Raw genomic sequence first — 71215 nt, 5'->3', positions numbered from 1 at the left:
AGAAATAGAAACAAACAGTAGAAACAAACAGTAGAACCAGTAGAAACAAACAGTAGAAACAGTAGAGACAAACAGTAGAGACAGTAGAAACAGTAGAAATAGAAACAGTAGAAACAAACAGTAGAAACAACCAGTAGAGACAAACAGTAGAAACAGTAGAAACAAACAGTAGAAATAGTAGAGACAAACAGTAGAAACAAACAGTAGAAACAAACAGTAGAAACAGTAGAAACAAACAGTAGAGACAGCAGAAACAGTAGAAATAGAAACAAACAGTAGAAACAAACAGTAGAACCAGTAGAGACAAACAGTAGAAACAGTAGAACCAGTAGAAACAAACAGTAGAAATAGTAGAGACAAACAGTAGAAACAAACAGTAGAAACAGTAGAAATAGAAACAGTAGAAATAGAAACAGTAGAAACAGTAGAGACAAACAGTAGAAACAGTAGAAACAAACAGTAGAAACAGTAGAGACAGTAGAAACAGTAGAAACAAACAGTAGAAACAGTAGAAACAAACAGTAGAAACAGTAGAGACAGTAGAGACAGTAGAAACAAACAGTAGAAACAGAAATAGAAACAGTAGAAACAGTAGAGACAAACAGTAGAAACAGTAGACACAAACAGTAGAGACAGTAGAAATAGAAACAGTAGAAACAGTAGAGACAGTAGAAACAAACAGTAGAAACAGTAGAGACAGTAGAAACAGTAGAAATAGAAGAGACAGTAGAAACAGTAGAGACAGTAGAAATAGAAACAGTAGAAACAGTAGAGACAGTAGAGACAAACAATAGAAACAGTAGAAATAGAAACAGTAGAGACAGTAGAAACAACCAGTAGAAATAGAGACAGTAGAAACAGTAGAAATAGAAACAGTAGAGACAGTAGAAACAACCAGTAGAAATAGAGACAGTAGAAACAGTAGAAATAGAAACAGTAGAGACAGTAGAAACAATAGAGACAAACAATAGAAACAGTAGAAATAGAAACAGTAGAAATAGAGACAGTAGAAATAGAGACAGTAGAAACAAACAGTAGAAACAGTAGAAACAAACAGTAGAAATAGAAACAGTAGAAATAGAGACAGTCTGTACCTCAGCTGCTGCTGAACCAGTAGAGACAAACAGTAGAAACAGTAGAAATAGAAACAGTAGAAACAGTAGAAACAGTAGAGACAAACAGTAGAAACAGTAGAAACAAACAATAGAAACAGTAGAGACAGTAGAAACAGTAGAAACAAACAGTAGAAACAGTAGAGACAGTAGAGACAGTAGAAACAGTAGAAACAAACAGTAGAAACAGAAATAGAAACAGTAGAAACAAACAGTAGAAACAGAAATAGAAACAGTAGAAACAGTAGAGACAAACAGTAGAAACAGTAGAAACAAACAGTAGAGACAGTAGAAATAGAAACAGTAGAAATAGTAGAGACAAACAGTAGAAACAAACAGTAGAAACAGTAGAACCAGTAGAAACAAACAGTAGAAATAGTAGAGACAAACAGTAGAAACAAACAGTAGAAACAGTATAAACAAACAGTAGAAACAGTAGAAGCAAACAGCAGAAACAATAGAAACAAACAGTAGAAACAGTAGAAACAATAGAAACAAACAGTAGAAACAGTAGAACCAGTAGAAACAACCAGTAGAAACAGTAGAAACAACCAGTAGAGACAGTATAAACAAACAGTAGAAACAAACAGTAGAAACAGTATAAACAAACAGTAGAAACATACAGTAGAAACAGTAGAAACAAACAGTAGAGACAGCAGAAACAGTAGAAATAGAAACAAACAGTAGAAACAAACAGTAGAACCAGTAGAAACAAACAGTAGAAACAGTAGAGACAAACAGTAGAGACAGTAGAAACAGTAGAAATAGAAACAGTAGAAACAAACAGTAGAAACAACCAGTAGAGACAAACAGAAGAAACAGTAGAAACAAACAGTAGAAACAGAAATAGAAACAGTAGAAACAGTAGAGACAAACAGTAGAAACAGTAGAAACAAACAGTAGAGACAGTAGAAATAGAAACAGTAGAAACAGTAGAGACAGTAGAAACAAACAGTAGAAACAGTAGAGACAGTAGAAACAGTAGAAATAGAAGAGACAGTAGAAACAGTAGAGACAGTAGAAATAGAAACAGTAGAAACAGTAGAGACAGTAGAGACAAACAATAGAAACAGTAGAAATAGAAACAGTAGAGACAGTAGAAACAACCAGTAGAAATAGAGACAGTAGAAACAGTAGAAATAGAAACAGTAGAGACAGTAGAAACAACCAGTAGAAATAGAAATAGTAGAAATAGAGACAGTAGAAATAGAGACAGTAGAAACAAACAGTAGAAACAGTAGAAACAAACAGTAGAAATAGAAACAGTAGAAACAGTAGAGACAAACAGTAGAAACAGTAGAAACAAACAGTAGAGACAGTAGAAATAGAAACAGTAGAAATAGTAGAGACAAACAGTAGAAACAAACAGTAGAAACAGTAGAACCAGTAGAAACAAACAGTAGAAATAGTAGAGACAAACAGTAGAAACAAACAGTAGAAACAGTATAAACAAACAGTAGAAACAGTAGAAGCAAACAGCAGAAACAATAGAAACAAACAGTAGAAACAGTAGAAACAATAGAAACAAACAGTAGAAACAGTAGAAACAGTAGAAACAACCAGTAGAGACAGTATAAACAAACAGTAGAAACAAACAGTAGAAACAGTATAAACAAACAGTAGAAACATACAGTAGAAACAGTAGAAACAAACAGTAGAGACAGCAGAAACAGTAGAAATAGAAACAAACAGTAGAAACAAACAGTAGAACCAGTAGAAACAAACAGTAGAAACAGTAGAGACAAACAGTAGAGACAGTAGAAACAGTAGAAATAGAAACAGTAGAAACAAACAGTAGAAACAACCAGTAGAGACAAACAGAAGAAACAGTAGAAACAAACAGTAGAAATAGTAGAGACAAACAGTAGAAACAAACAGTAGAAACAAACAGTAGAAACAGTAGAAACAAACAGTAGAGACAGCAGAAACAGTAGAAATAGAAACAAACAGTAGAAACAAACAGTAGAACCAGTAGAGACAAACAGTAGAAACAAACAGTAGAAACAGTAGAAACAAACAGTAGAGACAGCAGAAACAGTAGAAATAGAAACAAACAGTAGAAACAAACAGTAGAACCAGTAGAGACAAACAGTAGAAACAGTAGAACCAGTAGAAACAAACAGTAGAAATAGTAGAGACAAACAGTAGAAACAAACAGTAGAAACAGTAGAAATAGAAACAGTAGAAATAGAAACAGTAGAAACAGTAGAGACAAACAGTAGAAACAGTAGAAACAAACAGTAGAAACAGTAGAGACAGTAGAAACAGTAGAAACAAACAGTAGAAACAGTAGAAACAAACAGTAGAAACAGTAGAGACAGTAGAGACAGTAGAAACAAACAGTAGAAACAGAAATAGAAACAGTAGAAACAGTAGAGACAAACAGTAGAAACAGTAGAAACAAACAGTAGAGACAGTAGAAATAGAAACAGTAGAAACAGTAGAAATAGAAACAGTAGAGACAGTAGAAACAACCAGTAGAAATAGAAACAGTAGAGACAGTAGAAACAACCAGTAGAAATAGAGACAGTAGAAACAGTAGAAATAGAAACAGTAGAGACAGTAGAAACAACCAGTAGAAATAGAGACAGTAGAAACAGTAGAAATAGAAACAGTAGAGACAGTAGAAACAATAGAGACAAACAATAGAAACAGTAGAAATAGAAACAGTAGAAATAGAGACAGTAGAAATAGAGACAGTAGAAACAAACAGTAGAAACAGTAGAAACAAACAGTAGAAATAGAAACAGTAGAAATAGAGACAGTCTGTACCTCAGCTGCTGCTGAACCAGTAGAGACAAACAGTAGAAACAGTAGAAATAGAAACAGTAGAAACAGTAGAAACAGTAGAGACAAACAGTAGAAACAGTAGAAACAAACAATAGAAACAGTAGAGACAGTAGAAACAGTAGAAACAAACAGTAGAAACAGTAGAGACAGTAGAGACAGTAGAAACAGTAGAAACAAACAGTAGAAACAGAAATAGAAACAGTAGAAACAAACAGTAGAAACAGAAATAGAAACAGTAGAAACAGTAGAGACAAACAGTAGAAACAGTAGAAACAAACAGTAGAGACAGTAGAAATAGAAACAGTAGAAATAGTAGAGACAAACAGTAGAAACAAACAGTAGAAACAGTAGAACCAGTAGAAACAAACAGTAGAAATAGTAGAGACAAACAGTAGAAACAAACAGTAGAAACAGTATAAACAAACAGTAGAAACAGTAGAAGCAAACAGCAGAAACAATAGAAACAAACAGTAGAAACAGTAGAAACAATAGAAACAAACAGTAGAAACAGTAGAACCAGTAGAAACAACCAGTAGAAACAGTAGAAACAACCAGTAGAGACAGTATAAACAAACAGTAGAAACAAACAGTAGAAACAGTATAAACAAACAGTAGAAACATACAGTAGAAACAGTAGAAACAAACAGTAGAGACAGCAGAAACAGTAGAAATAGAAACAAACAGTAGAAACAAACAGTAGAACCAGTAGAAACAAACAGTAGAAACAGTAGAGACAAACAGTAGAGACAGTAGAAACAGTAGAAATAGAAACAGTAGAAACAAACAGTAGAAACAACCAGTAGAGACAAACAGAAGAAACAGTAGAAACAAACAGTAGAAACAGAAATAGAAACAGTAGAAACAGTAGAGACAAACAGTAGAAACAGTAGAAACAAACAGTAGAGACAGTAGAAATAGAAACAGTAGAAACAGTAGAGACAGTAGAAACAAACAGTAGAAACAGTAGAGACAGTAGAAACAGTAGAAATAGAAGAGACAGTAGAAACAGTAGAGACAGTAGAAATAGAAACAGTAGAAACAGTAGAGACAGTAGAGACAAACAATAGAAACAGTAGAAATAGAAACAGTAGAGACAGTAGAAACAACCAGTAGAAATAGAGACAGTAGAAACAGTAGAAATAGAAACAGTAGAGACAGTAGTAGTTTCAGTCTGTACCTCAGCTGCTGCTGAACCAGTAGAGACAAACAGTAGAAACAGTAGAAATAGAAACAGTAGAAACAGTAGAAACAGTAGAGACAAACAGTAGAAACAGTAGAAACAAACAGTAGAAACAGTAGAGACAAACAGTAGAAACAAACAGTAGAAACAGTAGAGACAAACAGTAGAAACAGTAGAAACAAACAGTAGAAACAGTAGAGACAAACAGTAGAAACAGTAGAAACAAACAGTAGAAACAGAAATAGAAACAGTAGAAACAAACAGTAGAAACAGAAATAGAAACAGTAGAAACAGTAGAGACAAACAGTAGAAACAGTAGAAACAAACAGTAGAGACAGTAGAAATAGAAACAGTAGAAATAGTAGAGACAAACAGTAGAAACAAACAGTAGAAACAGTAGAACCAGTAGAAACAAACAGTAGAAATAGTAGAGACAAACAGTAGAAACAAACAGTAGAAACAGTATAAACAAACAGTAGAAACAGTAGAAGCAAACAGCAGAAACAATAGAAACAAACAGTAGAAACAGTAGAAACAATAGAAACAAACAGTAGAAACAGTAGAACCAGTAGAAACAACCAGTAGAAACAGTAGAAACAACCAGTAGAGACAGTATAAACAAACAGTAGAAACAAACAGTAGAAACAGTATAAACAAACAGTAGAAACATACAGTAGAAACAGTAGAAACAAACAGTAGAGACAGCAGAAACAGTAGAAATAGAAACAAACAGTAGAAACAAACAGTAGAACCAGTAGAAACAAACAGTAGAAACAGTAGAGACAAACAGTAGAGACAGTAGAAACAGTAGAAATAGAAACAGTAGAAACAAACAGTAGAAACAACCAGTAGAGACAAACAGAAGAAACAGTAGAAACAAACAGTAGAAATAGTAGAGACAAACAGTAGAAACAAACAGTAGAAACAAACAGTAGAAACAGTAGAAACAAACAGTAGAGACAGCAGAAACAGTAGAAATAGAAACAAACAGTAGAAACAAACAGTAGAACCAGTAGAGACAAACAGTAGAAACAAACAGTAGAAACAGTAGAAACAAACAGTAGAGACAGCAGAAACAGTAGAAATAGAAACAAACAGTAGAAACAAACAGTAGAACCAGTAGAGACAAACAGTAGAAACAGTAGAACCAGTAGAAACAAACAGTAGAAATAGTAGAGACAAACAGTAGAAACAAACAGTAGAAACAGTAGAAATAGAAACAGTAGAAATAGAAACAGTAGAAACAGTAGAGACAAACAGTAGAAACAGTAGAAACAAACAGTAGAAACAGTAGAGACAGTAGAAACAGTAGAAACAAACAGTAGAAACAGTAGAAACAAACAGTAGAAACAGTAGAGACAGTAGAGACAGTAGAAACAAACAGTAGAAACAGAAATAGAAACAGTAGAAACAGTAGAGACAAACAGTAGAAACAGTAGAAACAAACAGTAGAGACAGTAGAAATAGAAACAGTAGAAACAGTAGAGACAGTAGAAACAAACAGTAGAAACAGTAGAGACAGTAGAAACAGTAGAAATAGAAGAGACAGTAGAAACAGTAGAGACAGTAGAAATAGAAACAGTAGAAACAGTAGAGACAGTAGAGACAAACAATAGAAACAGTAGAACTAGAAACAGTAGAGACAGTAGAAACAACCAGTAGAAATAGAGACAGTAGAAACAGTAGAAATAGAAACAGTAGAGACAGTAGAAACAACCAGTAGAAATAGAGACAGTAGAAACAGTAGAAATAGAAACAGTAGAGACAGTAGAAACAATAGAGACAAACAATAGAAACAGTAGAAATAGAAACAGTAGAAATAGAGACAGTAGAAATAGAGACAAACAGTAGAAACAAACAGTAGAAACAAACAGTAGAAACAGTAGAAACAAACAGTAGAGACAGCAGAAACAGTAGAAATAGAAACAAACAGTAGAAACAAACAGTAGAACCAGTAGAGACAAACAGTAGAAACAGTAGAACCAGTAGAAACAAACAGTAGAAATAGTAGAGACAAACAGTAGAAACAAACAGTAGAAACAGTAGAAATAGAAACAGTAGAAATAGAAACAGTAGAAACAGTAGAGACAAACAGTAGAAACAGTAGAAACAAACAGTAGAAACAGTAGAGACAGTAGAAACAGTAGAAACAAACAGTAGAAACAGTAGAAACAAACAGTAGAAACAGTAGAGACAGTAGAGACAGTAGAAACAGTAGAAACAAACAGTAGAAACAGAAATAGAAACAGTAGAAACAGTAGAGACAAACAGTAGAAACAGTAGAAACAAACAGTAGAGACAGTAGAAATAGAAACAGTAGAAACAGTAGAGACAGTAGAAACAAACAGTAGAAACAGTAGAGACAGTAGAAACAGTAGAAATAGAAGAGACAGTAGAAACAGTAGAGACAGTAGAAATAGAAACAGTAGAAACAGTAGAGACAGTAGAGACAAACAATAGAAACAGTAGAAATAGAAACAGTAGAGACAGTAGAAACAACCAGTAGAAATAGAGACAGTAGAAACAGTAGAAATAGAAACAGTAGAGACAGTAGAAACAATAGAGACAAACAATAGAAACAGTAGAAATAGAAACAGTAGAAATAGAAACAGTAGAGACAGTAGAAACAATAGAGACAAACAATAGAAACAGTAGAAATAGAAACAGTAGAAATAGAGACAGTAGAAACAAACAGTAGAAACAGTAGAAACAGTAGAAACAGTAGAAACAAACAGTAGAAATAGAAACAGTAGAAATAGAGACAGTCTGTACCTCAGCTGCTGCTGAACCAGTAGAGACAAACAGTAGAAACAGTAGAAATAGAAACAGTAGAAACAGTAGAAACAGTAGAGACAAACAGTAGAAACAGTAGAAACAAACAATAGAAACAGTAGAGACAGTAGAAACAGTAGAAACAAACAGTAGAAACAGTAGAAACAAACAGTAGAAACAGTAGAGACAGTAGAGACAGTAGAAACAGTAGAAACAAACAGTAGAAACAGAAATAGAAACAGTAGAAACAGTAGAGACAAACAGTAGAAACAGTAGAAACAAACAGTAGAGACAGTAGAAATAGAAACAGTAGAAACAGTAGAGACAGTAGAGACAGTAGAAACAAACAGTAGAAACAGTAGAAACAGTAGAAATAGAAGAGACAGTAGAAACAGTAGAGACAGTAGAAATAGAGACAGTAGAAATAGAAACAGTAGAAACAGTAGAGACAGTAGAGACAAACAATAGAAACAGTAGAAATAGAAACAGTAGAGACAGTAGAAACAACCAGTAGAAATAGAGACAGTAGAAACAGTAGAAATAGAAACAGTAGAGACAGTAGAAACAATAGAGACAAACAATAGAAACAGTAGAAATAGAAACAGTAGAAATAGAGACAGTAGAAACAAACAGTAGAAACAGTAGAAACAGTAGAAACAGTAGAAACAAACAGTAGAAATAGAAACAGTAGAAATAGAGACAGTCTGTACCTCAGCTGCTGCTGAACCAGTAGAGACAAACAGTAGAAACAGTAGAAATAGAAACAGTAGAGACAGTAGAAACAATAGAGACAAACAATAGAAACAGTAGAAATAGAAACAGTAGAAATAGAGACAGTAGAAACAAACAGTAGAAACAGTAGAAACAAACAGTAGAAACAGTAGAAACAGTAGAAACAAACAGTAGAAATAGAAACAGTAGAAATAGAGACAGTCTGTACCTTAGAACCAGTCTGTACCTCAGCTGCTGCTGAACCAGTAGAAACAGTAGAAACAGTAGAAACAGAACCAGTCTGTACCTCAGCTGCTGCCAGTTCCTGCAAATGAAAAAGTTTCAGTTCTTCTGAAGTTTTTCTGTTTTTATGCAGCAGCCAGCCAATCAGAGAGCAGCTCCCGCCTCCTGCTGCACAGCCAGCCAATCAGAGAGCAGCTCCCGCCTCCTGCTGCACAGCCAGCCAATGGCAGCGCAGCACCGGTCTCTAGGCCCCGCCCCCTGTGTCAGGCACAGACATCTTCATCCTCCTCATCCTCATCCTGCTGCTTCTCCATTCACTCCTCTGTGTGTGTGTGTGTGTGTTACTGTGTTAGTGTGTGTGTGTGTGTGTGTGTGTGTGTGTGTGTGTGTGTGTGTGTGTGTGTGTGTGTGCATCCTCATCCTCCTGCTTCTTCCATTCACTCCTCTGTTCAAACAGCAGCTGTACGCTGCCCTACAACACAAGAAGGGGGAAACTCATTTTTTGTCAAAAATGAGATTTAGTCATTTTTGGGACAGTAAAGGTTCTGCTGCTACATCATGTGGATAAATATCTTGACTCAACGTGATCTTATTTGGGATATATTTATATCTGTGGGTGGTTTTCACAGTAACTCCCCAAAACTGCGGTGAAGCAACAAGAGAACAGAGAACTTTTCTGTCCGTGTATAGATGCACAACAGGCCCGACTGTACAACAGGCTGCTGCCATTATGAACCAATAGGAGTTAGTTTCCCCTTTCTTGTGTTGTATGGCCAGCTTAGATTTTGCCTCAATGCACAGACAGACAGAGGTAACTCTGAAATAAGGGTCAAATGTTAAGTTTGAGTTAAATATTTTTACACAGCTAGACTAATAACTTGCAAAAACAAAAACAAGGATTTGACCAAGTTTCAGAATCCTAAGTTCAATACAGTCGACTGGACAACAACAATACTTTAAACTCATTTTTCTCAGAAGTTACCCTTTTCTTCTGTTGTAGGGCAGAGTGTGTGTGTGTGTTAGTGTGTTAGTAGTGTGTGTGTGTGTGTGTCGGGGTCACAGGTCTCCAGGACAACAGGAAGTGGCAGCACGTGTGGGTCAGCTGACGGAGAACAGACGTCCTGTTCTCAAACTGCTTAATGCGGTTGGAGACGGGTAATTGTGTGTGTGTGAGTCTACATTAGTGTGTGTATGTTAGTGTATGTTAGTGTGTGTGTGTGTGTGTGTGTGTGTAATGTTAGTGTGTGTGTGTGTGTGTGTGTGTTAGTGTGTTAGTGTCTGTGTGTGTGTGTGTGTGTGTGTGTGTGTGTGTGTGTGTGTGTGTGTGTGTGTGTGAGTGTGTGTGTGTCTGTGTGTGTGTGTGTGTGTTAGTGTGTTAGTGTGTGTGTGTGTGTGTGTGTGTGTGTCTGTGTGTGTGTGTTAGTGTGTTAGTGTGTTAGTGTGTGTTGTCTGTCCTTGAGGAACAGAACATCAGTGTGTCAAACATCTGGAGATAAGACAGAACTACCAGCTAACAGGTCGTCCAGCTCTTCTGCGTCCTGATTGGCCGATCAGAGAGAGGGTCAGAGTGACACCATAACTATCGGTGGTGATGACACGTACAGTGACATCATCGTCATCATCACCACCATCACAGCTCCTTTATCACACACACACATACAGCCTGTCATCGTCATGGTGACCCGGGTTAACCCCCCCTGCTGTCCTCCTGGGTCAAAGGAGGAAGGAAGGAAGGAAGGAGAGAGGGAAAGATGGGAGGAAAGAAGGAAGGAAGGAGAGAGGGAAAGGTGGGAGGAAAGAAAGATGGAGGGAGGAAAAGATGGGAGGAAAGAAGGAAGGAAGGAGAGAGGGAAAGGTGGGAGGAAAGAAGGAAGGAAAGAAAGATGGAGGGAGGAAAAGATGGGAGGAAAGAAGGAAGGAAGGAGAGAGGGAAAGATGGGAGGAAAGAAGGAAGGAAGGAGAGAGGGAAAGGTGGGAGGAAAGAAAGATGGAGGGAGGAAAAGATGGGAGGAAAGAAGGAAGGAAGGAGAGAGGGAAAGGTGGGAGGAAAGAAGGAAGGAAAGAAAGATGGAGGGAGGAAAAGATGGGAGGAAAGAAGGAAGGAAGGAGAGAGGGAAAGATGGGAGGAAAGAAGGAAGGAAAGAAAGATGGAGGGAGGAAAAGATGGGAGGAAGGAAGGAGAGAGGGAAAGGTGGGAGGAAAGAAGGAAGGAAAGAAAGATGGAGGGAGGAAAAGATGGGAGGAAAGAAGGAAGGAAGGAGAGAGGGAAAGATGGGAGGAAAGAAGGAAGGAAAGAGGGAAAGAAGGAAGGAAAGATAGATGGATGGAGGGAATCGATTCATTCAAGGAAGGAAGAAGAAGGGAGGAAAGAAGGAAGGGAAAAGGAAGGAAAGAAAGATGGAGGGAGGGAATGGATCAGGTCAACTGGATGAAAAGAGGAAGGAAGAAGAAGGAAGGACGACGGGAAGGAAAGAAGGAAGGACAGAGGGAAAGGTGGGAGGAAAGATGGGAGGAAAGAAAGATGGAGGGAGGGAACAGATTGGGTCAAAAAGGAAGGAAGAAGAAGTAAGGATGAAGGCAAGGAAGGAGGGGAGGGAGGGAAAAAGGAAGGAAAGAAAGATGGAGGGAGGGAATGGATCAGGTCAATTGGATGAAAAAAAAGAAGAAGGAAGGAGGGAAAAAGGATTGTGGAAAGAAGGAAGGATGGAGGAAGGGAACAGATTGGGTCAGTTTGACCCAGAACGACATCATTCAGATGATTAGCTACTCTACACTCTATCAGTCACACACACACTGCGCTGTGATTGGCCGATGTGGTTACAGTAAAAACTGAACCAGATAGCAGAGATATCAGACCGCCACCGGGTCTAGACTAGACGCTCTGTTCTGTTCAGCTACTGTACTGAAACATGATGAAATAAAACGCCTGCAAATCATTTACACATTCACTTTTCATTTGACAAAAAAGAGCCCTAAGGATAATTAGCAGGAAGCATTATAGAGAACACATTTACATTTGGTGAAATTCCAGGATCAGTATATTCCAAATAATGTTTAAAGCTCACAAAAAATATTAACAACTAAAGAAAAAATCCAGAAAAAATTTGAAAAAAGAGAAAGTCATTATAATTTAAAGGGAACAGAGATATTTAACAAAGCAACAAGAGATTCAGAACTAAAGTGAAGGAACTATTGCATCTCTGTGAGAGGAGTCACAGTCTGAACAAGGAAACCAAAGAAGCAAGATCAAACCGTATATTTTAAAAAAACTGTTCAAAATAACATGATTCAGAAATATGACCTGGTGTAAATGTAATAAAACCACATGTAAAGGTGTCTTACACATACATGTGCATAAGTGTCTTTGCTTGGATGTAGGTATTGACTAATTTGTGAATGAATTCTTTGTAACAAGGGGTAGACAATATAAGTTGGCTTCTTTCTGCCCCCTTTCATTCAAGAGTTACAGTATTGTCATTGTTTTATGCTCGATAAATGAATGAAATGAATAAATAAACTAAACTAAAACTAAACTACAGAGCTCAAACCTGGTCTGAAACTTTCTTGGGGGGGTCCAATATCACAGACATATGCAACAGCCGGTGTCGCATGTCAGCAACAAACATGACCCGCATGTTTTGGTCTTCGTCTGTCCATCTGTTTTTAAACATCTTGCAGAAGCACTAAATATGAAATTGATGCCTTGTCCACAATTGGCTATTTTGGGAGTGTTACAGTGGGAGCCACATAGAAATTCCCCTGCCATGCTGCTGCCATGCTGTTCCCATGCTGTTCCCATGCTGCTGCCATGAGAGCTGCATGAGAGCTGCAGCAAAGTCCCAGCAGCTGGAGTGACCCCCTCCTTTTCCTGGGCGTGACTCGTTTTTACTGGACCAGGAGATGGCGCTTCTCTCACAAAATACAGTACAGTACGGTGAGTGGAAAGTCACATAATTCATAGAACCACGAGTATGTTTGATTTAAGAAGTGAAATTATAACAGACCTAGCTACTGGAGATGCGCTGGCCTATGCGCTAATTGTTGTAGCTAATAATACCCACTGTCAATTGTTTTTTTTAATCACAATTTATTTACTGTGAATTAGGGGTGGGAGAAAAAATCGATTCACAAATATATCGCGATATCTTTTCTGACGATTTTTAAATCGATTTTTTAATTTTTTTATTTTTTTTAATATTGTGAAATGTGCATTTGTTCGCCTTTTTCACATACAGAGAGTCCAGGTTTTGAAAAGGGTTTAAGTTCACTTTCTAATGGAGTATGTTCATTTATAGGCTCCTACAGTATTTGTGTGCAGATAAATGTTAAAAATGCTAAAGACTAAAAATCATAGAGAGAATCGGCAATATCGTAGAATTGCAATTTAAATCGAATCGCCATCCAAAAAATCCTAGAAGAATCGAATCGGGAGAAAAGCATATCGTCCCAGCCCTACTGTGAATCTACATTTAAAGAGGAAAACTAAGGGAGTGATGAAAGCCTTTTTAAGATGTTTGCAGTTGCAGGTATTCAGTGCATGCCTTCAACCAGGGAATTAGCATCATCATTGCTCAATCTTTTGTTTGCCCTAATGGGCCACCTATTGGTCACCCATTGTCACACAAATCGCACAGAGCCTGCAAGGGAGCTGGCTGTTCAACTTTGAAGGAGGACCGGGGGAGGGGGGGGGTTATGTTGGAAGGCTAGCTGGACCAGACTCTCTCCTGAGCAACAACACACTCCAAACCCCTGAACATTCACACCTGCTCCTGAGCATTACCATCTCCAAGCATCCCCCACTGCTTACAGTGGGAGCCACATAGAAATTCCCCTGCCATGCTGATGCCATGCTGCTGCCATGCTGTTCCCAGGAGAGCTGCAGCAAAGTCCCAGCAGCTGGAGTGACCCCCTCCTTTTCCTGGGCGTGACTAGTTTTTACTGGAACTCCACCCATTCAAGGAAATACAGGACATGACCAGGAGATGGCGCTTCTCTCACAAAATACAGTACATATTGGTGAGTGGAAAGTCACATAAGTCATAGAACCACAAGTACATGTTTGATTTAAGAAGTGAAATTATAACAGACCTAGCTACTGGAGAAGCGCTGGCCACTGTTTTATCTGGAAATAAATTGTTGTAGCTAATAATACCTACTGTCAGTTTTTTTTTTTTAATCACAATTTATTTACTGTGAATCTACATTTAAAGAGGAAAAAACTAATGGAGTGATGAAAGCCTTTTGGAAGATGTTTGCAGTTGCAGGTATTCAGTGCATGCATTCGATCCAGGGAATTAGCTAGCCTGGCTCTCGCCAGACCCTTGTAGTTCCGCAAAGCTACGCCAGAGGCGCTACGCTCAGCTTCACACAAGGGTCTGGACTCGAGGCCAATGCAAACTTCTTCCCCGGAGCAAAAAATAATGAACCAATCAGGATCGCCGGGCGGGACTTTCTGAGGTGTGACGTAGCGCTGAAGCGACTGTTTGAGTCAAACAACAATGGCGGCTCGCAGTGAGTGGCTGAAGTAGCACGTCAACAAGATAACGGACAAGTGGTTTATCCAATCACACACAAGATTTTTTTACAAGGCCCCGCCTTCTGAAATGAATCGCCTATGGAGCAGTCCCAGACCCTTGTGCGGAGCTCAGCGTAGCTTTGCGGAACTACAAGGGTCTGGCGAGAGCCATTCTAGGAATTAGCATCATCATTGCTCAATCTTTTGTTTGCACTAATGGGCCACCTATTGGTCACCCATTGTCACACAAATCGATGCCTTGTCCAGAATTGGCTATTTTGGGAGTGTTACAGTGGGAGCCACATAGAAATTCCCCTGCCATGCTGCTGCCATGCTGTTCCCATGCTGCTGCCATGAGAGCTGCAGGAGAGCTGCAGCAAAGTCCCAGCAGCTGGAGTGACCCCCTCCTTTTCCTGGGTGTGACTAGTTTTTACTGGAACTCCACCCATTCAATGAAATACATGACATGACCAGGAGATGGCGCTTCTCTCACAAAATACAGTACAGTGAGTGGAAAGTCACATAATTCATAGAACCACGAGTACATGTTTGATTTAAGAAGTGAAATTATAACAGACCTAGCTACTGGAGAAGCGCTGGCCACTGTTTTATCTGGAAATAAATTGTTGTAGCTAATAATACCTACTGTCAATTTTTATTTATTTATCACAATTTATTTACTGTGAATCTACATTTAAAGAGGAAAACTAAGGGAGTGATGAAAGCCTTTTGGAAGATGTTTGCAGTTGCAGGTATTCAGTGCATGCCTTCAACCAGGGAATTAGCATCATCATTGCTCAATCTTTTGTTTGCACTAATGGGCCACCTATAGACCGAATCGCCTTGTTGTTTACATTCTACTTCTGGGTAGAAAACCAGCACGTAATTTGAATGAGATCAATAGTAACGAACGAGAGTTTAGCTATATTTCATATTTTTCACGCCCTATCACCGTTTAGACAAATCTGAAATGATTGAAGAAACATTACTATTTCTGTGTGTGTGTTTTGTGTTGCTACAGTGGGAGCCATGAAATTCCCCTGTCATGCTGCTGCCATGCTGTTCCCATGAGAGCTCCAGGAGAGCTGCAGCAAAGTCCCAGCAGCTGGAGTGACCCCCTCCTTTTCCTGGGTGTGACTAGTTTTTACTGGAACTCCACCCATTCAATGAAATACAGGACATGACCAGGAGATGGCGCTTCTCTCACAGAATACAGTACATTACAGTGAGTGGAAAGTCACATAAGTCATAGAACCACAAGTACATGTTTGATTTAAGAAGTGAAATTATAACAGACTTAGCTACTGGAGATGCGCTGGCCACTGTTTTGTTTAAGCAATATATCACGACAGGCCGTGGTCTATGCTCATTATACCACTCTAAGGGGCGTTGTTCCCCCTTAGAGTGGTATAATGAGCATAGACCACGGACTCGAGTGATATATTGCTTTTATAAAACGGTTACCAATAAAGGCAATATGAAAGAGGGATACTCAATCAATTTCATGTAGTTTTATTCAACCAGAAATACATATTATCCAATAAAATAGCCTCACTGTGAAAAAATAGTCCCACCTCTCCAGGCGTTAGCTCCAAAGTAGCTCTGCATCTCGTCTTTTCCTCCGCTTTTTTTCAGGTGAAAGTTCACCTTAAACATGTGAATTCAACTACTTTACTACATTTTTTAACATCGTAAAAACATCAATGGATGCATGGATACATGACAACTTCCATTCATACCAGTCATACGTGCCTGACGTGGAGTGATAGCCTACGCTGTGATAAGGCTTTAGAATAGTAGCCATGGTATGCTCAATATACCACGATTAACAGCCAATCAGATTGCCGGATTTCACCTTTCCGTTTTATAACTGGAAATAAATTGTTGTAGCTAATAATAGCCTACCTACTGGTGTTTTTTTTTTTTTTAATCACAATTTATTTACTGTGAATCTACATTTAAAGAGGAAAACTAAGCGAGTGATGAAAGCCTTTTGGAAGATTAGCATTATCATTGCTCAATCTTTTGTTTGCACTAATGGGCCACCTATTGGTCACCCATTGTCACACAAATCGCACAGAGCCTGCAATGGAGCTGGCTGTTCAACTTTGAAGGAGGACCGGGGGAGGGGAGGTTATGTTGGAAGGCTAGCTGGACCAGACTCTCTCCTGAGCAACAACACACTCCAAACCCCTGAACATTCACACCTGCTCCTGAGCATTACCATCTCCAACAGTACTGCATTGACTATTAGAAAATGAGCAGGTATTTCCTTAGAAGGTCCTGCTTTAAACATTTTTATTTTCATGATTATCTTACATTATTATCGATCTTACAAAACATGTTGTAATTTTGCAACATTGCGTCCTGGCAGAGGTTAGGAAAGGCACATGTGGCAAGGTGAAGAGGGTCCCGGGCGGGATTCGAACCCCAGACTCTTGGGTAACAGTCATGTGCGCTAACCATTCGGCCAAAGGGACATCCCCTTGGCCAGGTAGCCAGGGCGCATGATCAATAGGAGGCATAGTGACAGGACCCTCAACTGCCATACACACACACACACACACACACACAAGTCAAACAGGATTGCAGATGGTCTGAATATGGAGTCAGGGCTGGAATTTCATTTAACTCTGTACTTCCTCTGGATTCAATTCATTTTTTAATTGCAGCACTAGCCTATACTGTCAATCTATTCCGATTTGATATCACAACTTCACAAAGTTGAAGACACCTGCTGCACCTAGTCTAATCTTTGTATGACTGAATTATTCTGCATAAGACCCTGACTAATACTCACAGTAATGCTGCATTAGCATCAAAACAAAGTAGGCAAAACTAATAAAGTTGAAGTTGAAGCGCTGATGTCAGTATAAAACCTTTATTGATCACTGATCAGTTTCTGTCTGATATCGATCAGCTGAAGCTCAGTCCGGTGGTGTGTTGTGTTGTGTGGAGCCAATCAGAGCAGCCGCTGGTCACAGAGCTGAGCTGTGATTGGCTGCTGCTGTTCAGTCTGGTGTCATTTCATTTGCCCTTCTTCATCTTGGACACTTTCTCCTTCCTCTTCTTGACGTGTTTGGGGACTTTGTCCTTCCTCTTCTCTCTCTGAGCTTCTTTCACCAGCTTCTTCTTCTCCTGCAAACAAACCCACTGTGACATCATCACTCAGAGACAAGACTCACTGTGACATCATCACTCAGAGACAAACTCGCTGTTACATCATCACTCAGAGACAAGACTCGCTGTGACATCATCACTCAGAGACAAGACTCGCTGTGACATCATCACTCGGAGACAAACTCACTGTTACATCATCACTCGGAGACAAACTCACTGTGACATCATCACTCGGAGACAAACTCACTGTGACATCATCACTCGGAGACAAACTCACTGTGACATCATCACTCGGAGACAAACTCACTGTGACATCATCACTCAGACAAAACAAACGCTCAGAGACCCCACTGTCACTACCCGATTTGCATCGCTACCCAATTTGTGACAGCTACGTACGGCAACTCCACTTGGACAAACTTAGTTGAATTGACTTAGGATCACTGCCCTGTGTGCGTCGCCAGAGACGCTTTATCTTTTTATTAAAAAAAACAAAAAACTTTATTAGTAATGTAAACCAGGGTTTCCGCTACATGTAATTGATCGTGGCGCACTGCCACGGCAAAATAAAAGCCGCCACACCTTCAGAATGATGATTTTTTTTTTTTTTTTAATGTTAAAACAATGTAAAGCAGGGTTTCCACTAGGGGTTGCACAGACTAGTCCCCTGCTCCACAATGACGTTTTGAGCTTGACGTCGACTAGTCGCTGATCATGTGACATAGGCTACAAGAGTAGCGGCTTGAAACAACAGCTGAGTGGCTGAATGAAAAAAATACGAGCGCCGTCAAGCTGGATAGAACGAGATCGTACCAGACAGGAAGTCGGGCACAGAAAAGGCGAGAGAATCCGGTCAATTTTCAAAATAAAATAAATGATGATGAAGTTTGCTTGTCCGTCTATAAATATTTGTCAGTTGCGTCTGCACACAAGACACATCCATAGGCTACATACAGCGCTAGAGACAGACCTGTGTGTGTGGAAAACCGAGTAGCTACAGACGGGTCGATGTTTGACCGGCGTGGAGAGAGAGAGCAGGAGAAACTGCCGCTTCCGCGGGCAGTGTGTCGGGCTGCCGGCAATTAAAAAAAAAAACTCCGCTCATATCGACAGCTTTACGTCGCGCACAACAACAACAACAGCAGCAACCAACCAGGAAAAACTAAAACTGTGAGTAAAACTGTGACTGACAGGACTGTGATGGTGACGAGGCCTGTGTGTCGTTTTCCTCCCTAATTGTTTAATGAACAGTAGCTACAGTATTTTCTTTTGCACCTGTAGCCTGTATGTTACAAAACAAACTGATTTACAGTTTGTTGTTTATAAAGCTGCTGTTCTGTGGACTAATTTCTGTGCGTGAGCGTCTGTCAGTGAATACAGATTGTTGCAGAGCATTTCCCTCCTCCTGGGATTTTAGTTATGATGGGAAAAATATGAATGATGTCATCAGCGACTAGTCGACGATCCGGTCCCCCCCCCCATCGATCAGACCACCCTCGCCGCCACTCTTTAAAAAAATCCTGGAGGAAACACTGATAAACTGAAGGTTGGTTGTGGTGGTTTGGATCTTGATGCTCAGAAAACAGGAACAGAGGTAGAGACTTTTAGTGTTTACTCTCGTCTTTTCTCGCCGGCCTCATCACCATGACAACCACAAACAATCACAACTACCACAACACACTCACTGAATAAACCAGTCTGCTGCGGCTGTCTTAGGACGGACGTCCACGGTTTTTTGTTTTTTAAATCATTTTCACAGTACCGTATTTTAAATTTACAGAACTTTAAGCAGACTTGTGATTGTACACAAATCGTGCAGCGCCCTGATGAAGTTTGTCCAAGTGGAGTTGCCGTAGACAGCGGTCAAAGATGACGGCCAGTCTGCGCATGCGCAGACCAGTATTGTCACAAATCGGGTAGCGATGCAAATCGGGTAGTATAGGCTACGACAGTCCAACACCTTTCTGTCCATCGGCGTCTCCTCGCTCTGCTGCTGCTTATCTTCATCACCTTCCTCTTCATCCTCTTCATCCTCCTCCTCCTCCTCCTCCCCTGAGGAGGCGTGCTCGTCCTCCAGCAGAGCAGGAACCTGGACAAACACAGTCAGTCAGGCTAACCCATGCTAAGCTAAGCTAAGCTAAGCTAAGCTAAGCAAAGCTGTGCTAACAGGGGCCTCATTTATCAAACAGGGTGTAGAAGTGCTACTAAACTTTCACGTCTGGCAAAAAGCCAAAAATGGCGGACAACCAAAATATTTACACCCTCTTCAGATCTATCAAACGCCTCCAGGTGTGTATGACAAGCCATTTTAACATCTAAAAGCCAGACTGGATATGTGTTGTAGATCTCTGTAATTCAGTTTTGCCTCTTGTCAAAAAGAACATTTCAGATACACTACCTATACACTTCCAGTGTTTGAGCTAAGCTAATTAGCGACTTTAGGTAGGAAGCAAGCTAACACTACCTATACACTTCCAGTGTTTGAGCTAAGCTAATTAGCGACTTTAGGTAGGAAGCAAGCTAACACTACCTATACACTTCCAGCGTTTGAGTTAAGCTAATTAGCGACTTTAGGTAGGAGGCAGGCTAACACTACCCATACACTTCCAGTGTTTGAGCTAAGCTAATTAGTGACTTTAGGTAGGAAGCAAGCTAACACTACCTATACACTTCCAGTGTTTGAGCTAAGCTAATTAGCGACTTTAGGTAGGAAGCAAGCTAACACTACCTATACACTTCCAGCGTTTGAGCTAAGCTAATTAGCGACTTTAGGTAGGAGGCAGGCTAACACTACCCATACACTTCCAGCGTTTGAGCTAAGCTAATTAGCGACTTTAGGTAGGAGGCAGGCTAACACTACCCATACACTTCCAGCGTTTGAGCTAAGCTAATTAGCGACTTTAGGTAGGAGGCAGGCTAACACTACCCATACACTTCCAGTGTTTGAGCTAAGCTAATTAGCGACTTTAGGTGGAAGCAGGCTAACACTACCCATACACTTCCAGTATTTGAGCTAAGCTAATTACGGCGATACGGCTCTATCTCCCTTGTTACTGCACGCACAGTAGAAAGGATGGTGTCTATCTGCTGGTCATGGACTCGGGAGTGAGGCAAGACACGAAAAAAAAATGTTAACGTATCCCTTTAACAACGAGCCCGTCTGTCACTCTGCACCGCGGCCACATTGCGTTACAGGGCTGATTAAAACCACTACACATTATTTTCAATAAAAAAAAACATTAGCATAAAGCAAGCCGCTCCACTTCTCCATGTGGATTAGAGTGTTAACATGATCATTAAAGGGACATTTAGAACAAATGAAAACGTGTGCATCAACAGGGTTAGTGTTAGTGAGACTCACTGTCTGAACTCCAGAGAGATCCTTCTTCAGACCCGTCAGAGTCTGGTACAGCACCTGAGAGACAGAGGCCTTCATCACCACCACCATCATCATCATCATCATCACCATCATCACCATCATCATCATAACAAGAACAATCAATAAACAGGTCACACCGGCTGTTTTAGAAACCGCATACTACAGTGCTGCCTACTACATACTGCGTTAGTAAGTACTGTATACTGCATACTGAATGTGGGATTCAGTCTGCTACTTCAGCAGACCAACACCGTTCACACCGCAGTATGCAGTATACGAGTTTCCCAGAATGCATTTCGTGCTATTTCCCGCTCTAGCGCTGTTATTATGTCACTTTATTAAGTTTTAATATGTTTTCATGTGAGAAAGTAACTGTTGAGATCCCAAATATACGGCTAGTTTATCCAAACGACGGCTGTTTAGAAGTTTGCTCTGCAGAGCTGCTCGGCTGGCCAACCTCCGTCGTCATCCCGGGGGAGAAAACCATCGCTAATTAACTTACCCGCAGGTTTTTAGAGGTTTACCACCGTCTGGTTGAATTATTTCTAGGAGATAAATGTTGGTCTCAGTGATGAAATCTAACAGCTGTATCAGTAGCATTAGTTAGTCTGAATGTAAAGTGAAGCTTCCTGTGTGTATTGGACAGAAGAGCAGCGCTGCCTCGGGGCTCTGGAGCCTACGGACACAAACCACCACATTTACCTCAAGAAATAAATGTTTTACAATCAACACATCAGTCTGCATTAAGTTTTATTTTATCAAACTATAGTTACGGTCCACAGCTACACGGTTAGACGTCAGCGGCGTATTGCATTGTGGGATACAGTACGCAATGTAGACTGGTCAGATGCATAGTGGAGATATTTTCAGAATCAGTACGACATCCGGGAAATTTTCGCATACTGCAGATTTTGCTTTTGTTTGCATTAGGGGTGGGAGAAAAAAATCGATTCACATAAATATCGCGATATCTTTTTTGACGATTTTTATATCGATTTTTTTTTTCAAAAATCGATTTTTTTTTTTGTTGATTTTTTTTAAATATTGTGCAATGTGCATTTGTTTGCCTTTTTTACATACAGAGAGTCCAGGTTTTGAAAAGGGTTTAAGTTCACTTTATAATGAAGTATGTTCATTTATAGGCTCCTACAGTATTTGTGTGCAGATAAATGTTAAAAATGCTAAAGACTAAAAATCCAGAGAATCGGCAATATCGTAGAATCACAATTTAAATCGAATCGCCATCCAAAAAATAGTAGAAGAATCGAATCTGGAGAAAAGCGCATCGTCCCAGCCCTAATTTACATACTGCATTTTGGCGAAATCAGTACGTACTAGCAGTGTAGTATGCGGTTTCGAATACAGCCAGTTACTGATCAGGAGTTCATTGGTGTGTCTCTGTGTGTGTGTGTGTGTGTGTGTGTCTTACGTTGTCATGGCGACCCCCATCCCCCTCCTCCTCGGTCCTCATCCGGTCCACGTCCCTCTCGTAGTGGCTCACCTCCGTCAGCGTCCGGGGGATGTAGGACTTCATGAAGACCTCCTCGTCCACGCTGTCCTGGTCCGACCGCTGCTGGGACGTCCGCTCCGCCGCCACCACCATCGCCTAGGCAACCACACACACACACAGAGGGTCACAACGGATAGACACCATCGCCTAGGCAACCAACGGACAGACAGACGGTTCTGTGTGTGGTTCTGTCAGGGCCGTTGCTATGAATTCTGGGCCCCCTTAAAGAATACTAAAGTGGGCCCCTCCCCCTAACTTTTCCTTTTTTTTTTCTTAGACTACGTATGTATTATCGTTTTTTATTTAGCCTTCTTTGTTTTGATGCTAATGCAGCATTACACTGCAAAAACTCAAGTATCTTAGCAAGAATATTTGTCATATTTCTAGTCAAAATGTCATTTCTAGTCAAAACAAATCTCATTCTACTTAAAATAAGACTCATCATATTAAAAGCAGCTTGTTTTTAGACACTTTTTACTTCTTTCAAGCAGATTTTCACTTGGAATAAGTAGAAAAAATCTGATAGTGGAGCAAGTTTTTCTTCCTTATTACAAGCACAAAAAACTTACTTTCACTGGCAGATTTTTCTACTTATTGTGAATTTAAGTGAAAATGATCTAAAAACAAGTTAATTTTTAGGTGATGAGTCTTATTTTAAGTGGAAAGAGATTAGTTTTGACTAGAAATGAGACATTTGGACAAGAAATAAGACAAATATTCTTGGAAAGATGTAGAGTTTTTACAGTGTACTATGAGTATTAGTCAGGGTCTTACGCAGAATAAATCAGTCATACAAAGATTAGACTACTGGGGTTTTTTATGGGCCCCACTGGGCGCTGGGCCCCTAGAGTTATCATCACCTTTCTCCCCCATACTACGGCTCTGGGTTCTGTATGTGTGGTTCTGTGTGGTTTAGGGGTTCACCGAATGGCATTTTTTGGCCGAAGCCGAATACCGAATAAAATCAAAATGCTTGGCCGAATAACCGAATAATACCGAAAGTGGTTTTAATTTTTTATTTTTTTTTAATGGGGCCTATTGGATAAATAAAATATTTTTTTAGACTTAATTTTCAAAGAAAGTAAATGTTTATTGACTATTCTGACAGTTTTTGAATATTCCAGCTGCCGTTGCTCATCAAAAAAGCACAACAAGTTTTTCATTTATATCGGCCCATTGTGAGTGCTGAAAGATCGCGATCGCGTATTTATCAGACTTTTTAAAAAAAAAATTTTTATATTCGGCCTTGCTTTTCGCTCATTCCACCAAATACCGAATGTTGCTTTTTTTTTGTAATATTCGGCCAAATATATTCGGTGCATCCGGTAGCGGTAGCTGTAAAACAGGTGAAAAGCTGTTTTATTTCCCGCTCTAGCGCTGTTATTATGTAACTTTATTAAGTTTTAATATTTTTTCATGTGAGAAAGTAACTGTTTAGATCCCAAATATACGGCCAGTTGATCCAAACGACGGCTGGTTAGAAGTTTGCTCTGCAGAGCTGCTCGGCCGGCCAACCTCCGTCGTCATCCCGGGGGAGAAAACCATCGCTAATTAACTTACCCGCAGGTTTTTAGAGGTTTACCACCGGCTGGTTACATTATTTCTAGGTTGTGTGTGGTTGTGCAGACCTTCTCCAGGTACTGGTCCATGTTGTGGCGGGTGATGGACGGGTCGGTGACGAAGTCGAACAGCTCTCTGACCGTCATCACGGCCACGCCGCGCCGCACAAAGAACTCTGGGGAACACAGAGAGAGACATACAAACATGACATTATACAAACATGAAACAACACTAAAGTACAGAGAGTGCATAATACATATAGCAGAGCTTGACAAAAATAAGAAAATGAAATAATAAATAAATAAAATGAATAAAAATTAAAAATACAATGTATCCAGATGCATATCCAGAAGGATGATTATGAACAATAAAGAGTAGGGCTGGGACGATACGCTTTTCTCCCGATTCGATTCTTCTACGATTTTTTGGATGGCGATTCGATTTAAATTGTGATTCTACGATATTGCCGATTCTCTCTATGATTTTTAGTCTTTAGCATTTTTAACATTTATCTGCACACAAATACTGTAGGAGCCTATAAATTAACATACTCCATTATAAAGTGAACTTAAACCCTTTTCAAAACCTGGACTCTCTGGATGTAAAAAAGGCGAACAAATGCACATTGCACAATATGTAAAAAAATTCCCCCTCAAAACCCCCCCCCCCCCCAAGAAGAATTTTTTTTCAAATTCTTAAAAAAAAAAAAAAAATCGTCAAAAAAAATATCGTGATATTTATGTGAATCAATTTTTTCTCCCACCCCTAATAAAGAGCCAGAAAATAAATATATGCAAACAATTGAAAAACAAAAAAAAACAAAACAGAAACAGTAGAGATTTTATCTAGTAATATGGACCATCACCTTTTCCATAAGACTGGATTTCTTCAAAGCTTTCTTGTTTTTAAATATTTTACAGACCGAGTCATAAAAAGATTTAAGTTCCACATAAAATAAAGTTTAATTTGGCGCAGCCTGGAGAAATGTCTCACCGTTGACGTTGCTGCAGTCCTTCCTGAGGAACTCCAGGGCGTGGGGATGGTCGTGTTCCACCGACTGGGACACGTCGATGATGTAGGCGTCTCCGTTGTGGTACCTGCAGACAATCATCAGAATCATTTTTCTAACTTTCTTAGTGTCTCATACCTGTTCACCAAAAAAGATGTTCTTTGTTATTTTTCTCATAACAACAAGTCTGTTGAATTCATTACTAATTACTTAATTCTTTCCTGTAAATTCTTTATACACAAACACAGATTTCTCAAAACTAAACCGAAGTTTAAGGTGTTTCTACTTGAATTCAACTTTCATCTTAAGTCTCTCAGAATTATAAATGACAAAAAAAAAAGATCTATTTCTGCAGTATTACGACAGCCTGATGAATGTCTAATCTTAATGTTATTTCTAATGACTTTATGATTATAGTCTTTGTGTACTCTGTATTCTATGCGTGACCAATGTATGTACCCTTTTTCTTTTTTCTTTCTTTGTTTCTCTCCTCTTCTAATTGTTATTGTTTTTTTTATTACCATCTCGCCTGATTATTACCTTGTTTCATATCTATTTTTTGTCTAAAAACATTATTGTACTCTACTTGCTTGTCAATAAAGAAAGAAAAAAAAGAAAGAAAAAAAAAGACAGGAGGAGGAGAACCGACACTAGTTCCACCATGTTCTACCTGCTCTCTCATGATTATGTCCGAAATCCCTCCCTCATTCCCTCATTCCCTCATTCCCTCCTCCCTACTCCCTAATGAGTGAATTCAATATAGGACGAATCTCCTTGTTGTTTACAACTACTTCCGGGTAGAAAACCAGCATGAGAACAATAGTGACGGACGAGAGTTTCTCTATATATATATAATTTTTCATGTCACTATATCACCGTTTAGACTAATCTGATGTTTGTAAAGTCTATAAAACCAATGACTGGACAAACATTACTATTTCTGTGTGCACATTTTTGTAATTAGTCATGGTTATCATAGATTAGCTGGGCTAACGGTTAGCTACCTGTTTAACTTTAATAACTCAGTGACTCAATAAACGCTCCATGAAAAAATATTTTCTCCAGCGGATATCTGAGTTCCAACATGACTGAGCTAACTGGAGTAGTTTCATGTCGTGTCCCACAACGGGAGGGTTTTAACAGCTGACGTCCTGGTGTTAGCTTAGCTGCCGCCGTTAGCTTAGCTACCACCGTTAGCTTAGCTACTGTTAGCTTAGCTACCGTTAGCTTAGCTACCGTTAGCTGTCCCTGTCAGCTGAGCCACTGATGCTTTCTAGACACTGTGATTCCCCCAAACTGAATAAATACAACACATAGCAACACTAAACACACACACAGAAATAGTAATGTTTCTTCAATCATTTCAGATTTGTCTAAACAGTGATAGGGCGTGAAAAATATGATATATAGCTAAACTCTCGTTGGTTACTATTGATCTCATTCAAATTACAGCTGGTTTTCTACCAGGAAGTAGAATGTAAACAACAAGGCGATTCGGTCTATATAGTGAACATTAATAATCACTAAACATTCAGACAACACTACAACAACTGGTCACTAGATAGAGAGGAGGGGGGAGATTAGGACACAGCCTTGGTCTTTTATTTTGAAAGGGTTGTGTGAGTGGGCGTGGCCAGCGTGGTCTCTTACAGCAGTGGTTCTCAACGTGGGGCCCGGGGACCCCCAGGGGTCCTTGAGAGATTTGAAGGGGGTCCCCGATTTTTTCTTGAAATTTTACCACTTTTTCTAGATTTTTTTTTAAACTTTCTTTTTGAGAAATTTTACCACTTTTTTCTAGAAAATTTCTACTTTTTTATTTTTAATATTTTTTTAATTTTACCACTTTTTTCTAGAAAATGTTTAACTTTTTTTCATTTTAATTTTTAACTTTTTTTAAGAGAAATTATACCACTTTTTTTATTTTTTTAATTTTACCACTTTTTTCTAGAAAATTTAAAACTTTTTTTTATTTTTATTTTTAACTTTTTTTAAGAGAAATTATACCACTTTTTTTGAGAAAATTTTTACTGTTTTTTATTTTTTTCCTTTTTTTTTTTTTGGAGAATTTTTACCACTTCTGTTTAAATGTTTTTTGAGAAATTTTACCACTTTTTTTTTTCTTTTGAGAAAATTTTTCCCTTTTTTTCCCTTTGTTCCTTTTTTTTAAATTTTTACCACTTCTTCCTAGAAATTTTTTAATGTTTTTGGAGAAATTGGACCACTTTTTTCCAGAAATTTCTCTATAATATTTCCAAAAATTCACGCCATTGGCCCTAATTTAAATGTATAAAAAAAAGTAACATTCTTCAGTCTCAGAACAAATATTTGTGTATTTCTGGTGTTTACTTCTAAATGTGGTCCAATGGGGGTCCGTGGTCTAATTTGTGTCAATGTATTAGGGTCCTTGATGTACAAAAGGTTGAGAAGCAGTGTCTTACAGCATGTTGAACTCGCTGAGGTCGGCGTGGACCAGCCGCGCCTCGTGGAACATGGTCCTCATGTTCTGGAGAACCTGCAGGTAGAGCTCTCGGGCCTTCGACTCGGACAGCGCCGCGTTCTTCAGCAGGGGAGCCGGCCTGGTGGATGGATACACAGGATACCACGGTTACCACGGTTACCACCACGGTTACCACACAGCACCGATCAATGACTCCCGCCCGATCGGTTCTCACATGTTGTCTTTCCCGATGAAGCCCATCAGCAGAACGTGGCTCCGCAGCAGCAGCGGTTCTGGACTCGGGATCCCCGCGGTCTGCAGCCTAGAACACACACAGCCTCAGGCCTCAAAATTAACTTAAAGGTACCACAACAACAACAGAAAAAGAAGTCCAGCAGTCGATTGCCAGACCGTTGCTAGGTAAAACGGGCCGTTGCTAGGGACTCCGCTCTGATCAGAGGACAGCAGAGGAGGAGAGCTAAGCAGGATATTTACCTTATGTTTCATTTTTACCGTCTTTAACAGCAGAATAAATGACTTGTAGCTTGTTACAGGGAGAGTGGAGGCTCTCTGCTGCTGCTCAGAGCCTCAGAGCCTCCGCTGTCACTGCTCTCCTCAAGTTGGAAAAAAATATATATATGTATATGATAATCCATTGATCCACCGATTGATTATTAAAAAGGCTTGGTTGGAAACAAACGCATCCGACCGGGAGGAGGCAGGAAAACAGCGGAGAACTGAGCCACATGTCGGCTACAAGCAGGTACGAATGTAAACAGAACGTTGACAGAAAGTCAGTTGTCGAGCCCGTCAAAAAAATTACAAATAATAATTCAGACTAAAAAAAATGTTTTTATGGAAAAGCAATACTTTCATTCTGTACCCCTCTAAAGGCCCCATGGATGTATTATTTTTGAAAAAATATAGCTTTTAATAAATATTCTACATATTCAACCTTTAACATTATCCTAATGAAGAATGACGAAAAAACGTTGCTAAACTCTGACAGAACAGGCAGCTGAAGCAGAGTGCATCAGCAACCATGTAGCTTCGGTTAAAGGGATAGTAGCATTTTTTAAAAGTGGGGTTGTATGATCTCCAAATAGCCCCTAAGTACTTTAATTGCAGTAGAAGACTCTCTGCACTCCTCCCGTTAGCAACGCCAGCCCATAATAGCCCTGCCCAGAGATTTACAACATACAGACAGTTGTACTGGGTTCTACTGACCTGATGAGGTTCCTCATCTCCTTCTCCGCCCACGTTCTCACCATCTTCCTGGGGTTCCCTTTGCAGTAACCGTGACGGAACCTGGAGAACAACAGAGGGACATGCAACTCTTCTTCTGTGGTGCCGTGGTAAGGGTTTTGCACCCCTAGTGGCAGGACATGGGTATACAGGGTTCCTACAGCTTAAGCCAACTTAAATTTAAGACTTTTTAAGACGTTTTTAAAGCCACTTGAAATGAAATTTAAGACTGACTTCATAATAAACACAAATGCAAAAACAAAACAAAAACGTCACCACATCTATTACATAAAACACATACATAAAAGGGTTAGGGACAATTTTACCCACTTTCCTATGTGATCCAAGGTAAAGTGACTGCTACATGAATGATTGGGGAAAAAAAAAACTAACCACTAACTTCTCTATGTCGGAATGTTACCAATTATTTAGAGATTTGCGACTAATTACAACCATAAAATACCACTTACCATGTGTTAACATTTTTAAGACTTTTAAAAAATTGATTTAAGACATTTTAATGCCAATTAAGGCCTTGTTTTTAGATTCATGAATTCAATGCCTTTTAAGACTTTTTAAGGAGCCGTAAGAACCGTTACTGCAAAAGTGCCCAGAAAACCCATTCACTCCAATGTATGTGTGTTGCCCACTTGCTGGTAAATTGATGAAAACGGCCGTGTTTTTGTTTTCAGGTGTCTTGGTCATATCAGATTATACTTAGAATTTGTTTATTATAAAATGTAGATTGAAACATTCATGTAGACAACAGTTTTTTTTTTTTACTGGCCTATGTGTTAATGTGTTAATGTTTTTTTCGGCGGCACGGTGGTGCAGTGGTTAGCACTGTCGCCTCACAGCAAGAGGGTTCTGGGTTCGAACCCGCCGGCCGGCTGGGACCCTTCTGTGTGGAGTTTGCATGTTCTCCCCGTGCATGCGTGGGTTCTCTCCGGGTACTCCGGCTTCCTCCCACAGACCAAAGACATGCAGGTTAGGTTAATTGGTGACTCTAAATTGCCCATAGGTGTGAATGAGAGTGTGAATGGTTGTTTGTCTATATGTGTTAGCCCTGTGATAGACTGGCGACCTGTCCAGGGTGTACCCCGCCTCTCGCCCAAAGTCAGCTGAGATAGGCTCCAGCTCACCCGTGACCCTATGCAGGATAAGCGGTATAGAAAATGAATGAATGAATGAATGAGTTAATGTTTATCTGTAAAGGATCCTCAATGATGCTATTAACGTGGGTGATCTATAAATGTCCTTAAATGATTGAAAACACCACACTGCTCATTCACCAACAATGCAGAGATGTCAGTTCTTTTGCAAAACCCATATTCCTCCACCAGGAGGCGCTGCCATTGGACCGATGCTGTCACTACTCTCTTTTACAGAGCTCTAGCTGAACTCTTCTTCTGTGGTGCGGCCTAGCTGAACTCTTCTTCTGTGGTGCTGTGCCGTACCTACCTGAACTCTCCACTGACGTATTTGTCCCGGTCCTTGAAGAGCAGGATGGAGGTCTTGTAGATCTTGATGGCTCTGCTCTCTCCGGCCGCCGTGGTGGCGTGGTACACGTTGGCCTGGAACACACAGGGACACAGGAGAACATGGAGAACATGTGGAGAACATGTGGACAGTGTTGGGCAGTAGCGTCGTTACAAGTAGCGGCGTTAGTAACTTAACTACATTTGTCAGTAGCGTGGTCGTAGCGTCGCTGTTTTCTACATCAAACAGCTTTTCAGTAGTTAAACTATTTTACTGATCAGTAGCGCGGCAGCGTCCACAGAAGCTACATTTACATTAAGGTATTTTCCCGAAGCTAACACAACAATCGCCAGCTAAGCTCACAACTCAGTCAGAAAACATCAAACGTGCGTGTGTGTGTGCGTATGTGTGTGTGTGTAGAAGGGCATTTAGTCAGGAAGAGGCAGGACAAATGACCAGAGAAGCTGTTACTCAAATATTATTTTTGCTGTTTTGTTTTTTTTAATAGCCTAAACTATTAAAATGAACATTTTTTGCTGATCTGTTTGTCTTCAAGTTTTATTGATCACAAGAGAGCAATGACTTGGAATGAAGTTGGTTTGATGTAAAACAAAAAAACAAACTACTTTAGTCATGTTATTGTAGCGTAGCTTGCTACATTTCTCTGGTGGGAAGCTTCAGTGTAGTGAAGCTTCATTTCATGTAGAGGAACTTGTAGCTTAGCTCACTACATTTTCAAGTAGCTTGCCCAACACTGCACGTGGAGAACATGTGGAGAACATGTGGAGAACATGTGGAGAACATGTGGAGAACCTAAACAACCAGTAGAGAACCTATAGAACCGGTGTAACCCCTCTGACCTCCTTGCCGGTGCTGATGCAGCCGTTGATCTCGCTGATCGCTCCTCGACTCAGCATCTTGAACAGAATCATCCGGGTCCTGGGATCCAGAACCTGCAGAACAAACAACCAGTACCATTGATTATCTACTGATTATTGATTATCTGATTACCAGGGGTGTGACGATACACTCAGCTCACCCTGAACGAGACGAGACGAGATTTTAAGAAAACTACATTGACAAAATATATGACTGGACCAACAGACTTTTATTTAACGGAGTTGCACATGCATTTTAAAATGTTTTATTATAACTATTAACATGCATGATGTAAGCATGAGCTTTTAACTTCTTACACAAATTGAAACTAAAACTAAAATGTATAAAAGTTAAAATGGGTTAGGCTTGTTTTGTAGCGGAAGCTCGTCTTCCCAGTTCGTCCAAGAGGAGCTTTGAGAAGCTTCCGCTACAAACAAGCTTATAATATAGACTTATTTAATTTTTTTCGGGACAATTTGGCATTTCGGGGCTTCAATACTAGACGGACATTACATACGAGCAGCATGGAGGTATCTGGATGTTTTTTGGTGTGTCTTTTTGTTACGAAGACAGTTGGTATCCATTTGCAACCGTCATATGGACATGCACTGCTACGCCGAGACCCCCTGTAACTCAGAGAAGCCATGGAGGACTCTGAAACTTCTCCCAGCCCTTAGTCCACATGAGGGGGAGGAGTATAGATAATGAGGGAAATTCTAATTTTGGGTGAACTATCCCTTTAATGGTAAACGCTGGATGCGCTGGTTGATAAGTTTCGTTTTTACTGAGGAGGAAACTATGAAGAACTCAGCTGTGATTGAAAAGAAAAGCCCCTAAACCGAGTGGAGTAGAGTTGTAACTGTGAGGTGGAAAGGGTGTAAAGTAGCTATTGGTAACTGGTAGTGGAAATCCTGCTTTACATTGTTTTCACATTTAAAAAAATATAAAAAAATCTTGCGAAACAGATTTTTAATGCGACAAGAAATATGGTCGAGTTTAATCTACTGCTAAGGGAACCGGTTTAAACCACTTCCTCTCCGTGTGCTGCTCACCTGCTCCACTGTGGCTCGGTCCGACTTGTCCTTCACTCTGAACCTGCAGAGAGAGAGGAGCCAATCAGAAGGGGAGAAGCTGTCACATGACCTGCAGTGAAATGAGTCTCAGGTGAATCAACGTACGTGTCGGCGTCTCTCTGTTTCTGCATCGTCGTCACTTTGTTGATCACTGAGTCGGCGTAATTCAGTTTATCTGCAAACAAACACAACATGTGTAGTAGTACAAGTGTAGTAGTACAGGTGTAGTAGTACAGGTGTAGTTGTACAGGTGTAGTAGTACAGGTGTAGTAGTACAGGTGTAGTTGTACAGGTGTAGTTGTACAGGTGTAGTTGTACAGGTGTAGTAGTACAGGTGTAGTTGTACAGGTGTAGTTGTACAAGTGTAGTTGTACATGTGTACTTGTTAGGGCTGGGACGATACGCTTTTCTCCCGATTCAATTCTTCTACGATTTTTTGGATGGTGATTCGATTTAAATTGTGATTCTACGATATTGCCGATTCTCTCTATGATTTTTAGTCTTTAGCATTTTTAACATTTATCTGCACACAAATACTGTAGGAGCCTATAGATGAACATACTCCATTATAAAGTGAACTTAAACCCTTTTCAAAACCTGGACTCTCTGGATGTAAAAAAGGTGAACAAATGCACATTGCACAATATTGAAAAAAAAAGTAAAAAAAAAAAAAAATCAAACAAATTTTTTTTTTTTCAAAAAAAAAAATCAATTTAAAAATCATCTAAAAAGATATCGCGATATTTATGTGAATCGATTTTTTCGCCCACCCCTAGTACTTGCACATGTGTACTTACCCAGGTTGATCTTGTGTTCGTATTTCCTCAGAGCTTTGTCTGATGGCGTTGACGACGGCAGCGTCCGATTGGACGGATTCTGTCTGTTGGACTAAAGACAAACAGAAGAGTGAGCGGCTGATCAATAATCAATAATCAATGATCAATGATCATTAATTGACCTCTGGCTAAGCCCCGCCCCCTCCACTCACTGGGACAGACAGTCAACATTGGGTGACAGTTGCTATGGCAACAGCTGTCACAGTAGGAGACAGAAAGATTAAATATCATGTTGAAGTCACCAAAACTTAACTTAGCTTTACTGCTATGGCTGTCGGGCTAACTTCTGTTAGCCTGTCTATGGAGTTTTACATTATACGTTAGCATTAAGCTAGCGGGCTTTATGCTTAGTTGTGATGCTGGCTAACATCTAAACATCTCTGACAATATGTTGCCTCAAATACGTTGTTGACTTAACTTAGAGCAGATGTAGACATCCTTGTTAAGTTTATCCAGGTTTAGTTGGTGTTGTGGTCTACTGCATAACTTTATCCAGAGCAGACACTTCTCTCGGTTGAGATGTGGTTTGGGAAAAGGTTAAAAAAATCCCCCCCGTGGCCCCTCAGGATACCTAGTGTCAGAGTTGCATGTACCCCATGAACACCGTTTGACCATTTAAACTTAACATGTCAAGAAAAAACATATAAAAACGGATGAAAACTGACTAACTGCAATGCATTTCAATGGACGTGGAAGCAGAGAATGTCCCAGTGTATGGGCTAGCTATGTGCACTGTGATTGGCTCATCGCGTTTGGGGGCGGGGCTTAGCCATAGGTCAATTAGATCAGTGATTGGTCAGTGATTGGTCAGTGATTGGTCAGACCTGACAGTTGGTCCGGTTGTATCTCTTGGTCAGATCTCCTCCTCCTGACCTCCACGCCCACTCCTCATCCTCATCATCATCTTCATCATAATCCTCCTCTTCCTCCTCCTCCTCCTCCTCCTCGTCCTGTTGGCATGACAACGAGGACGACGACGCTGCTACAGGCTGCAGGGTGACATCACTGACCTGACTCACCACAGCCGACACCTGTGATTGGTCGCTGCAGAGCAGAGCAGAGGAGCAACAGTCAAAGGAGCGGAAAATTTCCAGTAAATTTCCAGAAACTTTCCGTGGGAATAATGGGAATTATGGGAATTTATAGGAATTATTGGGAATTTATGGGAATTAACTGGAAATTGGGGGTAATTTAAACAAACTGTATCATGTCCAAACATAAATGCAAATATTTTGTTTTGTCATAAACAGACATCCATGCAAAAATAACACAATTAAAAAACATTTCAACAGATTTATTTAGTAGAATAGTGTAGAAGTAGAATTTTATAAAGTTTTAATTCTTGTATGAACAATCAATTCTTTTACTGAACAACAAAAACATGAATGTTGAATAAAATGTTACTAATTACTTATTAAGGGCCAACATTCAATTTAGTAGGCTAAATGTTCGGATTTATTCCCATATGTTTCTGTTAATTCCTAGTAGTAGGGAGGTTAAGCAACTTTTGACTTCAAGTCATGATGCAAATGGAAGTACCTTGGGGTCATACAAATAAATCTATCCTAAGACACAAGTGAGATCACACTTTGTATCCCAAATAAACACGTTTTTAAAATGCCTTTTTTTAATTGAGAAAACACAAATCACATTCCATTTAGAGTGTCCACTATAAACTACAGTGTTTTCAGCTCCTGGATGTTACCTACAGCTTATTTGTAACATGATTGCAATATTTCAGGATTGTTTCTCAGTTTGAATGATGAACAGGGATCTAATGTTTTCAATCTGTAGGGTGGACTGACATAGGAAGCCTAAAGTCCAGTCAAGACATTCCATTATGGCTCATTTGAAATAAGAAATAAAGATACTGTAACATCGTGAGATTGATAAGATGAGCATTAACAAGCATTCACAAAAGTAAAAATCTACCAAAATAATGAAGCTTACCAGTTTCTCAACATTACTCTGAGAGAGGATCTTAGCCAGCTATACTGTGCAGGTGAAATAAGTCAGTCCTAATCATATGCTTTATGTGGGAGCTGCAAACCTAAACTTCCCTATATGTATATAAAAGCTGAACATTGCTTATTAAGGGCGCTCTACACTAACATTAGTTAATTTACTTTAGGAGCACAATGTAAAATGTTTTCAGTATCAGGTTATATAAGCCTTAAACAATGTAGAGGGTCCAATGTGACCCATTTTTACATTTGAGAACAGTGAAAACATTTTTCCTTTGACTTTAAGTTGACGTATAATATGACCCAGAATGGGTCATATAATTCAACTTTTTTAAATCAACATACACAAGCAGTAACTAGTTCTAGGTAGGCCTATATTTTGACCAACACAATATTTGGCTAATTGGTCTTTCCTGACACTACTGTGGTATGAATTACATCTTATTATTGAACTACTTGTAGGCTATATTTGTTGCACTCCGTCTGATGTTCAACAAATCAGTATCAGTATAGTTTTATTAATGTTTTTACATTAATAAAACCCAATATCCTGTCACACAAGCAGCTGCATGTTGTCATACAGTAGAAGCTGTAGATCACATCCAGGAGCTGAAGGCATCAGGGATCTGCCTGAGTTTATATGGACATTCTAAATGTGTTTTTAACATGCGTTTTCTCAATTAAAAAAGACATTTTAAAAACGTGTTTATTTCAGATACAAAGTGTGATCTGACTTGTGTCTTAGGATAGATTTATGTGTATGACCCTCAGGTACTTCCATGCGCATCATGACTTGAAGTCAAAGGCCTATTTTTTGGGTTTAACCTCCCTTTACTAATAGAAACTTTACATGTGTCGGTTTTATGACGTCTTAACGTGGCGCTGTGATGAAGATGACGTCAGAGTAAACACATCAGCTGGTAACACACTATAATGGTAACACACAACCACAACAACACACACTCACCTTTCCTCTGCGTCATCAAACTGTCCAGGTACACCCCCGACCACCGACATGACGTCACACTCCTCCAGACCTGAGACCAGGTGACTTGGACTTGGACCTGGACCGGGTTTTAGGTTTTAAACTGATCTGATCCGGACTAGAGACGAACAGCGAACAGCGTGCTGGTCTCTGCTGCTGCTGCACTTCCGGGGCTGAGACACGTGACTACGGCGACAGAGGAGGCTCAAGAAATCACAAAATTCACCAAAATAAAAGTTTTCACCAACATAAAACTTATAAAACAGACATTAACTTGTAATACAATAGAAGCTAAATGTGAATTTAACGGCTCTGGGACTTTCTTGTAAATTATATTCCTTAAATTAAAGAGGTTTTCCACCGCATTTTATTAGCTTGGTGCTTTTATTTTGAAGGAAAGGCCCTGGACCCGGTTGTTTACCAAAGACCCCAGACTTTTTTTTTTCTTTTTTTTTTTAAAACTTTATTAACATTTATGTACAGAACAATACTGTTGTGCCAGGGGAAAATAAAAAAATCTATATATAAATATACAAAGAGTTTATGCTTACCATGTATATAAAAAAAATCTATATATATAAAAAAAAACATTGAAGTAAAGATCATATTAAATAAATAAATACTTATCCAAAATAAAATTGGTTTTTAACGCTTTTGGTATTTCAAGTCCTTTGGTGTCGGTGCCATACTGAAAAAGCTCTTTGAAAAAAAGTGCAAAGTTTGGTTTTTTCCGTCAGTCCATTTTCTTTTGTGTATGTGAAATTTTACTAAAAATAAAACAAGTTGTACAAAAAAAATGTAATCATTATCCATTTGGTTATTATCAAAATAGAATAGAAGAAAAATGTCCTTTTCATGTAGATGTATTGAGTGACCAGTTTTTCTTTCAAGAAAGTGTTGTACATTCAACCAAAAGATTTGAGAATATAAACAATGAAAAAATAAATGTACAATGGAGCCATCAAACAAACCACAGAAATCACAAGAGTATAGCTACAATATCGAGTTGGAATCGTTCTAATGTTTCTTTTTTTGGCCCCAGAGTAGACTAATTTCACCCTGGCCCAGTCTGGAGCTTTTAATTTGAAAAGCTGTCACAGGAAGTGTCTAGTAGCCTGGCTAGCCGTTAGCTCTAGTTAGCTCGTTGACGTGTGTCTGTGGTGAAGAAGAGGAAGAAGAGGAGGAAGAGGAGGAAGAGGAAGATGTCTGTGGACTTGGAGCGGACCCCCCGGTCCCTGCTGGTCTGCGACCGGTCCAGTTTCCTGGACGAGAGGAACCGGCTCGATTCCCAGGTGGAGCAGCTGCACTTCAACTACAAGGTGAGGCAGCGTGTTAGCATGTTAGCCTAGCCTGGAGCTAACCGGCGTGTGCGTTCAACTCAATGGGAACTGTGAAGAGTTAGCAGTTAGCATGCTAACAGACCAGATAGATGCTCTGGATTTCAAAATAAAAGTCCTCATAGTTTGTTCCGGTGTCTGTTTTCCCACGTGCACCGTGGCAAGGCAACTTTATTAGTGTTTTTTTTACCAACAGTTTGTCTCAAAGGGCTTTACATCCCATAATAACAACACCCTCTGCCCTTAGACCCTCACATCCACTCAGGAAAAACTCCATGGAAAACCCTTTTAACAGGAGGAGGAGAGGAGAGGGGGAGAGATGAGAGGAGAAGAGGAAAGAGGAAAGAGGAAGAGAGGAGAGGAGAGGAGGAGAAGAGAGGAGAAAAGAGGGAGAGAGGAGAGGAGGAAAGAGGAAGAGAGGGGAGGAGGGGAGATGAGAAAAGTAGAGGGGAGGAGAGGAGAAGAGGGGAGGAGAGGAGAAAGGAGATGAGGAAAGGAAAGAGGAAGAGAGGGGAGGAGAAGAGAAGAGGGGAGAGGAGGAGTGGAGGGGAGAGGAGAGGAGGAGAGGAGAGGAAGAGAGGAGAGGAGGAAAGTAGAGGAGAGGAGAGAGGAGAGGAGGAGAGGAAGAGAGGAGAGGAGGAAAGTAGAGGAGAGGAGAGAGGAGAGGAGGAAAGAGGAAGAGAGGGGAGGAGGGGAGATGAGAAAAGTAGAGGAGAGGGGAGGGGAGGAGAGGAGAGGAAAGGAGGGGAGAAGAGAGGATAGGCAAAAAGGAGAGGAGAAAGGAGAGGAGGAAAGGAAAGAGGAAGAGAGGGGAGAGGAGGGGAGAGAAGAGAGGAGAGGAGAAAGGAAAGAGGAAGAGAGGGGAGAAGAGAAGAGGGGAGAGGAGGGGAGGAGCAATGGTCTGTCATACAGAAATAACAGACTGTAAAATGCAAAAGCAGAATGTAAATAAATATCAATGAATTATCAGAACACAACATTAAATAGAGCCGTGTAATAAAATAAAGGTTTAATCCGCTCTTTTAGTGAGACTTGATGATGTCACGGCCTCTGGAAGTTGTATCCAAGATGGCGCTGCTGTGTGACGTCACATGATATTAATCTATAGCAGCTTAGCTATATAGTAACTTTAGATCAATAATCCTGGATCAATAAAGAACCAATCACAGTGCTGGTTCCGGTGTGTGTTGTTAAAGGGATAGTTCACCCAAAATTGAAATTTCACTCGGCGGTTGCTAATGGGTACCAACTGTCTTCGTAACAAAAAGACACACCAAAAAACATCCAAATACCTCCATGCTGCTCGTATGTAATGTCCCTCTTGTATTGAAGCCCCGACATGAGAAATTGTTCCGAAAAAAATTTAATAAGTCTATATTTCAAGCTTGTTTTGTAACGGAAGCTTCTTGAAGCTCCTCTTCCCGGTTCGTCCAGATGATGAGTGAAATTTGAATTTTGGGTGAACTATCCCTTTAACCTCATGGCTGTCCTGTGTGTGTGCAGGTGTCTGTGCTGCTGCCTGAGTGTAGCTCCGCCCCCTCTCACCTGGAGACCGTGGTCAACAGCTTCAGCAGCTTCTACCTCATCAGGAAACTGCCCATATATGAACTGCTGGATAAACACTTCCTGGAGACGGCTGTTTACCATGGTAACACCTGTCCACACCTGTCCACACCTGTCTACACCTGTTCACACCTGTCTACACCTGTTCACACCTGTCTACACCTGTTCTACACCTGTCTACACCTGTCCACACCTGTCTACACCTGTCTACACCTGTCCACACCTGTCTACACCTGTCTACACCTGTTCACACCTGTCTACACCTGTTCACACCTGTCTACACCTGTTCTACACCTGTCTACACCTGTCTACACCTGTCTACACCTGTCCACACCTGTCTACACCTGTCTACACCTGTCTACACCTGTCTACACCTGTCTACACCTGTCTACACCTAACAGATGTCTACACCTGTCTACACCTAACAGATGTCTACACCTGTCTACACCTGTCTACACCTGTTCACACATGTCTACACCTGTCTACACCTGTCCACACATGTCTACACCTGTTCTACACCTGTCTACACCTGTCTACACCTGTTCTACACCTGTCCACACATGTCTACACCTGTTCTACACCTGTTCACACCTGTCTACACCTGTTCTACACCTGTCCACACATGTCTACACCTGTCTACACCTGTTCTACACCTGTCTACACCTGTTCACACATGTCTACACCTGTCTACACCTGTTCTACACCTGTATCACCTGTCTACACCTGTTCTACACCTGTTCTACACCTGTCCACACATGTCTACACCTGTTCTACACCTGTCTACACATGTCTACACCTGTTCTACACCTGTCTACACCTGTTCTACACCTGTCCACACATGTCTACACCTGTCTACACCTGTTCTACACCTGTCCACACCTGTCTACACCTGTTCTACACCTGTCCACACCTGTCTACACCTGTTCTACACCTGTCTACACCTGTCCACACCTGTCTACACCTGTTCTACACCTGTATCACCTGTCTACACCTGTTCTACACCTGTCCACACCTGTTCACACCTGTCTACACCTATTCACACCTGTCCACACCTGTCTACACCTGTTCACACCTGTCTACACCTGCCCACACCTGTCTACACCTGTTCACACCTGTCTACACCTGTTCTACACCTGTCTACACCTGTCTACACCTGTTCTACACCTGTATCACATGTCTACACCTGTTCTACACCTGTCCACACCTGTCTACACCTGTTCTACACCTGTCTACACCTGTTCTACACCTGTCCACACATGTCTACACCTGTTCTACACCTGTCTACACCTGTCTACACCTGTCCACACATGTCTACACCTGTCTACACCTGTCTACACATGTCTACACCTGTCTACACCTGTCCACACATGTCTACACCTGTTCTACACCTGTCTACACCTGTCCACACATGTCTACACCTGTTCTACACCTGTATCACCTGTCTACACCTGTTCTACACCTGTCCACACCTGTCTACACCTATTCACACCTGTCTACACCTGTTCACACCTGTCTACACCTGCCCACACCTGTCTACACCTGTTCACACCTGTCTACACCTGTTCTACACCTGTATCACATGTCTACACCTGTTCTACACCTGTCCACACCTGTCTACACCTGTTCTACACCTGTCTACACCTGTCTACACCTGTTCTACACCTGTCCACACATGTCTACACCTGTCTACACCTGTTCTACACCTGTCTACACCTGTTCACACATGTCTACACCTGTTCTACACCTGTCTACACCTGTTCTACACCTGTATCACCTGTCTACACCTGTCCACACCTGTCTACACCTGTTCTACACCTGTCTACACCTGTCCACACATGTCTACACCTGTTCTACACCTGTCTACACCTGTCCACACCCGTTCACACATGTCTACACCTGTCTACACCTGTTCTACACCTGTCTGCACCTGTTCTACACCTGTTCACACCTGTTCACACATGTCTACACCTGTCTACACCTGTTCTACACCTGTTCTACACCTGTCCACACCTGTCTACACCTGTTCTACACCTGTCTACACCTGTCTACACCTGTCCACACCTGTCCACACCTGTCTACACCTGTTCTACACCTGTCTACACCTGTCCACACCTGTCTACACCTGTCTACACCTGTCCACACCTGTCTACACCGGTCTCACCTGAGAGATTCACCTGTCTCACCTGTCTCACTGTGTTTCAGGAAGTGTGTACGGTCTGTCCTACGGGACCAGGATAGACGAAGACAACTGTGTCGCTCTGATGCCGAACGGTAAAACTCCACTTCCTGTCTGATGATGACATCACTGCCCGTTTATTGCCATAGATACATACTGACTAGATGCTGCCTTCTGCTTCTCAGCGTACGTCAACACGGCGGCCATCTTGGTCCGGGGTTTCTGATCATATACATATAAACGTCTGACCAGCAGTCAGACCAGTCAGACCCTGTAGAACACATTTCAGTGTATTTATGCATGTGGGTGTGTGTCTGAGTATCTAAGTGTATGTTGTATGTTGTTTTTTTGCTGTTGTATCATAAATATCTGTCTGACATTTATAATAAACCAAACGGCTTGAAAATGGGTTGAATATTCAGTGAGTTATGGTGATTTTAATGGCTGATGATTAATGCAGGAAGTAGACACGGCTTCCCCCTGACCAAGATGGCCGCCGCGTTGACGTATTCCACTCAATAGAGCTGCCTGGGAAGGCGGCGTTTAGTCACTGTATCCACCTTTTTCCGAACGTCAAAAACGTAGCCTGTTTTGCCGGTTTTGCTCTTCCGGTGGAATTGTATGTTTACGTTTCCATGGTTTCAGTAGTCGCGGTAAATGCATGGATTTCTTTTTTTTTTCCCCCAATGAAAATCTGTAAAACGCATGGTTCATCACAGCAGCTTTTAACAGTGGATAATATCACACAGACTGACATCCGTGTTAAAAGCCAGCGTTAATAGATCCATGCGTTTACCGCAACTATGACAACGACTGAAAACCATGGAAACGTAAACGTACAATTCCACCAAACCGGCAAAACTGGCTTCAGGTTTTGACCATAAATGATGTTCGGAAACTTGTGGATATGCTCATTATACCACTGCTAACAACCAATCAGATTGCCGGATTTCACCTTTCCGTTTATAAGCTTGATATATACCGAAATAAATAAAATTCATTCATTCATTCACCTGTCTCACCAGTCTCTCCTGTCTCTCCTGTCTCACCTGTCTCTCCTGTCTCACCTGTCTCTCCTGTCTCACCTGTCTCACCTGTCTCTCCTGTCTCTCCTGTCTGTCTCCCCTGCAGGCCGCCTGGTTCTCTCTCTGGACAAAGACTCGTTCCAGGTTTTGGGCTTCGAGGGGAAACCGTCCCGGTTCAGTCACAGGACGAAGAGCAGATACGGTCTGAGTCCAGTCTTTGTTTTCACTCCTTTACCTCAACAGGTGTAATTAGGGATGAGCATTTAGAATCATTCTCTAACCGAGTAACCTGACCTGGTGTTACCCTGGTAACCGAATACTGTAATAAAAAAATAAAATGAGGTCATGTCTGACTGACAGAGAGCAGCCGGGGCATAAATGCTCTCTGACCGTCAGACAGTCACATCACTGACACACAGCGTCGTCAGACTAAATATCAGCTGATAATAAGAGTAGAGATGGAGGTTAAGATGCACATACGGGGCAGATGAGCATCTTTATGCCGCGGCCTCGGAGGAGAAAACTATACTACGATTTTTTGGATGGTGATTCGATTTAAATTGCGATTCTACGATATTGCCGATTCTCTGGATTTTTAGTCTTTAGCATTTTTAACATTTATCTGCACAGAAATACTGTAGGAGCCTAGAAATTAACATACTCCATTATAAAGTGAACTTAAACCCTTTTCAAAACCTGGACTCTCTGGATGTAAAAAAGGCGAACAAATGCACATTGCACAATATTAAAAAATCCCCCCAAAAAAATTTTCGAAAAAAAAAAAAAGATTTTTGGAAAAAAAATCGATTTAAAAATCGTCAAAAAAGATATCGCGATATATATGTGAATCGATTTTTCCTCCCACCCCTATTATTTATTTTATTTTTTACTTTTTTCTCTCTGGTTTGTTACTTCTCTTGTAATGACCTGTATTGACCCAAATAAACGAAACGAAAAGGTCGAATTTATTTTTTGACGTGCGGCAATGTAGGACAAAAAACACCGGACTCGGTGTGTAAAGACCTTAACGGTCCAATCAGCAGCCTGCGTCTGTGTCTCTCTGCTGCAGTGGTGACCGTGGACCTGAGGGACGGCAGCATGGCGCCGGGGGGGCGGGGCCACCTGAGGCTGCTCGCCGGGCTGAGGTCACGACTTCACCTGAAGACAGACTTCCTGCTGTCGCATCATCCAGGTAGAAACACCTGTTACCCATGATGCTCTGCTGCTGCTGCTACACACTAGATGTTACCATGACTATGTGAAGCCATTTTAACATCTAACAGCCAGACTGGATGTGTTTCAGATATCTGTGATTCAGTTTTGCCTCTAGTCAAAAAGAACATTTCAGATCCACAACTACATTCTTCCTTCACTGTAACCATTCATGTGTATGGGGTTTGTCATTACAGATATCTACAGTTCAGTTGCAGATATCCACTATGTGAATTACAGATATCTGGAACTGAATTACCACTAGTACTAATTCCAGTTACAGATATCTACAATGTGATTCTGACTAGTCATAATTCCAGTTCTAGATATCTTTAATTCACCTCAATTACAGATATCTACATGTCCCTGTTCAGATATCTGAAATTAAGTTTTGACTAGGAGAAATGAAGTTGTAGATATCTGTAACTGGAATTAGTACTAGTGGTAATTCAGTTCCAGATATCTGTAACTGGAATTAGTACTAGTGGTAATTCAGTTCCAGATATCTGTAATTCACATAGTGGATATCTGCAACTGAACTGTAGATATCTGTAATGACAAACCCCATACACATATGACAAGCGGATTTACCATTTAAAAGCTAAGTTTGACTCTCCAGAATCAACATTGTAGATATCAACAACGTCTTTCTGACTGGTCCTAACTACATTTTCAATAGTTGGATTTTTTATTCAAGATCTCTGTAATTCAAAACTTAATTTCAGATATCTGAACAGGGACATGTAGATATCTTTAATTGAGGTGAATTAAAGATATCTAGAACTGGAATTATGACTAGTCAGAATCAAGTTGTAGATATCTCAAACTGGAATTAGTACTAGTGGTAATTCAGTTACAGATATCTGTAATTCACATCAGTGGTGTCATTTGGGTATGGCGGTGTATGGCACTCGCCATACCTTGACTTTGGTAGAAAATGTTCAGAGTACTGGCACTTATAGATTTTAACCCCTGGCGTACCGGGACTTTATTCATGGGTTGCAGTGACGTCACGTCGAAGGGACCGCCGCCATATTTGTGTCTGATTTAACAGGTCTCCTCATATTACAGCATGCAAACCGCAGGATGGAAATGACAGTTTCTTGACAAAATGACAGGGTTTCATACATCCTGTCTGGGTTTATATCTCTATAACAACAGACTAACTCTATATTATCCCACTTATTACACAGTTTATGAATTAATTGATTAATTTGAGACGTAATGTTGATCAAAGTCCTTAGTCCGGTCACTTCTCCGCTGTTTGCTCCTCACCCTCCTCCTGTCGACTCGTGTGTAGTTGTTTTCAACGAGCTTCTGATAATCAATCAGTAGATTGATGAATTATCATGTAAATGTTACGATGTGCGCATTTATGTCGTCCTGTCTGTCATAAGAGATGACGGTTTGGGACACGTTTGTGTCACGGACTCGCGGTGGCACAGACACAGCTGGTCACAGCTGTGACACTGCGCTGGCCCGTCCGCTCTGTCCGCTCTGATCGCAGGTTTGATTCCAGCAGCGGTGAGGGAGGCAGAGAGCCTCCACTCTCCCTCTAACAAGCTACAAGTCATTTATCTAACATCACAATTAGTCTGAAGCTGGTAAAAATGAAACACAAGGTAAAAACCCTTGATAGTTCTTCTGCCCTGCTCCGCTGATCAGAGCGGCGTCCCTAGCAACGGCCCGTTTTACTTAGCAACGGTCTGTTGTACAGAAATAAAAGACCCTGAATGCAGAATCAGTGAGTAATTAATAAGAAAGTAATCAAAATGCAGAATTCAATATATCCATGTTATTAAAAAAAAAGTGAATCCCCTGTTTTAGTGAGACTTGTCAGAGCCCACGCTGCCACTGACAGACTGCCTGCAGTCAACTATTTATTCCGTCTATAACTTTACGTCTTTTGGGATGGAATAAAACTGCAGTCCGGGGTTTTTTTTGGCGACTGCTATCACAGTCAACAGCACAATATAATCCTGGCATCTTTCAAATAACCTCAATTTTCGGTCTCTTGCTGATTTCCTCCTACTACTCCACTTGTTCTGGTAACGTGACGCTGTGATCTGTTTCCAGATCGCCCTGATTCAGACACAAATATGGCGGCGCAGAAACACAGTGACGTCATGTGAATCTAATGAATACGCGGCGTACCGGGACGGCGTACTGTGTCCTATTGTAATTCTCTCTGACCGATTCGCGATTGTGTTGCCTCTTTCTCACTGAACACCATGCTGTCGCTCCTGCTCCTCTCTGCTCCTCTCTCTGTCTCACTGAGGGGCGGGGCTCGGGGGCTGCCTCGCGCCGTGCGCTGTGTCTGTGAGAGCGCGTGTACGAGTGCACGTCGCTGCATCATAGATGTAACTCTGACTGTATAACTCCATGTGCTGCAGACGTGAATGTGGAGCGACTAAAACCTTCGTGAGTTATAAAGCCATCAACATGACTTCCCAGTGGTGCCTGCTAACAACTTAGCCTACCACTTATTCTACATGCTTAAATATGAGTCATATTTCAGTGCTTGTTTGGCTAAAACTAGCTACTTAGACAGTAAAATGAAAGCTCTTATTTGAGAAACAGTGTGAAGCTGCTGCAGTCATCTTGTTAAGAACAGGATAATGACAGCTGTCTGTGGAGTGTGAAGCTGTTTATCTTGTCACAAATCACAAAAACTTCTAATTGAGACAAACAAGTCCCAAGCAAGCCCCTGTCTAACATTAGGCTACCAGAATGTAGTGAATCACAGCAGCAACGGGAGGAATCACTCATTCAATTTGTCATGAAAATTTTAATTTGTTTCCAGATTAAATTTATTCTGATTTTGCTGTTAAACTTTGCTGTTCTTACTGTAGAAACATGTACTGTAGATTAGCAGTGAATAAACTCATGTTGGCAATAATTTGTTGACACAAAAGGATACAGACACCTTTTACGGAGTGGATAAACTTAAAATAGCCTATTCATTTGTCTTCAGAGATTATTTACAAATGGATTTTAACAAGAAAATACTTGTTAAAAATCTTTGTAGAAGGTGAGTCAGGGTTCCCACGCGCCCTGGAAAAACCTGGAAAATGGTTGACCAATAATCCAGTCATGGAAAACACATGGAAATTGAGAAAAAGTGTCAAATGTCCTAGAAAAGCTTCCTGGGAAATTATTTATCACACTGTTACATCAGCTACCAGAGCTCTGTTTGACTTTTTCAGACCCACTAATGATTTAGTATTTTCCAAAGATAAATAAGTTATATTGTGAACCCTTGTGTGGGGTATTGTGAGTATCATCCAATCCATACAGTAGCATTGTGATAATTGAGAAAGCTTCGTGATTTTGCTCTCAAATCACCCCAGATTGCTGCATTTCAATTTACAATGCGCACAAATTTTCGGCCGGGGGGTTTAACCCCCTGGGAGGGGTTGGTCCTTGCCATACCTTGTCTAAAACTGAAATGACGCCACTGATTCACATAGTGGATATCTGCAACTGAATTGTAGATATCTGTAATGACAAACCCCATACACATGAATGGTTACAGTGAAGGAAGAACGTAGTTGTGGATCTGAAATGTTGTTTTTGACAAGAGGTAAAACTGAATTACAGAGATCTTGAATAAAAAATCCAACTATTCAAAATGTAGTTAGGACCAGTCAGAAAGACGTTGTTGATATCTACGATGTTAGTTCTGGAGAGTCAAACTACATGATCCTCTGCTGCTGTTACACACTGAATGTCACCATGAGGTGTGTGTGTGTGTGTGTGTGTGTGTGTCCGTAGGGGGCGGAGCCTCTCTGCAGCCCCTCCTGTCTCGTTACGATTGGTCGGAGCACAGACCTGAGATCAGCTCTCGGTTGCTGCCTCAGCTGTCCTGTCCCCTGCTGACCTCAGACCTGCAGTCATGTGACCCCCACACCCTGCTGGAGTGGCTGGGCGCCGTGGACGGGGACGTCTCCACGTGAGTCTCTCTGTCTAATAGACCCCATGTACAGACTGAGCACTGGCTGTTGCACCAAAGACACTTTGTAATGTTGGATTTATGTTGTGAATGGAGTTAGGAGGTAGTTTGTGTTTTTCTTTAAATGTGACTTTTGAGGGTAACATTTATGCTTTTTGTAAATGTATGTTTTTGGTATTTTGTTCAAGGTTCTTACGGATCCTTAAAAAGTCTTAAAAGGCATTGAATTCATTAATCTAAAACAAGGCCTTAATTGGCATTAAAATGTCTTAAATCAATTTTTCAAAGTCTTAAAAATGTTAACACATGGTAAGTGGTATTTTATGGTTGTAATTAGTCTCAAATCTCAAAATAATTGGTAACATTCTGACATAGAGAAGTTAGTGGCGGCCGTCAACGCTAAATCTCTCACCACCACCAGCTCCAGAGTCAGTGTTTTTTTTTCCGGACTTTTTATGCATTTATTTTGAAAGGACAGCTGCGGAAAACTTGCGCGAGTTTGTAGTTTTCACCAAGTCCGTACTTTTAATGGAAACACACAGAACTCAGATTTATTTTAATGCGCATTTCATTTCCCAGTTATTTGAATCACTTTGGATGGAAACATACGAACGAGCAAACGTGTCCTTTTTAGTTTATCATCTCCTCTCCACAACTACACAGCTGTTAAATGATGTCACCCCCCCAATCATTCATGTAGCAGTCACTTTACCTTGGACCATAGGAAAGTGGGTAAAATTGTCCCTAACCCTATGTATGTGGTGACATTTCTTTTCTTTTTTCTGCATTTGTGTTTATTGTGAAGTCGGTCTTAAATTTCATTTCAAGTGGCTTTAAAAACGTCTTAAAAAGTCTTAAATTTAAGTTGGCTCAAGCTGTAGGAACCCTGTTTGTTATTATTTGTGTGAAACCTTGGACGTCATGGGACGCAAGACAAACACCTGAACTCTCCCTCTGTGTTTCAGTGAGAACTCGTCCAGCAGCTTCTTGTCCTCGTACGTCTGTCCTGAACCCAAGACGACGCTGTCGGCTCTGAGCCTCTCGCTCTGTGGACTGCTGCTGCCACACGACGTTCACACACTCATACAGGAGATCAGGTGAGGGGGGGAGGGAGGGAAGAGGGAAGGAGGGGAGGAGAGAGGAGGGGGGGGGAGAGAGGGAGGGAGGGAGGGGAGGAAAGAAGGGGGGGAGGGAGGAGGGAGGGGGGGGGGGAGGGAAGGAGGGAAAGAAGGGGGGGAGGAGGTAAGGAAGGAGGAGGGAAAGAAGGAGGAGGGAGGGAGGGAAGGAAAGGAAGGGAGGGGAAGGGAGGGGAGGAGGGAAGGAAGAGAGGGAGAGGAGGGGAGGAAAGGAAAGGAAAGGAAAGGAGGAGGGAAGGAAGGGAGGGAGGAGGAGGGAAGGAAGGAAGTGAGGGAAGGAAGGAAGCGAGGGGAGGGAGGGAAGGGAAGGGGGTAGGAGGGAAGAGAGGGAAGGGAGAAGGGAGGGATGATGAAAGGAAGGAAGGGGGGAGGAGGGAAGAAAGGAAGGGAGGAAGCAAGGGAAGGGAGGAGGGAAGGAGGGATGACAAAAGGAAGGAAGGGAGGGAGGAGGAAGGGAAGGAGGGAGGAAGCGAGGGAAGGAGGGATGAGGGAAGGAAAGAAGGAAGGAAGCGAGGGAAGGGAGGAGGGAAAGAAGAAGGGAGGGAAGGAAAGAAGGAAGGAAGCGAGGGAAGGGAGGAGGGAGGGAGGGAAGGAGGGATGACGAAAGGAAGGAAAGGAGGGAGGTAGAAGGAAGGAGGGAGGATGGAGGGAAGGGAGGGAGGAGGGAAAGAAGGAGGGATGACGAAAGGAAGGAAAGGAGGGAGGTAGAAGGAAGGAGGGAGGATGGAGGGAAGGGAGGGAGGAGGGAAAGAAGGAGGGATGACGGAAGGGAGGAGGAGGGAGGGAGGGAGGAAGGGAGGAGGGAAAGAAGGAGGAGGGAGGGAGGAGGGAAGGGAAGGAAGGAAGGGAGGAGGGAAGGAAGCGAGGAAAGAAGAAAGGAAGCGAGGGAAGGAGGAAGGAAGGGAGGAGGGAGAGAAGGAGGAAAGAAGGAAGGAGGAGGGAGAGCCTACCTGAGCTAACCCACCTGTCCTCTGTCCTCTGTCTCTGCAGACGTCACCTGGCGGAGCCGGAACAGCGACCGGCCTCCTGGGCGGCCATGACGGTTCACGGTTTCGCCGACAGCCCGGTGTCGTGGGGCGGCGGCGAGCACGGAGCCCTGAGAGGAGGAGAGAACTTCTACACACTGCTGCTGTTCCACGACCACAACTACCACCTGCACCTGGCCACGGGGCCGCACGACAGCTGCCCCCCCTGATGAGGTCATCACCACGCGCCTGGCCGCCCTGATGAGGTCATCACCACGCGCCTAACACCTCCACCTGACCACGCAGGGCCGTTGCTATGAATTCTGGGCCCCCTTAAAGAATACTAAAGTGGGCCCCTCCCCCTAACTTTTCCTCTTTTTTTCTTAGACTATATGTATTATGGTTTTTTATTTAGCCTTCTTTGTTTTGATGCTAATGCAGCATTACACTGCAAAAACTCAAGTATCTTAGCAAGAATATTTGTCTTATTTCTAGTCAAAATGTCATTTCTAGTCAAAACAAATCTCATTCTACTTAAAATAAGACTCATCATATTAAAAGTAGCTTGTTTTTAGACACTTTTTACTTCTTTCAAGCTGATTTTCACTTGGAATAAGTAGAAAAAATCTGATAGTGGAGCAAGTTTTTCTTCCTTATTACAAGCACAAAAAACTTACTTTCACTGGCAGATTTTTCTATTTATTGTGAATTTAAGTGAAAATGATCTAAAAACAAGTTAATTTTTAGGTGATGAGTCTTATTTTAAGTGGAAAGAGATTAGTTTTGACTAGAAATGAGACATTTGGACAAGAAATAAGACAAATATTCTTGGAAAGATGTTGAGTTTTTACAGTGTAGGCTACTATGAGTATTAGTCAGGGTCTTACGCAGAATAAATCAGTCATACAAAGATTAGACTACTGGGGTTTTTTATGGGCCCCACTGGGCGCTGGGCCCCTAGAGTTATCACCACCTTTCTCCCCTATACAACGGCCCTGGCTGTCCGCCATGATGATGTCATCAGCACGCGCCGGCTGTGTTGATGTGTTTATGTTTCACCGTGGCGACCAGAGCAGCAGGTTTTGTTCTAGAAACTTGTTCTGCTCAGAAAATAAATCAATAAAGTTTGTTGTCGACACACGAACCGGTCGTCTCCTGAGGTCAGAGGTCAGAGGTCGCTGCTGGAGCGCAAGATGGCGACGCTCTCTAAAGCCAGACCCTTGTTATATGTAGATATAAAAGAAGACTTCTAAGGAAACCAAACAGGTTTTATTTTATAGTGATTGAGATCATTCCTGTACCTTCATTCTTTTATTTTTCTGTTTGAAACAAAAAAAAAAGATGTTTTTCTGTTTAGGAATTTAAAAATGGGAAAACGAAAAATAAAAACATTTAAAATTTGGTTTCTGTGAATGACTTTTCCTCATTTATGATAAGTTTAATCAGCTGGCTTTCTACCCCCGGGATGAGGACGCAGGTTGGCCGCGGTCTCCCCGTTGTGTCCTGCTGCTGCCACAGAGGTCTGACTGTTTTCATTCCTTCTTCTGAATCCATAACGTATACACTACTGTCAGGATAAAGGACCATTTCACCCATTATACCAACGTGTTTCTGAACGGGATTACCAACCATAACTTTAGCAGACCGGCTGAAAACTAGCTTTTTAAGATAACTCGGGTGCATTTACATTCTTTTATTTTCAGTGTTTTATTGATGTACATTGTTCCTTTTCAAATAAACGAAACTGAACGCCGCGGCAGATGAGTCGCTCTGTGAGGAGCTGCAGTTCTCCAGAAACGACGGAGCAAACTTCCAAACAGGTGTTGTTTGCATATGAACATGGCTTGATATGATCAATTAGGGTTAAGCTGCTGAAAGGGTTAATATTATATATATATATATATATATATATAAAACAACTCTGTGTGGTAACGTTGTGTTATTATCTCATAGCGTGGTGAATGTGCAGCTCACAACTTGTCCACCAGAGCGTTGTGGAGTTGTTGGATTGTGTATTTGATGAGTTTGATGAGGGAAACCAAGAAATCCCATAATGAGCCTCCGTAGCGTAGCTCTGAGCAGCTCACGGCTCTGCTCCGCCGTTCTAAAAACAGCTTGCACCGACAATTAAAGGTAACGAACCTACTGCTATGACTATAGGGATTATGGCAATGGGAACAATTTGACAAAATGTTGAACTATCCCTTTAAGGGACGGTTAACGACGCTGAACCTCGTTATTCTCTAATGACAGATGTGAAGACTTGATCTTTGCTTCACAATAAAAATACCTGAAACAGTTATATATATATATCAATAATAGTAATTCTCCTCTGTCCTGTACCAAGATGGCGGCGCTTTAGGCTCCTCCCCCCCGTGGTCGGCTCGCCTGATTGGACGCCACGTGATGGATAAATAAACACACGTGTCACATGATCAAAGTGGAGCGATGACATTTTATAATATCCAAAGGGTCAAAGGTCAAACATCACCGTGTCGTCATTTCATTGGCTGCTTCTGTTTTTATAAAAAGTGGATCTAGAAAAGTTGTGTCCAGATGTTTGTTTGTCTCCGTAGCAACAGGACCGCCGCTACGCTAGGCTACGCTAATCGCTGCAGGCCACACCCACACAGCTGACGGGGATTTATTTACCCACAATCCATCACTGTCACTCAGCAGCGGTTAAACTCATGTTGCTGCTCCGTTTGTCACCGCCAGAGGGAACTCTGGGAAACGGTCGTCTGGATGGAGAACCTCAACGCCACAGCATCACAGTCTGTGGAGTCGTCTAGTCCAGGTTCAGGTCCAGGTCCAGGTCCAGTCCGGTCCAGATCTAGATCTGGTCCGTTCCGGTCCGGTCCAGTCTGATCCGGTCTGATCCGGTCTGGTCCAGTCCAGTCCAGTCCGGTCCAGATCTAGATCCAGTCCGGTCCGGTCCAGTCTGGTCCGGTCTGGTCCGGTCTGGTCCAGTCCAGTCCAGATCTAGTCCAGATCTAGTCCAGTCCAGGTCCGGTCCGGTCCGGGTCCTAGCAGAGCTCGGCCCCATTCTCTGCAGGTCCGGTCCGGTCCAGTCCGGTCCGGGTCCTAGCAGAGCTCGGCCCCCCTCTGCAGGTCCGGTCCGGTCCGGTCCGGTCCGGGTCCTAGCAGAGCTCGGCCCCCCGCTGCAGGAACTGCAGGATGGCGTCGGTCCCCTGCGACGAGCCCCAGACTCTCTTCAGAGCTTCACACTCGCGCTCGTTGGTCTGTTCCAGAGCTCCACGGCTGGTGGTCCGGACCAGAGCCTTGGACTCACGCAGAACCTGGAGGACAGCAGGAACACCGGGAACGTCAGGAACAGGACACATAGATAGATATATACTGACTAGACGCCTTCTGCTTCTCAGCGTACGTCAACACGGCGGCCATCTTGGTCAGGGGTTCTGACCATAGACATATAAACGTCTGACCAGCAGTCAGACCAGTCAGACCCTGTAGAACACATTTCACTGTATTTATGCATGTGGGTGTGTGTCTGAGTATCTAAGTGTATGTTTAATACATTAAAGGGACAACGAGGAGTTTTGTTAAAGCGAAGTGTTTCCACACTACATTTATGAGCCTCCGCACCGTTAAATTCTTTGACCGGCGCAAGACAGACTCATGTTTTCATTCATCAAGAATTAAAGTCAGAGGTTGGAAGACGATCACATACCGTCGTAGTTCCCACCATAAACGGAGATTCGGCGGCGTTATTCTCATGACTCGCCACGAAACCGAAAGTAAAGAAACGCTGGTCGGCTCGCCCAGCATTTCCACCACCACTAATAATAACAAAATAACCATAGAGACAAAACCATAGATTTATCTAAAATGGACCATTAACAAGTGGTAACGTAGATTCATCCACATTAATATCAGACTTTTTATAACCGAATAAAAACTCCTCGTTGTCCCTTTAAAAAAAAAATTCAATTTTTTTTGTTGTTGTTGTTGTTGTTGTATCATAAATATCTGTCTGACATTTATAATAAACCAAACAGCTTGTAAACCGGTTGAATATCCAGTGAGTTATGGTGATTTTAATGGTTGATAGACCTCTAACAGGAAGTAGACACGGCTTCCCCCTGACCAAGATGGCCGCCACGTTGACGCATTCCACTCAATAGAGCTGCCTGGGAACGCGGCTGATGTCAGTATATATAGCTATGGAGGCCACAGAGTGTGTGTGTGTGTGTGTGTCTCAGTGTGTGTGTGTGTGTGTGTGTGTGTGTGTGTGTGTGTGTGTGTGTGTCTCAGTGTGTGTGTCTCAGTGTGTGTGTGTGTCTCAGTGTGTGTGTGTGTGTGTGTGTCAGTGTGTGTGTGTGTGTGTGTGTGTGCGTCTCACCAGCGAGTCGACCGCCACCAGCTCTTTGATCCTCAGCATCACTTCCTGTGTGAACGTCCCCGGCCACAGAACCTGAGACACCAGACCTTTAAGCCCCGCCTCCTGCGCCGTCAACTTCCTGCCACTCAGCAGCAGCTCGTTGGCCTGGGGCGGGAATCAGACAGGCGATCAATCAGAGACAGTACAGTGCAGTTACATAGAACGGCCACCAGGCGAAAACAACTCACCCACTCTGCTCCAGTTATACGCTATGCAGCAACTTTCCACGTCCAGCACAGAGTCCAGGCACTGACAACACACGTCCGAGTCCGACTGGCAGCACAAACATCTGGTTTCAGCACAAACATCTGGTTTCAGCACAAACATCTGGTTTCAGCGGCCACCGACAGGCAGTGACCACCACACTGACCATTGATTCCCCAGGTCCAGCATTTAGACTCCACCAGCTCTCTCCCTCTGTCACTTTTAGCAAAGATATTCAATAAATGGAAAGATACTCCATGAGCGGCTGCTCCAATGATATGAAATGGTTTCACTTCCTGTCTCTCTAAGTGGGCGTGGCCAACCGTCACCACCTCGTCTGTGAACGTGTGTGTGGATTTATACAATTTGTAGGTAGATGAAAGTGAGATATTTATATTTTCTTATGATAACATTAAATATCTACACTACTAACAGTCATATTTAGCATGACAAAAATAATTTAAATCATTTTCACGGGAGTTCGCGGCCGTTTGTTTGACGTTGCCATGGAGATCTGTGGCCAAATCTGGCGAGACGGTGTCGTAGAGACAGAGACAGGTCTTGAACAAAGTGGATTTTCTCCGGATCTCTCCGTCTGAAAATTACCATTTCGGTGTCAAACTGTTCAGAAGAGATGTGGCTTGTGAAAAATGAGTCCAACATTTACTTCAGTGACCGTGGGGAGAAAGACCCGACCATAATCGGTGTTCACATTAAATTGTCCCATAGGAATCAATACACTCCAGGCTGCCTCTGGTCTCCCTAAAGGGGCGTGGCCGAGCAGAAGCCTAGTGACATCATACAGGAAGCTGACTCGTCATGAAAGGTCTTGGTTTATAAACCGTCTTTGCTTTTAGCCTCCATTTCCAGCACATAGCCTGCACCGCCCCTATCAGTTTGAGACCGAGTTTACTGAAGACGAGCTGAAGGAAATGGAGTAAAGTCAAAGAGGGGCAGCTGCGATGGAGACTATGTGCTGGAAATGGAAGCTAAAAGTGACAGAGGGAGAGAGCCGGTGGAGTCTAAATGCTGGACCCGAGGAATCAAGTGGTCAGTGTGGTGGTCACTGCCTGTCGGTGGCCGCTGAAACCAGATGTCTGTGCTGAAACCAGATGTCTGTGCTGAAACCAGATGTCTGTGCTGAAACCAGATGTTTGTGCTGAAACCAGATGTCTGTGCTGAAACCAGATGTTTGTGCTGAAACCAGATGTTTGTGCTGAAACCAGATGTTTGTGCTGAAACCAGATGTTTGTGCTGCCAGTCGGACTCGGACTTGTGTTGTCAGTGCCTGGACGTGGAAAGTTGCTGCATAGCGTATAACTGGAGCAGAGTGGGTGAGTTGTTTTCGTCTCTTTTCAACAGAAACCAGGCTAAGATAACCGCTGTTTGACTCCTCGTATTATGGGATGGGACCCTGTTTGTACTGTTGATGACGTTTGGTGCTGTTCTGAGCATTATTTGTGGCTGTAAGTGGCTTTTTGATTGCGGTTTGCACGTGGATAAATAGACTGCGCTGTTTGTTATGGTGCGGTCATTGCTAAAGTTGCTACAACTAGAGAAGCTAGCGGTTAGCAGACTTCATCTCTCGAGGGGGGGGGGGTCTAACTCGGTGTCACGGTGCGTTGGACCATGGGTTAAACTTACGCCGGAATATCCCTTTAAAGACAACTCTACTTGAGATCCATCTTTTCCAGCGTCATGTTTTGACTTTTTGAGTTTATTTTACTTAAATGGAGAAGAAAAGTTTAAAGGTCCAAATAGGACGATATACGTTCTATATATGTGACCTGATCCATCAAAATGAGTCACAGTGACCCAAATTTCAAAGTTGAGATTTTGGTATCAATGGAAAGATTAGAAAATAAGCTTTAAAATGATACCCTAGTCAGAGTCTGATGGTTTTCTAGATGTGGCCATTTGAATTACGATCTTTCACTCTCTTACTCTGTTCTAAAACCTGAGAAAATAGCAGTTAAAGTTTGCTACTCGGTTTAGCATCTGTTTCTGTACCCGTCCCTGCTCGTCATAGATGCAACATTCAATGACCGTCGGAAAGCGGAGAATCCCGCGATTCAGATGCAGTTTACAGCTCGTCTCTATCATGAACGGTTCAGGAGATATTTCATGTTTTGCACCGAAGCAACGCTCATCTTCAGAGGGTTTAAGTTGCAAGTCAACTTTAATCATCATTTTCGTGCCTTTTCTCAATTATCTGGACTGTGAAACTTTGGGAGATTGTTTTTGAACGTCACTGCTTTGAAATTAGAGTAAAAAAAATTTTTTTGAGTTTCTATGGGTTTTCCACGTTATCAGCTGATTATCTAAAAATAGAACGTTGTGACTTCCGACTCATTTTGATAGAACGGGTCTTTTTCTTCTACGGGATCAATCAGGGATCAATCAATCAGGCGATCAGCCAGGATGACATCAGCAGCGTACCGCGGCGAGGCCCATGATGCGGGGGAAGGTGAAGGAGGAGCATCCGTCCGGCGTCTGTCCGTAGGCCGTGTAGGGCGTCTGGAACCAAGCCTTCTCATTGGCCCACACCACGTCGCACAGCGGCAGGATGGCCGCGCCGAGCCCCAGCGCCGCGCCGTTCACCGCCGCCACGATCGGCTTCCTGAACTGCACGAAGGTGTTGACGAAGGTCCTGTCGTCATGGAAACAGAGGTCAGAGGTGACGACATCACATCACATCACCGTGGTTACCTGATGGTTTCTATTAAACCCTTTTTGTGAATGTGCTCTCTATCCTATGTATGGTTAGCCTATCATTGTACATGAATGGATACTATCTTTGATTATTTGTGATGCATGTTTTTATTAATTGCAACACTAACTGGTGTCCCCACAGGGCCGTTGCTATGAATTCTGGGCCCCCTTAAAGAATACTAAAGTGGGCCCCTCCCCCTAACTTTTCCTTTTTTTTTCTTAGACTACGTATGTATTATTGTTTTTTATTTAGCCTTCTTTGTTTTGATGCTAATGCAGCATTACACTGCAAAAACTCAAGTATCTTAGCAAGAATATTTGTCTTATTTCTAGTCAAAATGTCATTTCTAGTCAAAACAAATCTCATTCTACTTAAAATAAGACACATCATATTAAAAGTAGCTTGTTTTTAGACACTTTTTACTTCTTTCAAGCAGATTTTCACTTGGAATAAGTAGAAAAAATCTGATAGTGGAGCAAGTTTTTCTTCCTTATTACAAGCACAAAAAACTTACTTTCACTGGCAGATTTTTCTACTTATTGTGAATTTAAGTGAAAATGATCTAAAAACAAGTGAATTTTTAGGTAATGAGTCTTATTTTAAGTGGAAAGAGATTAGTTTTGACTAGAAATGAGACATTTGGACAAGAAATAAGACAAATATTCTTGGAAAGGGCCAGTATGTTTATAGAATATGTTTATTCCTGTACCGATATATATATATAAATTTTTTTTTTTTTTCCCCTTGTTACATAGGGAAGGGGAACCTCTTTGCTGATTTATATACTTTTACTCCGGGCGCCCCAGACCGCTTAAAATTGATGTATTAAAAAGATGTATTAATTGAAGCAGGGAACCTTTCTGTATATATATTTCCCTCTGTGTGGGAATAGATAAGAGGTGTGGTTTGTTCTGTTTATTTAAGTCATTTCTCTTTCGGATTCATATTATTTTGCATATGTTTGCTTAATTTCATTTAAAAATGTCCGACATGCGTCTATATATAGCTTTACACTGTATTTTTATTGTTGATTTAATGACCATGTCGTCACTTATTGTAGCTCCTACAGTGTTGCGAGTCCTTTCTTGTTTTTGATACCTGATGGTTTCGGCCATCTTGATGCTCTCCTTCTTCCTGTCGTCCGTCAGCCGTCTGATGAAGTACAGGAAGTCCAGGCCGCAGCAGAACACGCTGCCCACGGCGCCTAGCAACACCAGCTTGCTGTCGTCGGACGCTGCCGTCGCCATGGCGCTCTGGATCTCCTTCATCACCTGAGGAGAGAGAGAGAGAGAGGATGAGGTCACAACATGAGGTCAGTGAAAGGCGTGTGGGCGGGGCTAGAGCACTGGAATAAAAGAGAGTAACTACACCTCCATTGACTCCCGTGGTAAGGGTTTAAGGGTTTAAGGGTTTAAGGGTTTAAGGGTTTAAGGGTTTAAGGGTTTTGCGCCCCTAGTGGCAGGATATGGGTGTTGCAAAAGCGCCCAGAAAACTCATTCACTCCAATGTATGTGTGTTGCCCACTTGCTGGTAAATTGATGAAAACGGCCGTGTTTTTGTTTTTAGGTGTCTTGGTCATATCAGATTATACTTAGAATTAGTTTATTACAAAATGTAGATTGAAACATTCATGTAGACAACAGTTTTTTTTTTACTGGCCTATGTGTTAATGTTAGGGCTGTCAAACGATTAATTTTTCTAATCGCGATTAATCGCATTTTTTCCATAGTTAACTCGCGATTAATCTCTATTAAAAATATTATATATGGCGCTTTGGACTTTCAACCCTCCAAAGTGTTATAATCTCTAGACAAACAACTTTTAGACCAGACCTAGCAGGCCTAGTACCTAATCATAACACATGATGCATGAAACTCACACAGAATTGAAACGAATTGCATCCAGTGGAAATTGCCCTTTACTTTGCTACGTCTCTGCCTGGCCATGTGCATTTGTTGACAACAAAGCCTCAAAAAATCAATGGATGGAGCTGTGGATATATGTTAGACTGTGTATATTTGTGTAGCAACCAACTTGAAGGTGCCTTACCGCCACCTACTGGACTGGAGGTCCCACACTCCAGTCCTCCAGTCCAGCAGACAGAGGACAAAATGGGCCGCGATTAACTGCGATTAAAAAATGTAATCGCGTTAATTTTTTTAATTAATCTCATCGCGATTAACGCGTTAACTCTGACAGCCCTAGTTAATGTTTATCTGTAAAGGATCCTCAATGATGCTATTAAAGCAACATTGCGGAGTTTCAGCTCAGTGCTTCCACCATCTGGTTGAGAAGCGCTATCGTCTGGGGGGAAAAACGAAAACTTATCAGCCAGCGCATCCAGCGTTTATTCCTGTTAATAAACGACAGTATTTCCCACATGTTTGCAAGGAGACAGTGTGGCGGGTGGTCGGGGGAGGGGGGGAGGGGGTGTGTGGGGTGGCGGGGGGGGGGGGGCGGCGGCGACGACGACCGGAGGAGAACCGTAAGTTTTGCTTTTACCCACCACGTCTCTCCCTCGACGCAGAGGGGAGGGGGGAGGAGGGAGGAGGGGGGGCGGTGATTCGTACCGTGCAGGGAAGTTACATAGTGCAGTTTCAGCCGACGTGACCCGGCTCAGGCTGCAGCAGCAGCACCATTCATCCTATTAACCATTTTTCTACCATTGCAATGAGTCTGGAAACATTATTTTAAGGCCGAAAAACTCAGCAATGTTACTTTAACGTGGGTGATCTATAAATGTCCTTAAATTATTGAAAACACCACACTGCTCATTCACCAACAATGCAGAGATGTCAGTTCTTTTGTAAAACCCATATTCCTCCACCAGGAGGCGCTGCCATTGGACCGATGCTGTCATTACTCTCTTTTACAGAGCTCTAGGCGTGGCGTGCTCTGTGTCATGTGGCGTGTTCTATGGCGTGTAGCGTGTTCTGTGTGGGCGTGGCGTGTTCTATGGCGTGTCACGTGGTGTGCCGTGTGGCGTGTTCTATGCAGGGTTCCTACACATTTGAAATTTCCAAATTCCATACTTTTTCCAGACCCTAATTTCCAGACTTCTCATTAAAATATTCATGTTATTTGGAATATTTGAGTAAATAGACGTGCATAATATAAAAAAATCATGCAATTTATCATATGTTCATTCATTATTCTGAATGTGTGTGCCATTATGCAACCAAATCATTTCCTAGAGCTTTGTACAATAGCACATACAAAATAATTAACCCAAATAACTTCAGATGAGACCCAACCCAGATCAGTATTAAGATAAATATATTTCCATACAATAGTTTCCATTTTCCATACTTTTCCAGACCTGGAAATGTATAAAATTAAATTCCATATTTTTCCATACTTTCCATACTTGCATAGGAACCCTGTCTATGGCGTGTCGTGCTCTGTGTCATGTAGCGTGTTCTGTGGCGTGTTCTGTCCTGTGTGTGCGTGTGCGTACCTCGGGGTTGAGCGTGTTGTTCTCGGAGCTCTTGGTCGACAGCAGGATGTGCGTGAAGCCGTCCTGCTTCTTCACCACGATGTCGCGGTAGCGGTAGGCGCTCTCCGTCTGCCGCACGCTGAACCGCAGCCGCTTGTCGAAGGCCGAGCGCTCCTCCAGGCGCCGCTTCCCCGTCGCGCTGGTCGCCCCGGCAACGGCGCTCTGGCCGCCCGACATCCCGTTGGCCGCCACGGCTTCCATCAGGGGCGAGTTACCTGTCACACATCGGTCACATGGGTCATGACGTCATCACCGTGTTACCTTCACTGTCGGCTGGAAACCAGCACTAGCTGCTACAATCTGGCACATTTACATGTTTATATGTCCATTAATGTGCATTGTCCCACCCAAATAAACCAATAAATAAAATAAATAAATGTCACTGTGATGTCAGCTGTAGTCTAATGTTCTGTAGTGGGAATTCTGCTTTTTAGGTGGTAAACTGGTCATACTTGTATCACATAGACGCTGCTTCTCTAACTGTTTTATATCAAGGACCCAAACTTGACACACAAATAATCAATGTATGGTTGAATTAGGCGTAGCTACATTTTCTAAAGATTATAGAGAAATTTCTGGAAAAAAAGTGGTACAATTTCTCCACAAAAAAGTTAATTTTTTTGTAGAAAAAGGTGGTAAAATTTTGAAATTCCTTTTTTTTTTTTTTTTTTTTTTAAATCTGGTAAAATTTCTCAAAAAAAGTGGTAAAATTTCAAACAAATAAAAAAAAGTGGTCAAAGTAAAAAATAGTAGGCTATATCGTAAATAGTAAAAAGTTGTTTTTTTTAATTGAGAAGAAACTGGTAACATTACTACAGTTTCTTTATTAAAAAAAAAGTAAAAAGTAGAAAAGAAAAATTGAGAAGAAACTGTTAAAATTTCTCAAAAAAAATTCTAAGAAAAGTGGTAAAATGAAAAAAGAAAGAAAAAAGTCAAACAATTATCAAAAAAGTGGTAACATTTCCCTTGAACCCTGTCAACCCTCCACTTTGAGAACCACTGACATTTACTTTAGTTAGATAGTTTAGTTGTACCGGCTATACTGAAGTATTTATGTATTTTCAGTGGCTATACTGAGTAAACCTGAGTATCGCAGAGACTACACCACTGGCTGTGATGTCACTGTGATGTCATCAGACATCATGATAACATGATGTTATTAGATGTAGTCAAAGTCATAGTCATTCCACTAGATCAGCAGATGATGGTCAAATAACATCCAACGCTTTGAAAAGGACAGTTATCTTTGGTGCCATCAAGCTGTGGAATAACTGCCCCCTCCATAATAACTGCCCCCTCCATGTACGACAATCTGACAGCAAGTCCTCATTTAAACACCATCTAAGATCTAAGAAAGCACTGTTTAACAGCTGAGCAATAATCCAGTCTGGCAAGTTTAATATCTGATCCCTGTTTCGTCCCGTCTGTTTTGTTCCTGTTAAATGAATGACTGATATTAAGACGACTACCAACTTGTTTAAATGCAATCAAATGTAAGGTGCAGAATGTCAGATTTCACAGCACCAATGTGCTGTTGTATTACTGCAAACACGATGTATTAAGATGTCTATTTGACTGATATGATATTGAAAATGTGATGTGTTTTTTACATCTCTTTTCGATGTGAGGTACTTTGGACCCCAGGGAGATTACTGTAGCTTGTGCCATTAGCATCAGCTGATGGGGATCCTTATAGATAAATCAATAAATAAATAAATGTCAGTGTGACCTCACCTGTGCCGCTGAGCGAGCGCATGGCGGCCGGCGTGACGGGCGCTCTGGGCGTGAGCAGGTTCTGGTTCTGGTTCTGGTTCTGGTTCTGTCTGGGCCGTGTCCCCATGCGGGCTCGCTCCTCCCCGGGGCCGAGCGCCGCGGCCACGCCGCCGCCCGGCAGCAGCAGCGGCTGCAGCGCCGCCACGCCGCCCGGCGGCTTCTCCAGCAGGGCGACCTCGGGCGGCACCAGGTGGGCGTCCGGGGCGGCGCCGGCGTCCTCGCTGTGGGCCGCCGCCTCGCTGGGCCACGAGTCCGAGTCCGGCCGGCCGCTCATCGGGCTCTTGGGCACCAGGATCTTGATGCCGGTCTTGGACAGGTCGACGCTGCGCCGCGCCGAGCCCAGCGGGGGCGCCACCGACATCGGGCCGCCGCCGCCGCCGAACCCGTGGGCCGGGCCGAGCGGCGGCAGCATGGCGGCCGGGCTCAGGGTGTCCGCCGGGTCTGGAATGAAAAGTATTAAAAGGTGATAAATCTGTTTTGACCCTTAAAAAGTATTAAAAAAACTTTTCACGACTTTATAAACACTGCAAAAACTCAACATCTTTCCAAGAATATTTGTCTTATTTCTTGTCCAAATGTCTCATTTCTAGTCAAAACTAATCTCTTTCCACTTAAAATAAGACTCATCACCTAAAAATTAACTTGTTTTTAGATCATTTTCACTTCTTGTATCAACAATCAATGTACGTTTAAATTAGGCGTACATTTTTGAAAGATTATAGAGAAATTTCTGGAAAAAAAAAGGTAAATTTTGAAATTTCTTTTTCTTTTTTTTTTAAATCTGTTTTTTTCTTTTAAAGTGGTAAAATTTAAAAAAAAAGAAAAAGTTTTTAATGGTAAAAATTCTACGAAAACTGGTAAAAAAAAAAAAAAAAGAAGTCAAACAATAATAAAAAAAAAAAGTGGTAAAAGTAAAAATAGTATACAGTAAATAGTAAAAAGTTTGTTTTTTTTAAATTGAGAAGAAACTGGAAAAAGTCTTAAAAAGGTATTAAAGTAACTTCAAGATGCCTGTATGTACCCTGGGGGCTGCGGTCTCCGTGGTAACCGGCGCTGCAGGGCGGGCTGCGGGTGGAGCGCAGCAGGGCGCCGTCCCTCTGGCGCTGCAGCAGCTGGCGGTTGAAGTCGCGGTTGAAGTCGTGCACGTAGACCATGCAGGTGGACAGGTGCGTCTCGGGCTCCCAGGTGTCCTCCTCTGACCCGTAACCACGCCAACGCACCAGGTACTCCACACGCCCCTTCCTGCCCCGCCGCCGGTCCACGATCCGCTCCACCTGGGGGGGGCGGGGGGGGGGGCGATCAATACACCATCAATACACAGACACACCATCAATAGACACATGGCTGCTGGATCAATACATCACTGATCAAACAGGCTCATATTAACACATCGAACCTGCTTAAAGGGATAGTTCACCCAAAACTGAAATTTCACTCATCATCTCCTCCCCCTCATGTGGACTAAAGCCTGCCACACACATAAAGATAATCGGGCAGATTTTCCCCCTTCCGACCACGGACAGACATCGCCCGATTATCTTAGGCTCTTAAGATTATCTTATAAGATTCTCTTGTAGTGTGTGGTGTGTTAAGAGTCAACATTCCCCCGACAATCGGCTCGAAAAACGTTCGGCGCCGATAATCGTAATAGTCAGGTGCAAATATGACTTGACCCTAAAAAAATTCTAACAAAAGGTTTCTCAGTTGTTTTTTATAGTATTAGATGTCCTTAATAACATACTAAAAGTTTACCAAAGTTTGACCACTAGAAAGGTGTTATTTTCAAGATGGCGTCCAAAATGGATAGGAAGCCTGAGGAGAAAAAAAAAAAAAAAAAAATTCAAGTTGGTCGTGTTTTTGGGAGTAAAATGTTGTATAAATCAGGCTATGAATGATATATCAACAATCCCCTCTGTAAAAACCTTCAGAATATAGAAAGGGATCAAACTGGAAGGTTTGGTGTCTGTAAGTGCTGCTGAAGTGGAGATTTTGGGCTCTTATACAACATTTTACTCCTAAAAACACGACCAACTTGAATTTTTAGGGCTGCTAGTATTTTCTCATTTACAGAGTGATAAAGAGAGATATCCAAAATCCCCTCTGTAAAAACTTCTGACTCTAGTATATCAACAAAATAAAACAAGAATTTTGAAAGTGGCTTTTATCCATTGTTCAGATTTCGGATATGCAAATTAGCGCATATTTAAAGAGATATTGCCTAATTTACATATTTAAACATACAATTTGACAAAACTTGTAATACAAAAAACATTTGTCTTAATGTAAGTGATAAACTTGGGAAGTTTCATGGTGATATCTGTTAGTTAAAAATTTTACCCTATTCACCTGTGGTGTCTCCTCAGGCTTCCTATCCATCTTGGACGCCATCTTGAAAATAACACCTTTCTAGTGGTCAAATTTTGGTAAACGTTTAGTATGTTATTAAGGACATCTAATACTATAAAAAACAGCTGAGAAACCTTTTGTTAGAATTTTTTTAGGGTTAGGTGTTTTTTTTTCATATATGCACCCGCCTATAAGTATTAAACATGTTCAATATTTACGATTGTCGGGGCCGACAACCGTGGCCGTTTCAATCTAAAGTCATCTTGTGTGTGGAGAGCCGGTGTTGTGCGGAGAAGTGCCTGCTCACCGAGCTCTGCTTGCTGCTCGCGGCAACAAGCCACTTCTCCACACAACACCGGCAACCTCACAGAGAGCCATTGTGCAGCCCTGGCATTACATGAGGTTCACACAGACATTCACACACACGGGAGGTTTCCTGAAGCTGATAGCAAAGATGGTAGCGCTCATAGCCGGCAACAGCCAGCAATACAGCAGCCATGTTTAAATGATCATGTGACAGCGCACGGCTCCCTATTGGACAGCCGCTTGACATCCATATACCTCCATGCTGCTCGTATGTAATGTCCCTCTTGTATTGAAGACATGAGGACTCTGAAACTTCTCCCAGCCCTTAGTCCACATGAGGGGGAGGAGATAATGAGTGAAATTTAAATTTTGGGTGAACTATCTCTTTAACGTCAATCAATGTGTTTTATTTTGAAAATAGTTTTCAAAATAAAACACCAGAACCTGTAGACTAGAACCTGTAGCCGTTAGCTTAGCTACCGCCGTTAGCTTAGCTACTGTTAGCTGTCCCTGTCAGCTGAGCCACTGATGCTTTCTAGACACTGTGATTCCCCCAAACTGAGTAAATACAACACATAGCAACACAAAACACACACACAGAAATAGTAATGTTTCTTCAATCATTTCAGATTTGTCTAAACGGTGATAGGGCGTGAAAAATATGATATATAGCTAAACTCTCGTTCGTTACTATTGATCTCATTCACATTACAGCTGGTTTTCTACCCGGAAGTAGAATGTAAACAACAAGGAGATTCGGTCTATGGCATCCTGACGTGGTACGGCAGCAGCTCTGCTGTAGACACGAAGTCACTACAAAGGATCATAAAAACTGCCCAAAACATCATCAAACAACAGCTGCCTACCCTGGACACACAACATTCTGAAAGACTCATCCCATCCTGCTAACCCTCTCTTCGAACTGTTGCCCTCAGGGAAACGTTACAGGTCCATCAGAACACGCACCACAAGATTCATAAACAGTTTCTACCCCAAGGCTATCACCATACTCAACTCTGACCTGAAACAAATCCACCAACATCTGCCAACACAACAGCAATAACTCCCACAATGCACTGCACCTTGTACCACACACAGCACATCTCACTGTCTCGTTTTTAATGCAGACAAGGTACTGAGTAAATGGTGTGATGTACGATGACGTGAATGTGACTGAATGGATGAGACGATGTATGGATGAGTATACTTTTTAATTTAAAGCAGGTAAGCGATCCGGTGGTTTTGGCTAATGCTGCGTTCCAGGCAGGCTTTTGAAACCGTACGTTACAGCTTCAAGTCACAACTTACGACTTTGTAGCGTTCCAGGCAACCCACTCGTGTTTCTCCGACCTGTTTTACCTGTGAAAGTCACTATAACGGCCACTCGTAACTTCTGACCCGTGAACTCGTACCAGATCGAACTGGTACCACTTCACAGGTCGGAAAAACACGAGTTACGAGTTGCCTTGAACGCACCATAACGTCTTGTCAGCCGATGGAGTTAGCAGCCCCCGCCCTCGTCATGGATCTATTGGTCCTCGTCCCTACGTCGCCACATTCAGGCGCATCCCTTGGCTGCACACACAGAGAGGACTGCCCCTTTATGCCGTTCTCTCTCCTCATTGGATAAAGGTTGTAGGATACAAGGAAAGTTTTCTCCTGGGCTCAGAGCAGAGCAGAGTGACTGACAGACCCGTGTTTCAGACCAAACACTCTATAGAAGTGATTGCTGTCGGAAGATACAACTATTTAAGACTTAGATTAACACAAACATTCACCTTACTTCTGCTTTAACTAGAGTATTTAATTGTTTTTATTTTGTTGCTACTGAGCCCAGCATATTGAGTGCAATGAAATGTCGTTGTATCAACCACACAATGACAATAAATCTATCTTAATCTTAATTTTAGACCAGGACCTGTAGACCAGGACTACAGGAGGATTAAAGTTATTGATTATTAGTGAACTCTCTTCTGGGTCAGAGCTAACAGCTAGCACCGAGCTAACAGCTAAGTTAGCACCGAGCTAGCAGCGCTCCGTGTTCATGTAGAACCGGAACCAGAACCAGAACCAGTTCCGAACCGGACTGAACCGGACTGACCCGGACCGAACCACTCTGACCCGGCTCGGCTCGGCTCGGCTCGGCTCGACACAAACTTTACTCTGTAAGTTAGGTAACTTATTAGCTAACTTATAGCATTAGCACATTAGCTCGCGTCACCTCACCTCGTAAAACTCCTCCGTCGCCATGGAGACTGTGCCTGCGCGTGCACACGAGCAGCTTCCAGAAGCGTCGTCAGGTGAGCACCAACATGAAGAGACAGGTGAGTCCGGGGTCCCGCTCACCTGCGGCGCGTGGGGTTTAAAACCAGCAGGTGAATTTAGTCCAACGCTGTTAACTAGCCGTTAGCCGTTAGCCGTTAGCACAGCTGCCACAGAAACATCCGGTCTGACGCCTGCTTTTCAAAATAAAAGCCCCCGGACTGACAGCTGCTCTCTCTCTCTCTCTCCGGGATCATTAATGGGATCAAGTTTATTAAGAAGGTTTTTGAGATCGTTTACAATTCATTCAAAAACCCGTTTCTAAGTATAATAATAACAGGGTATCCGCGGGGTCTTGAAAAGTATTAAAAGGTGATAAATCAATTTGGGGAAAATGAAGACCCTTAAAAAGTATTAAAAAGTCTTTTCACGACTTTATAAAGTCTTAAATTTTGAAGGTATTTTTTCTGAATTAGCTGTCCAAGAGTTGTAAAAGTGTGTGAATTTATTCATTTTATATAAAAACAAAGATGAACCGGTACATGTTTTTTGAGAGTGGAGCAATGTTTTTTTTATATATATATATATATAAACTTTGCCTTTTATTTATTATCCCAGCCTATTTTGAATTCTGTAGCATCATAGTGGTCTATAGCCTAGTCTTTATCACAAATTAAAACTGCATGTTACGTTAAAAGTGTCACTGATGTAAATGGTTACAAAAATATTGAGAAGGTCTTGAAAATGTCTTAAAAAGGTGTTAGAATTAACTTCAAGATTCCTGTATAAACCCTGAATAATTAAATAAATAGTTAAACCTTCACCTCTTCATCTCTGTCTTCATCAATATTTCCACAGAATTTACACCTGAACAAACACCACACAGACTAAACAACGACCTTTCATATTTAAATTGATTTTTGACACAATTTGAAATACACAACACAAGTGTTAGCATTAGTTAGTGTTACTTCCACTACCATTAATTAGTCTAACCTGTTCTGAACCAGTTCTGACCCGGTTCTGACCCGGTTGTTGTGGTCCGTGTTTGACCCGGTTCTGACTCGGTCATGACCCGGTTCTAGTTGCTACAGCGACGGATACAAAGAGCAGTGAGGTGTTTATGGTTCTACAGAGATTCTCTTGGTCTCAGGTGCATTCTAACAGGTGTGTCCTGTCCTGACATTTTGAGGACCGTTCCAATGCATTTCCTATGGGACAAAAAAAACTGAAAAAGTTTAAAGGGATAATTCACCCTCATTTCGACTCAGGGCTGGGAGAATTTTCAGAGTCCTCCGTCCCTTCTCTGAGTTACAGCGGGGCTCCGTGCAGCAGTATTTGTCCATATAATGGTTGTGATATATAATGGTGCTCAATTTTCTTCATCCAAAAAGACACACCAAAAAACATCCAAATACCTCCATAGTGCTCGTCTGTAATGTCCCTCTTGTATTGAAGCCCCGACATGAGAAATTGTTCCGCCGGTCAGTGCAAATCACGCGAGAAACTGAGACACTGGGAGCTTCCGCTACAAACAAGCTTAAAACATAGACTTATTTAATTTTTTTTTCGGAATAATTTCTCATGTCGGGGCTTCAATACAAGAGGGACATTACAGACGAGCAGCATGGAGGTATTTGGATGTTTTTGGTGTGTCTTTTTGGACGAAGAAAAGTGAGCTCCGTTCACAACCATCATATGGACATGCAGTGCTGCGCCGAGACCCCCTGTAACTCAGAGAAGCCACGGAGGACTCTGAAACTTCTCCCAGTCCTTAGTCCACATGAGGGGGAGGAGATAATGAGTGAAATTTGAATTTTGGGTGAACTATCCCTTTAATATTTGAAAAAAAAGTATAAAGAGTATAAAATAATGAATGTCCAGATTAAGAAGCTGCACAATTTGATGTTTTAATTGTTGAAGTAGCAGAAAGTATACAGGACTAGTCGGACTGCAAAAAATGCCGGAAGATGTGAGAATTACTAGCCATTACTTTCCTTATTTCGTAGTGGAAATAATGAAAGTAACGGCAAACAAACACTGCATATCTCCAAAATCAGGCAGGTTTCCAGGATGCCAAGTCGCCTACTTATTGTAACATGTATGTAACAGTTGCCGATGAGAACCGGTGTCAAAAAGGAAAAAAGGAAGAAAAAAAAAAATCGATCACGGACTTAAAGATCGATTACCATGGCAACGAACGAAGCTTCGATTTTTTTGGGTCAGCCGGCCCTACTTATAATTTGTTTATTACAAAATGTAGATTGAAACATTAATGTAGACAACTATTTTTTGTTTTTTGTTTTTTTTACTGGCCTATGTGTTAATGTTTATCTGTAAAGGATCCTCAATGATGCTATTAACGTGGGTGATCTATAAATGTCCTTAAATTATTGAAAACACCACACTGCTCATTCACCAACAATGCAGAGATGTCAGTTCTTGGGCGCTTTTGCAAAACCCATATTCCTCCACCAGGAGGCGCTGCCATTGGACCGATGCTGTCACTACTCTCTTTTACAGAGTTTATTGATCAGTCAATCAGTGTGAGGCGTTCAGGTGCAAGAATCAGTGAGAGGCGTTCAGGTGCAAGAATCTCTCTTTTATTTATATTATGGACAGGTCATACAGGTGTTGTGAGCCTGTGCTGGTCTGTGGGTCTGGACCGGCGCCGGCCAGTCCGCCTCCGTCCTCCTCACTGGGTCTTTTTGTCGGCTGGTTTCTGGAGGCGTCTTGGGGGCGGAGTTGACTCTGTCACGCTGTCGTCGTCGTGGTCGCCCTGGGAGGAGCGGGCTTTGATGCAGAGGTAAACGAAGACGGTGATGATGGCGATCGGGAAGCCGACCAGGAAGCAGCCGAGCAGCGGTGCCTGGCTGAACACCACCTGGCAGGACGAGGTCAGAGGTCAGAGGTCAGAGGTCACAGACAGGAAACGGACCAACGGTAATGGACTTACCAAAGATCCTCTATTTCCTTTCTTTTTTTTTTTTCTTTTTTTTAGAAACTTTATTAAGTCAGCATGGTGCAATACAATTCAATACAGCAACAGAACATCGCCGGGGGGTTTCAATACAGACAATACAATGCAGAGACAAGCTTTCATACGAAAACATTGTAAAGTGTACATAAATTCAAAGTTTTTATAGCTTTCATGTTGATGGATTTTTTAATAGACTTAATGTATTGTTTGGCTTCATTTTCAAAAATAAGAAAAAGTGGTTTTTGATTAGTGTAATGACATTTATGAATGTGCCATTTGGCTAATTGTACAGATCTACTGGTCTCCTAAAGGGGGCGGAGTCACGGTCTGTTGGTCTCCTGAAGGGGGCGGAGTCACTGTCTACTGGTCTCCTAAAGAGGGCGGAGTCACGGTCTGATGGTCTCCTAAAGGGGGCGGAGTCACTGTCTACTGGTCTCCTAAAGAGGGCGGAGTCATGGTCTACTCTTCTCCTAAAGGGGGCGGAGTCACGGTCTGCTGGTCTCCTAAAGGGGGCGGAGTCACGGTCTGCTGGTCTCCTAAAGGGGGCGGGGTCACGGTCTACTGGTCTCCTAAAGGGGGCGGAGTCACGGTCTACTGATCTCCTAAAGGGGGCGGAGTCACGGTCTGCTGGTCTCCTAAAGGGGGCGGGGTCACGGTCTACTGGTCTCCTAAAGGGGGCGGAGTCACAGTCCGCTGGGCTCCTAAAGGGGGCGGAGTCACGGTCTGCCGGTCTCCTAAAGAGGGCGGAGTCACGGTCTGCTGGTCTCCTAAAGGGGGCGGAGTCGTGGTCTGCTGGTCTCCTAAAGGGGGCGGGGTCACGGTCTGCCGGTCTCCCAAAGGGGGCGGGGTCATGGTCTGCTAGTCTCCTAAAGGGGGCGGAGTCACGGTCTGCTGGTCTCCTAAAGGGGGCGGGGTCACGGTCTACTGGTCTCCTAACGGGGGCGGAGTCACAGTCCGCTGGGCTCCTAAAGGGGGCGGAGTCACGGTCCGCTGGGCTCCTAAAGGGGGCGGAGTCACGGTCCGCTGGGCTCCTAAAGGGGGCGGAGTCACGGTCTGCGGGTCTCCTAAAGGGGGCGGAGTCACGGTCTGCTGGTCTCCTAAAGGGGGCGGAGTCACGGTCTGCTGGTGTCCTAAAGGGGGGCGGAGTCATGTCTGTCTGCTGGTCTCCTACTAAAGGGGGCGGAGTCACGGTCTGCCGGTCTCCTAAAGGGGGCGGAGTCACGGTCCGCTGGGCTCCTAAAGGGGGCGGAGTCACGGTCTGCTGGTCTCCTAAAGGGGGCGGGGTCACGGTCTGCCGGTCTCCTAAAGGGGGCGGAGTCACGGTCTGCTGGTCTCCTAAAGGGGGCGGAGTCACAGTCTGCCGGTCTCCTAAAGGGGGCGGAGTCACGGTCTACTGGTCTCCGAAAGGGGGCGGAGTCACGGTCTGTTGGTCTCCTAAAGGGGGAGGAGTCACGGTCTGCTGGTCTCCTAAAGGGGGCGGAGTCACGGTCTGTTGGTCTCCTAAAGGGGGAGGAGTCACGGTCTGATGGTCTCCTAAAGGGGGAGGAGTCACGGTCTGATGGTCTCCT

General features: G+C 42.2%; 5 protein-coding genes across 7 annotated transcripts in view; 1 reads left to right on the top strand and 4 right to left on the bottom strand.

Annotated features, from left to right (window-relative positions):
- The window catches only part of LOC146969709 (inositol monophosphatase 1-like), a 20873-nt gene extending 11969 nt beyond the window's left edge, over positions 1-8904 (bottom strand). The window contains exon 1 of one of the 3 annotated variants that reach the window (XM_085804702.1): positions 8873-8904. The gene's annotated coding sequence lies outside the window, so the exon portion shown is untranslated. Of the gene's footprint in view, positions 1-8794 lie in introns of all 3 variants that reach the window. The other 2 variants (XM_085804700.1, XM_085804701.1) reach the window with 2 other exon arrangements.
- Positions 8905-17190: 8286 nt separating this feature from the next.
- Positions 17191-35975, bottom strand: riok1 (RIO kinase 1 (yeast)). Its single transcript, XM_085804635.1, has 16 exons — positions 35782-35975; positions 33675-33894; positions 32812-32902; positions 32120-32189; positions 31994-32036; positions 30923-31015; positions 30045-30157; positions 28566-28646; positions 27574-27660; positions 27340-27477; positions 24886-24989; positions 23961-24067; positions 22252-22428; positions 20805-20858; positions 19404-19532; positions 17191-17461 (listed from the first exon to the last, which is right to left on the bottom strand). Exons 1-16 carry the CDS (start codon positions 35829-35831, stop codon positions 17351-17353), a joined length of 1668 nt encoding a protein of 555 aa, XP_085660761.1. The 5' UTR covers positions 35832-35975; the 3' UTR covers positions 17191-17350.
- A 924-nt stretch (positions 35976-36899) lies between these two features.
- Positions 36900-49414, top strand: rpp40 (ribonuclease P/MRP 40 subunit). The gene is made up of 8 exons (XM_085803960.1): positions 36900-37118; positions 38640-38784; positions 40902-40970; positions 42007-42102; positions 42970-43092; positions 46887-47064; positions 48030-48161; positions 49191-49414. Exons 1-8 carry the CDS (start codon positions 37002-37004, stop codon positions 49393-49395), a joined length of 1065 nt encoding a protein of 354 aa, XP_085660086.1. The 5' UTR covers positions 36900-37001; the 3' UTR covers positions 49396-49414.
- Positions 49415-52277: 2863 nt separating this feature from the next.
- Positions 52278-66845, bottom strand: cdyl (chromodomain protein, Y-like). Its single transcript, XM_085804634.1, has 8 exons — positions 66632-66845; positions 62775-63027; positions 61715-62194; positions 59942-60195; positions 57583-57755; positions 56211-56421; positions 53529-53672; positions 52278-52464 (listed from the first exon to the last, which is right to left on the bottom strand). The coding sequence occupies exons 1-8, from the start codon at positions 66653-66655 to the stop codon at positions 52306-52308; spliced, it is 1698 nt and encodes a 565-aa protein (XP_085660760.1). The 5' UTR covers positions 66656-66845; the 3' UTR covers positions 52278-52305.
- Positions 66846-69360: 2515 nt separating this feature from the next.
- Positions 69361-71215, bottom strand: part of LOC146969705 (protein disulfide-isomerase tmx3a-like) — a 16584-nt gene continuing 14729 nt past the window's right edge. The window contains exon 16 of the mRNA XM_085803945.1: positions 69361-69551. Within this exon, the coding sequence (XP_085660071.1) occupies positions 69363-69551 (189 nt within the window). The 3' untranslated portion in view covers positions 69361-69362. The remainder of the gene's footprint in view (positions 69552-71215) is intronic.

This window comes from Trachurus japonicus, chromosome 17 (assembly GCF_045865225.1).
Source record: "Trachurus japonicus isolate A0001 chromosome 17, Traja_1.0".
In the NCBI taxonomy this organism is placed as follows: domain Eukaryota; kingdom Metazoa; phylum Chordata; class Actinopteri; order Carangiformes; family Carangidae; genus Trachurus; species Trachurus japonicus.
The sequence above is the reverse complement of the archived record's forward strand: the minus strand, read 5'-3'. Positions and strand labels throughout refer to the sequence as shown.

What these genes read in the sequence shown, in the direction of transcription:
- riok1 (XM_085804635.1), bottom strand. Translation starts at nt 35,831, where the DNA reads ATGTCGGTGGTCGGGGGTGTACCTGGACAGTTTGATGACGCAGAGGAA. An exon ending in CGAACACAAGATCAACCTGG is followed by an intron (nt 32,190 to 32,811) that starts GTAAGTACACAT and finishes GTTTGTTTGCAG; the next exon opens with ATAAACTGAATTACGCCGAC. An exon ending in ACCGAGCCACAGTGGAGCAG is followed by an intron (nt 31,016 to 31,993) that starts GTGAGCAGCACA and finishes TTTGTTCTGCAG; the next exon opens with GTTCTGGATCCCAGGACCCG.
- rpp40 (XM_085803960.1), top strand. Translation starts at nt 37,002, where the DNA reads ATGTCTGTGGACTTGGAGCGGACCCCCCGGTCCCTGCTGGTCTGCGAC. An exon ending in CAGGACGAAGAGCAGATACG is followed by an intron (nt 42,103 to 42,969) that starts GTCTGAGTCCAG and finishes TCTCTGCTGCAG; the next exon opens with TGGTGACCGTGGACCTGAGG. An exon ending in CCTGCTGTCGCATCATCCAG is followed by an intron (nt 43,093 to 46,886) that starts GTAGAAACACCT and finishes GTGTGTCCGTAG; the next exon opens with GGGGCGGAGCCTCTCTGCAG.
- cdyl (XM_085804634.1), bottom strand. Translation starts at nt 66,655, where the DNA reads ATGGCGACGGAGGAGTTTTACGAG. An exon ending in AAGATGGCCGAAACCATCAG is followed by an intron (nt 56,422 to 57,582) that starts GTATCAAAAACA and finishes CCATGACGACAG; the next exon opens with GACCTTCGTCAACACCTTCG. An exon ending in GCATCATGGGCCTCGCCGCG is followed by an intron (nt 53,673 to 56,210) that starts GTACGCTGCTGA and finishes TTCCCGCCCCAG; the next exon opens with GCCAACGAGCTGCTGCTGAG.